At 40.5% G+C, this 72,089-nt stretch overlaps 1 non-coding gene across 1 annotated transcript; it reads right to left on the bottom strand.

Annotated features, from left to right (window-relative positions):
- Positions 1–40,301: 40,301 nt before the first annotated feature.
- On the bottom strand, positions 40,302–40,373 carry trnav-uac. The gene has a single exon. It is a non-coding gene; the product is annotated as a tRNA-Val (tRNA).
- Positions 40,374–72,089: the final 31,716 nt, after the last annotated feature.

Raw genomic sequence — 72,089 nt, 5'->3', positions numbered from 1 at the left:
CAGGGTGAAATGTTGGGCAAGTTTCCTTACTCCACACGCCTGTTTGCTTAGCAGTAAATAGGACCCCAGTTGTTAGTCGATTGGTGGATCGCTTTTCCAGGGTAATAATTCCTTCAAAAAAATTATAAAGTAGTCACTTTAATTCACAACTGTTTTGGGATACCGCTGTGCGCTATTGGCTGCCGTGTTTTGCCCACAAAATATACAGTCAATTCACTTTACAGTATATTCTGTGAAGCGCTTTGAGATGTCTCGAAGATGTGATAAGGCGCTATATCAAATGCAACGATTATTTATTATTAAGTAGAGTTGTGTGTGTGTGTGTGTGTGTGTGTGTATTCATTCAATGGAAAAAGCATCACACTTTGTTGTGAAGGTCCCCACAGTAGACTGCCTGTCTAGCATTTACTTTCCTCTCACCAGTAAACATACCGACCATAGCAGTAAGTGTGTATTATTCTTCACTTGTCAGTAGACATATTGCCCTTGAAGATGAGTGCTTATTATCAGATTTTTGGAAGTGGAATAGGATAAATTCACAAATATATTCACAACTATAATGACCTATATCTCTTTGATTGACTAGAAATTCTATGTTATTTTAAATTAGTATTTTGCTTATTTTAAACTGAAGTGCTGTTATATACCAATAGAGCTGGAGAGGGAGGTAATATCAGAAATGGAGAAGTACTATATTCAGCAATGCTATGACATCCTTAATAATAACCCTTGCATTTGATATAATGCCTTATCACGCCATTGGGACATCTCAAAGCGCTTCACAGGATATACTGTATGGATTAACTGTGTATTTTATGGGCGAACGTGACAGCCAGTTAGCGCACGGCAGTGTCCCACATACAGCCATAGAGTGAGGCATAAGAAATACAAATGCAAAAAGCCCCGCTGATGGCCCAGTGAGTAGTCATATAACCTGGAAGTCACAGGTTCAGGTGCAGTATGTATTCACTTAGCTGATCTCAGCCAAGACAGCAGTTGAAGTGCTACAATTGATCTTGGTACCCTGGGTTGGGAAGTACCCTTGATTTCTATCAAGGGAAAGTGAAGTTGCACAGATGTCAGATGAAGACTGAATTGTGTTCATATGTGATGCCTCCCAAGGTTGAATTGAATGCTGCCTCTCAATGTCAAGGTTCACATATGACTATTAGCCATGGGTGATATACCACTTTCACCCCCACCTTGAACAAACCTTCCCTTGACCCATCACAGCTATCTAGCTGCTGGCCCATCTCAAATCTCCCCTTTCTATCCAAGGTCCTTGAGAGAGCTGTTGCCTCCCAGCTTCGCTCTTTCCTCTCCTCTCACTCCCTCCATGAACCCCTCCAATTGGGTTTCCGTGTTGCCCACAGCACGGAAGCTACTCTGGTCAAGGTCATAAACGACATCCTGACCATGTGTGACCAGGGCTCCCTCTGCCTCCTCGTCCTCCTCGACCTCTCCGCTGCCTTTGATACTGTGGACCACTCAATCCTCCTCCACCGCCTCTTCTCCCACCTCAACTTTCAAGGTTCTGCCCATGACTGGTTGAGGCCCTAACTTTCACACCGCCTCCACTTCGTCTCAGCAAACGGCTTCTCCTTCAGCCCCCGCATTGTCTTGTGCAGTGTTCCTCAGGGCTCTGTCCTCGGTCCCCTCCTCTTCACCCTCTACGTGCTCCCCATTGGTGACATCATCCGCAGACATGGGGTAAATTTCCACATGTATGCGGATGACACGCAACTTTACCTCTCTCCCTCCACCCTCAACTCCAGGACTACTGGCATCCTGACCAACTGCCTGTCTGACATCAAGTCCTGGACGAGGGACAATTTTCTCCAACTCAACGTCAGCAAGACCGCGGCCCTCCTGATTGGCTCGTGCCAGTGCCTCCGCATCTCAGGCGCTGGCAGTATCAACCTCCACGGCTGCACACTCAACCTCACTAAGCCAGTCAGGAACCTGGATATCTTGTTTGACACTGAACTGTCCTTTCTCCCCAACATCCGCGCCATGACGAGCACTGCCTACAACCACTTCCGCAACATTGACAGACTCTGCCACTGCCTCACCTCTCAGGCTGTCAAAACCCTCACCCACACATTCGTCACATTAAGGCTCGATTACGGGAACTCCCTCCTCATCGGCCTTCCCCACTCTTCCCTTCACAAGCTCCAGATCATCCAAAACTCTGCAGCTTGTGTACTCTCACGCACCAGGCTCCATGACCCCATCACTCCCATCCTTGCCCGACTCCACTGGCTCCCCATTCCCCAGAGGATCAAAATCAAGATCCTCATCCTCACCATTAAGGCCATCCATGGCCTTGCCCACTCCTACCTCTCTGACATGCTGACTCCGTACCAATCTGCCCGCTCTCCATTCAGCGGGCTCCGGCCTGCTCCATGTCTCCCGGCCAACCCACCCTACCATCGGTGGCCGGGCTTTCAGCCTCTCTGCCCCCACACTCTGGAACTCCATCCCACGGTCCCTTCGCCTCGCTTCCTCCCTTGCCTCCTTCAAGGCCGGTCTCAAGACTCTTCTCTTTGACTGTGCCTTTGGTCTCCCTCCCACCTCTCTGCCTTCCCTCACCCGTACACCACCCCTCCCGCATGCTCGGGCCTCGACACCTGACTGTTCAGTGCTTTGGGACGTCCTCCCGATGTGAAAGGTGCTCTATAAATGTAATTTTGTTGTTGTTGTACCATGAATTGAGAGAGTATTACTGGATGGAACAAAAAACAACATTATTGCTGTGGAACCTCATTATAATGGTGGATTCAGTTGCAATGCGATTGGGCTTTGGACATCTTTGTACCCAAATCTAAATTTGTTGTCCAAGTTCAAATTTTTGCTTGAAATCCCGTCATCACACTTCAAAATGTGTCAGGGTAACAATGTGCGCCAATAGGAACCCAGGAAAATAGGAACAGGAGGTGGCCGTTCAGCCCTTCAAGCTTGCTCCGCCATTTAATTAGATCATGGCTAATCTGTACCTCAACCAATCCTTTCAATTCCAATTTCCTGCTTTCTCCCCATACCCTGACGTACCAAAAATCTATGAACCTCACTCTTGAAGATGTGGATAAATCCAGCAACCACGGCCTTTTAGGGGAGAGAATTCCAGATTTCTACCACCTTTGAGTGGAAAAATGCTTCATAATTTCACTCTTAAATGGCTTGATTCTAATTTTAAGACTATGCTCCTTGTTTTAGATTTCTCCCACCAGAGGATATAGCTTTTCTGCATCTACCCTATCAAATCCATTTATCATCTTAAACATCTCAATCAAATCACCCCTCAACCTTCTAAACTCAAGGGAATGCAATCCAAGTTTACGCAGCCTTTCCTCGTAACGTAACCCTTTAGGCCTGGTAAGATTCTGTTGAATGTTCTGGTGAATAGAGTTCAGTCGCTTTCTGCAGCCCTGTCTGGTTACCTCACCAGTAATGTGATCATGTGGAGCATTGACCAGAGATTGCATCTTGTTATAAGGTGAGTTGGAACTTTATGAACCACCTAACTACCATCCACCTTATAACACAGCTCTACTGTACTATAACTCATCTTTGACAGACAGTGATGATTATACACCAGTTATTGCCTTACTTTAGTTTGCATAAAAAAGGAGAAAATTGTTAGAGAATAGTTGTCAGAAATAAATGTACCCTCAAAAAACAAAATATAATAATGTCACTTTTGTGGTACTGTATGTCTTGTCTATGCTAATTGGGGAAAAAGAACTGTGCAGCAATTTAACTTTGAATTAGTTATGAATCTTTCAATGTCTTAACAAGCCACTTGCTTTAAATGATACTCAAATGAGAAGTAATCATCTGTATTTGAACGAACATCCCATTGAACACTGATTACACTGGGGGAATATGATGCTATTTGCGCATCAGCGCAATGTGCCTGGTCACTTTGTATCTGAGCACTGATGCAGGCATTCAAGCTCAGCCTTTGCTTTTTTCATGAAGAATGATGCACCGACATCTCCTGCTCTGTTTTTCCCATAATAATCAACTTAGAATAACGTGTTTGAACAATCGAGGCCCCTAGATCACATCCCTTTCAAAATCAGTCATAAACCTGGTATTTATTGTACCCCAGGTAAACATGGAATCCTCACAGTAGTTGCAATTTAGTACTGAAGGCGGCTGGAGCACTGGCAATGTAATCTTTCTATTGTGATATGCAGAACCGCGAACCTGTGAATAAATTGATGCAGACGTGTGACTGGAGCCTCCCTGGCTGCTTTATCTGCGACTCATTAGGGATCCTAAAGCATATTGGGCAAAAATAGAGATAGTTAATTATTCGGCACGCTGATGGAAGAGCTGCGGCCATAGAGGGACCAACAGGTCCACGCCATCATATGATTATCCCAAACCACACCATAAAAATCCATTAGTAGGAGAACACCCATTAATCCTGCCAACGCACAACTCGTTTTTCAACTTTCTCTTATAGCACGTTTGGGGGGTGGGGGTGGGGGAGAAGGGAATGGAATATGGAGCCTTATCTGTCAGAGAGGATCAGCCTCAGAGGAAGGGTTGATTTCCAAGCCTTCCACTCTCAGAGGTTGATCATTTGTTTCCATTTATTGAAACACCGATTTATTACAGCACTTCAATGATCTTAATTGCCCTTCATGTTGAGGCCTTGGGAAATGTGCAGGATTACAGATTGCACCTAGAAACTCCAGTGCGGCAGTCAAAATAAAAAAGTCAGGTGTTCTCATATTGGGCATGTACACACACACATGCACACACACATATATACACCTACGCAAATGCCTGTGTAGATGGTAAGGTATATTAACTTTGCACTACATGTTCATGTGGAGTCCTGTAGCTCAGTGGTTAGAGCACTCGCTTTGCATGTGAGAGACCTGAGTTCAATTCCAGGCAGGGCGAAACCTTGGGCAAGTTTCCTTACTCCACACGCCTAATAATAATCCCTCCAGAAAACAAAAACAATAATAAATTGGTCATTTTCAATCTACGACTGTTTGTGGGACATTGTTGTGCGCAATTGGCTGCCGCGTTCGCCCACAAATATATACAGTCAATTCACTTTACAGTGTGTTCTGTGAAGCGCTTTGGGACGTCCTCCCGACGTGAAAAGCGCTATATCAAATGCAAGGATTATTATTATTATTATTATTATTATTGCTGGAGAGAAGATGCACCATCTCCATTTCATCTCGGAAAATGGTTTCTTCTCCCATCCCCACCCGGTCACCTGTGGGTTACCTCAGGGCTCCATCCTTGGCCCTCTTGTTTTCCTAATCTATATACTCCGTTTTGGTGATGTCATCCACAGACACGGGGTAAACTTCCACATGTATGCGGCCAACACACAAATCTATTTTGCCTCATCCAGCATCGACTCCAGGTTCGCCGATGTTCTATCAGCTTGTCTGGAGGACATCAGGACCTCGATGAGTTCAACCTTCTTGCACCTGAATGTGAACAAGGCGGAAGCCATACTTTTTGGATCCAGTCAACGTTTTCACTCCTGCGGATTTAGACTCCTCAGCCTCTCTGGGCTCTCCCTCAGGCTCACTGAACTAGTGCGCAATCTAGGAATCCGGTCCAATCCCCAGCAGTCTTTCCTCTCCCACATCCAGTCCCTGACCAGGACTGCCTCCCTCCACTTCAGCCACATTGCCCACCACCGACCGTACCTTACACCAAATGCAGCCGAAACCCTCGTGCATGCATTTGTCACCTCCCACCTGGATTATTCAAACGCACTCCTCGCCGGTCTACCCAGCTTCACTATTCAAAAGATCCAGCTCATTCAGAACTCTGCCGCCTGCATATTGACCCGGACCAAACTCCATACCCACATCTCACCAGTTCTGGCCAGGCTCCACTGGCTCCCCATCACCGAACTGATCAACTTTGAGATCCTCATGCTCGTGTTCAAATCGCTTCACTCCCTGGCACCTTCAGATCTCTCCGATTTCCTCACTCCCCAATTCATCACCCAATGCCTCCACTCGAGTGGTACTGGCCTCCTGCTTGTCCCTCGCATCCTCCGCTCCACCATTGGAGATTGGGCTTTCAGCCACTACGCCCCGAAATTTTGCAACACTCTCCCTCAATCCCTCCGCCTCGCCCCCTCTCCCCTTTTTCATGTCCCGCCTTAAAACCTTCCTTTTCGACCGAGCTTATGATTCACCTCCCGGCTCCCCCCCCACCCCCACCCCAGCTTAGAGTCAGTTACCGCCATTGTTGAATGCCCTGAGACACTGCCCTGCATGGAGCATGCTATATAAGTGCAAGTTGTTGTTGTTGCACAATTAATTTGGATGAAAGTTTAATGAACTGCATTTAAACATTGCTCCAATACAGTGTAATAATAAAATATTCAAACTATTTGCTTTGTAACCCCATCGAATACCTGTAGTTTGTTATTAATTGTACACGAGTAATTACTTTTTTCAGCCATTACATTTCAAGACAGTTTTTATAACCCTCAAAGCAACACCAAAGAGTCCCCTGACTTTAAGGTAAATTGCACATTTGAACTAATTTCCAATGTAACATCAATCTAATAAAAGTAACCCAGAGATAAGGGCTAAAATGGCCCAGTTCAGTGACTTATTTAATGTTCTGTTTCAGCCTCAAGCACTTTGCTTATCAGATTACTTTCTAGCTTTACACTTTGCTATGTTACAATGTGAATTCTCTCTTTTGAACTGCATTGTTGAAAGTACTGTGAATTAAAATGTTGGGACTGCTGACTAGTGGATTCCTGCAGTAGCTTCGACAATAATCTGTTTTGGTTTTGGTTTTGAACAATAACATTTACAGAATGTTTTTTGCTGCTAATATCCAATATAACAAATGAGCAATTTATGCCATACATACATTGTGACATACTACAGAGCCGACTCAAATATTCTTCGCTGTACTATGAGGCACTTGATGTTGTGGATTCATTCTGTTTACACTGTAGGACAGGCTGCATGTGTAATACTGACATCAATAATAATAATAATCCATGCATTTAATATAATGCCTAATCGTGACGCCTCAAAGAGCTTCACAGGATATAAGGTAAAATGGAGTGATTGGGTATTTTGTGGACGAACCGAGACAGATCTTTTAAGGCAACAGATGATGTTTCCAAAAACATGAGATGGTCAGTATCTCTCATTCAATTATGAGGGTAAGGTTTACTGTTAAACGAAACCCTTATCCTTGCTTTTGTCACCTCCCACCCTCGATTTCTCCAATGCCCTCCTCAGGTCTCCCCAGCTCCACTATTAACATTGCTAAAATTCAGTTGATTCATAACTTTGCAACCGTATCCGTACCCTAATCACCGCAATCCTTGCCAGGCTCTCTATTTAGAATGGATCGATTTCAAGATTTCACACTCACTTATAAATTACTTCATGCCCTGGTACCTTCCTACCTCTCTGACGTGCTCACATACAACTCCTCTACCTGCCCCCTATGCTCAACTGTCTGGCTTTCTGCACGTCCCTTGTCCCCTCCACTCCACCATTGACGGCCATGCTTTCGGATGCTATGACCCAAAATTCTGCCTCAATCTCTTTGCCTTGCCCCCTGCTTGGCCGCGTTTAAATCTCACTTGAAAACCTCCTCTTCAACCGTGCCTATGGTTACCCACCCCCTCTCTCTGCCTCAGCATCAAGCTTCTCCATTGTAAGTGTTCTGAGACTGTACCCCGAATGAAGGGCTCTGTGTAAATGCAGGTTGATGTTTTTGTGTTAATTCACAAATAATGTGTTATGAAATAAGTCCAACTTTAGCTCATTGTACCAAGAAAATAATAAATAAGAAAACAGAAAATAATAAATAAGAAAACTATGAGAGAAGCACAGCTTCAGCCAAGACCTGTCAGTGCTCAAACAAGTAAAACGTTCAGTGATTATATATTTAGAAACTACATAACCTATAATAGGTATCAGTTTGGCCGAGTTTCACTCTTGCCTCTGGACCAGAAAGCTGTAGGTTCAAAATTCATAACAGGATTTGTGCTTAGTGTCTCAGCTGTCATTTCAGTGAGCTGCTGGTGGTGGTGGTGGTCGGTGGGGGATAGTCTCTACATTGTCAGAGGTGCTGTCTTTCAGATGAGACATTAAACTGATGTTCCAGCTACATGTTCTGGTGGATGTTAAGGAGCCCATATCCCTTTTCGGAAAGAGGAGGGAGTTTCTCCTAGTGTTCAGGACAGCAATGCTCCAAGTAAAATTGCTGGTTCACCTCCTGGCTGTTTGTGAGACATTGTTATGTTCACATAGACTGCCCCGTTTGCTTACGGCAGCAGTATTTATGGGAAAGCATTTTGCGATGTTTCAGCGATATAGGTGCTATATCAATTTCAAGGATTATTTCTGTTACAGAGGGTCATTTTGTATAACCGAGAAAGCATAGAGTAAGAAAAGATAATTGGACTTATCGAGTCAACTGCTTTGAGAGAACATGTAAAACTTGTCTTGTCATAAACTTCACTCCCTTTTGGAGAAGCGGGAATATGCATAATGTGATGTGATAATATTCTTTCCATTTCCCATTTAAATGGAAAAAATATAATTTGAAATGTCTTCTGCTGGCTTATTTACTTACTAAAATAATAAAAAAAGTATCACTTAATCCACGACTGTTTGTGGGACACTGCAGTATGCAATTGACTGACGCGTTTTGCCCTATAATATGCAGTCAATTCACTTTATAATATATTCTATGAAACTCTTTGAGACTTCTCAAAGACATGATAAGGCACTATATCAAATGCAAGGATTATTATTATTATTTGCTAGTTCTTTTACCTGTATGATCCTTCCTTGATCTTCTCTTATAGTTCCAACCTATACTTTGCTAAGCCATGTATCCACTGAACTAGTGATCTGCTCACACTGTACCTGGTTTGAAAGGGTTACACCAAGGTCATTATTACTATGTGATTAAGATGTTCCCAGTCACTTTTGACTCAAATCAAAACTGTCTTAATATTTGAACTGAATGTTTTATTCATATTGATTTTACTTTTCACCAAATGGGTAAGATGTATTAAAAAAGTAATAATTCTTACAACTATTTTAGCGCCTTTCATTTTTAAAGGACCCTTCAATGGACTTCACAGGATATACTGTAAAGTGTAGTGCTTGTATTTTTTGTAAGCAAATGTGGCAGTCAATTTGTGCATCATTTGTCACTTAAACAATCATGAAGTGAATGTCTAATTTTATTTGGGGGATCTGGGGCTAAACACTCGGAGAAACTTTCTTTTCGAGTAGTAACATGGGATTTTTAACAACTAATAACCACCCGAAAAGGCAGACGGGACCTGCATTTAATGTTTCATTTGAAGGATGGCACCTCAAAAAAGGCAGAATATGTCAGCAGTGCAGCGGAATGTTAGTCTAGGTTCAAAGTCCTGATGTGAGCTGACATTGCTCCTATCAGTTCCTATAAGTCACAGGTAGGTGTCTGTAACAATGAGTTGGGCTTCTGTCTGTCATAACAGTCTCATCAACACTGATTGTCCTGATATTAATAATAGTAATCCTTGCATTTGATATAGCGCCTTACCACAGTGTCAAGACATCTCAAAGCATTTCATAGGTTTTTACTGTGAAGCACAGTGACTGTAGGTGAACCTCGCAGCCAATTTGTGCACAGTGATGTTCCAAAGACATCAATGGACTGAGTGACCAGTTCTGTTTGGGCCAATGTTGGTCAGCACACCAGGAGAAACTCCCTTCTCTTTTCGAATAATGCCATGGGATTTTTAACATCCACCTGGACAGGCAATCAGGACCCCAGTTTAACATCTCATTCAAAGGATGGGACCCTCAACATTGCAACACACCCCCAGCACTGCATTAGATTAGACTATGTGATTCTAAGTCCTGATGTGGGGCTTGGACCCACAACCTTCTGACTCAGATGAAAAGAGTGCTATCACTGAGCCAGGGTGAGAGTACCAGAGGATCAAAATGTCTTGTGGTCTTAGTATAAAGTTCAGTGTGCAGAATTTTATTTCAGTTGGTCACACTCTCGCCTCCAATTCAGAAGGCTGTGATTTCACGGCCAGCACCAAGACCTTATGATCATAGGCTGATACACCAATACAATGCTAGGGGAGTGCTGCATTGTCACAGGGGCTTTGGATGAGATGGTAAACTGATGTCACGTCTCCTTGCTCAGGTAGATACTAAAGATCCCAAGGAACTATTTGAAAATAGAAGGGAGTTTCTCCTGATGTCCTGGCCAACAATCCTCCAGATAAAATTGGCCAATCACCTCCTGACTATTGGGGGACAATTTTATGTGCAAATTGCCTTCTGTGTTTGTCTAAAACTAAACAGCTTCTACAATTTACAGAAAGTTTGTGTAGCACTTTGACATTCCAAATGTTTTAGGTGTCATACACAATACAAGTTTTATTTTTATTATGTTATAAAATTCTGAATCCAGTCTTGGTTTGAAAGCCAGTTTTCTACAGTTCCTCGGCTACAACTGTAAGGGATTTCTGGTCTTTGATATCTAAACTATGCAATTGACAAGAGTCATCAATCAATGAATGAATGTGCATGATCACAAGCATGTCTGTGCACTCTTGCACACAATTCAGTTGTGCCAGCTTGTTTTTGCCCCATCTACCGGTGGATTATAATGACGTTTTGGTGCTTAATGCTGAAATAAGTGACCACACACTGATTTAAAGTACTGTGGCCGTGCCTCAGGCTAGTTGTCTGCCCCTATTCCAACAAAAAAAATACAGCAATGTTTGTTATAAGCTGATGTATAGTCGCTTGGGTAAATTCTAAGGTAGTGATTGACACATGGAGCAGTAGAACCAACACTTGAACAATTCAAAATCTAACACAATATATTCAATTGTGGACGTAAGAAAAAAAGAGTGAAAGCAAAAAAGATAACATAACAGATATTTATCTTTGCTCCTCCCAAACCTTGTCTTGAGGACTATATTTAGTGAATGATTTGGGAGGTGTTGTGATGACCTTGAGACAATGAGAGCACTTGGCTCTGATTACAAACTTCTAATTACCTGTTTGTTTACTCTTCCACCATGAAACCCAATGGCTCATTGGCCATTGCTTCTGCTTGGCTTCATTATGTTCCTTGTGCCACAATTGTACTTGAGTACACGGCCTGTTCCAGTTACACTGTGTGCAATGTATGCAAGTAATAACAAGAGACTGCTTTCACTACAGTGGAGGACAGCTAACCTGATAGCTTTTGTCCTTCAATCAGGTGAGTGCAGTAGAGATGGAGTACATTATTACTGTTTGATCACAGTTTCTACTATTGTTTAAATCTGTACCTTTGTGCTTTGCAACTCACTGATGGGTTTCAAGCAGTATCGGAAACATTCTCCATTGCTGATGATTGACTGAACAGATGATCGTTTGACAATCCACTGCATATTAGAGGATTTCAAGGAGACAGCCTCAATATTTGTATACAAATACACAGTCACGGTAAATCATGTGAAGCGCTTTGAGAAGTCCTCCTGACATGAAACATGCTATACCAAATGTGAGGATTATTATTATTTGTTTTTGTTTTGCAAGGGTATGTAACCACCTCATTTTCCCCTTTTCTGTCTCCTTCAGTTCAAGCTTCAGTTATAACCACTGGGGCTGGTGGTTCCTGCAGTTCCTCTTAACTACTTATAGGGATGCACGTGGCCTTCACTTTGATGTCTCCCACAGTGAGACATCAGGCTTCTGGCAACTTGCCGACATGTATCTTCGAAGATGGATCCACCACTCTGCGGTGACATGCAGTGGTGGTCACGTTTGATTTGTACAATTTGTTTGCAAATTCATTTAAGTCTTCGAACTGCAATGGTTGGTTACTGAGCACACTGTGCTATCAAACTGATCATGATCGACAACAATGTTCATTTCTGAGAATATCGCAAAAGTCCTGTTTATGGTTGTACTTGCCAGAGATTTACTCCAATTATCTCTCCGGTGTGGAGATGGACTGCCCCTTTTACACCTCTCAACAGAAGAGCTGTAATAATGAAAGCGCCATCTAGATGGCACATAAATACAGCCAACCCTAGAGCATGCATTTAAATTCAGAGGTTTGCTCGCGCCAAAACGTAAATTAATGGTTTCCGGGCAACAGTATAACTGAAGAGATCATTATTCCAGTGCAACACTGCAAAAGGTTTCAACTGGAATCATTCTTGTATAAGAAACCAAAGAAGTTCTGCTTTGGGTGTATACAATGGAATAAAGTGCTTCACAGAATTTCGGATCTAAAGTCTCCATTGTGAATAGACGCTACAATTTGCATTGTAATGGTGAATTATTCTTGATAAATAACACAACACCATACATTCTTTACATTTTTTAGCAGAAATTTACATTTGAATTTAACAAAACTCTTTTTTGTGTTTTGCTCACAAAATATAGTCAATTCACTTTACTGTATACTCTGTTAAGCGCTTTGAGACACCTAAACAACATGATAAGGTGCTACATCAAATGCAAGTATTATATATTATTATTTTAAACAAATCAATTGCAATTTTTTTAAAATGGGTTCATTTATTTTTTGGCATTAAAGCGGTCTGATCAGTTTCACTGGAGAAAAATGATCAGGTCCAGGCAGCACTGAATCCACTCTCACATGCATAATAATAAGTATGAATCTCAGTGTGAAATATTTATAGTGCAGCCTGTTTGAAAACATTGGACTGGCTGTGGTCACGAATTAGAATTGCGTGAGAATTGCAGATCTAAATTTTTTTTAGAAAAAGACTATTATTCCTTGTCCCTCTTTTGTTCAAGAGGCTTTATTTAAGAGGTTCGGTGGCTTGACCGGCATCCATTCTACTGTGCCCCACGAACCTTTTGTTTAACATTAGCGTGTGGGCAAACAGTGTTCAGAACTCGACACCCTGCGATCAGTCAACCGTGCTTGAGTTCAGAAAAAAAAGTCAGAGCGAGGCAATCCTATGTCTGAGTGTGTTAGCTTCTGTCTTACCATAAAATATTTTCTGGCTTAGCTATGCTGCCTGAAAAATATAATGTACTGCTTTTAGTGATATCACAGCTGCTAAAGCAGCCTCTTGCTGACTGTGGTCCAAAGATAATTATTGTCCTCCGAAGTCATAGACTTAATGGACCTTGTGCAAGGCCTAAAGGCTGTTATTTTATTTTCATAGTATTTCCTTTAATTTCACAGCTGACACATTTCAGCTTTGCTTTTCATTGTGTATGAGAGTTGTGTTGTGCTTTGTTTTAGAAGAAGAGGCGTTATCCTTTGTGATGGTTCTCACCCAGTTAGTGTTTCAGAACCTTACCTGTTCAAAAGATATGAACCAAACTATAAAACATCACTTCCACAACACTGGTCAGCAACTTGGTTTCTTTCCCCCGTGGATGGGAGGAAGGCAGAAACTCACAAAATGTTGTTTTAATAAATGTGACAAAATAACATGTGCCAAATGGATCTCAACCCTTTCACTGAAGCAGGATTATTACCAGCACCATCAATAGTGTTTATTTTAAATAACATGACATTTGTAAGTAGACTATGGTGTATAAAAGGAAATAATCCAGAATTTGTAATTTTCCTTATGCTTTCATTTATACCTCAGTTTGAGGAACTGCCTCTGCAACTTCCCAGAAGTAGTTTTTCTGACACTCTCCATTTTCTAGCTGCTTGCTGACAAAAGACGCACTTTGTATTATTTGTTTAAATCACATTAATCTCACCCCGATGTAAACCTGTTTTGTCTGCATTCAAAAAGAGTGGTATTAATTCAGTTGGAGATGAGCAGTGATTGCTAAAATTGATTTCATCTTAGAATTCAATAAGGATCAACCAGAATTCTTCATTCATTCTTTCCAAAGCCACCCTTTTTTGCCTTTCCTACCTCCCTTGTTTAATGTTTTTATATATATACTATTTCTAAGGCGAAGCTTGGCAACTCTGTTATTTTTTCTATTCCCGAAGCTGGCCATGTGTCCCCTTGCTCCTCGCCTTGACTGCTCCCAGGTTGCCATGGTGAGGATTCCTAATCGTCCCCGCACATGACAGGCTCCTGTTTGTCTGTGCTCCCCTGGGTGTAAATTTCCAGGCTCAAAAATTCATGCGAGCATATCATCCGCCGTGCAGATGTTTCACTGCTTTAGAATATCAGGCAGCTGCTTGTGCCACTGTCGACAGCTAATTGGAGACCGCATCGCAGGAACAGAGGCGTAATTACAGCATAAATACACATCCTCTGGTGCATCATTGTATCTCTATTAACAGAAAATTTTAAACAGTGCTCAGAGTGTAATTAGTGTAGTTGATAAAGTTGTAAAACATGTAAATAAGGGAAGTAGCAGGTACGTGGCCAATTGCTACCCAACACTGGGGGGATGTAGATTATTGCCTATTTAGAAAATAATTAGCAAACCTACATTAGCAAAGCTTGCATCCTACAGAAGCAAGACAAACATTTATTCTGGTAACAGCTCTTTCTGTGCTAGCCATGAAAATCTGCTAATATTTGTAATTTAGCCCTCATTACCAGAGGATAAAGCATGAAAAGAGCTCAGACATGAAAAATGACAAGTAATATTAATTTTTATTCCAGACGAAAGACCACTTTTGCCGGCTGCATGCTGATTTCTCGGCAGGGTCTCTTACACTGCGTGTGGGGAAGAGGTGATGGGAAGCTGGTACTTTGGGATTCAGGAAGTGTAGCTGGCTTCTGAGCTGAAGATGTACCCTGGGGTAACAATGACAATGGCTGATGAACCTTTGCTGCGTATGTGTTCTCACAGCCAAATTTAAAGAGCTCCATAAATACAATAAGTTCAGCTGAAAACCATCCTAGCATTCTGCACCCTTTTGAAAATAATAGAAGGAGTAACAAGCAAGGAATTTATTTTACGATTTAGAGACTATTATTTTAAAGGAATATATTACTCACTTGCACCTCATTTTCATTTAACCCACCAGCCTTCTTAATTTAACTGCCTGTGCTTTTGATGGAAGAATAATGTTGGAAATGTCCATGCGCAGTGAAGTCAAATAAAAAATTGATGCAGAAAGTTGGCGTGGTTTTCCTAAATGCACAAAACTATGATCTAGAACTTTGCTTCCAAAATCACCCAATGCGATATCTCCTTAAAGATAAAATCCAATATGTTTCAAAAATACATATTAAAGCTTACTAATCGTTCTCTCTCTGGAGCTTTGTTACTATGCTCTACTTAGTATTTTAAAGAGAGGGTACACCTCTTGTAAGCTGCAGGATAGATTTAAACACTTGTCAAGAATGACACTCAGTCAGGCTCTTTGTCTTCCTACCTGGTCCTAAAGCCCTATAAACCGCAATAACCTATAATTAATATCATTTTATGAGAGACTTTCGAGCTGTGTCAGCTTCCTTTAATTCATAAATAATAGATTTAATGCCTGCATGTCTTTCGGACTGATTACATTGCATTTGTGTGCCTGCACTGGAAACCTATTCAGATTCTCCCAGTAGCTCATGTGTCATTCTAATATGAGATTGACAGTACCCACGACAAGCTTTGCAGTGTGGCACTCTTTGAACCGACCTTTCTCTGATTTATGTGTCTTCGGTTTATATGGAAACAAACTTGAGTTCTGTGCAACTAACAGTGTGATTTTGTTTGCCAATCTGACTTAAATCTTTCACCATTTGGAAATTATTATCATGGGGTTTTCCCCAAGTTAAAAATAAAAAGTAGACTGTAGTATTATCCGATACATTCCCCCACATCACATCCCTCTTCTTTTGTCATTTTTTCATTCTTTTTTATTCCTCCAATTCTTGCCCCTCTTCTCTCAAAGGGACTGATTGTGTTCTGAGATCCAGTTCAGTGGGTGTTCCTAACCCAAGTAGCAATTTTTCATGTCTGATCCCAGAACAGTGAATGTTGCCAGGTTATTTCACTAGCATGGGGGGTGGAGGGCTGTGGAGATTCATCACAGACAAATCCAATTCTCTCCTTGCTCGACATCTAAAGGCACACACTTTCTAGCACAGGTCTCAGAATTGTGATCAGGATAAGGAAACCCTGGTTGATATTTTTCCTTGTTCTGTATGAATCTGTCTAAACAGGGAAGTGCCTTGATGTGAATGAATAGCATTCATTAATAGCTTTTAATAGCATTTATTTTCATGTTCCCTCACTTGCATGATCTCAAGTGAGAGGGTGAGGGAGGGGGGAGTGGGGGGAACCATAGCAGTTATTTACCAGGGTTGTCCCGTTAGCGGCCACTGGCTTCTTAAGGGATTCTTACACTGATAATCTGTCCAATTCTTCCACTTCCTCATGAGGAAATGCCTGATATCAACTCAGTGCCTCCCTGTGGCAGCAGACAAATCTGGGCAGACACAATGTATGGCATGGCAGACAACCAACTGCTTGGGTCACAGTGCATTGCCACACTGCCCCTGTTAACAGTCTTTCTGAGTAAGTATTTGCTCTCAGCATCCTTTTTCAAAAAGAGGGAAAACTGTAGTGACACCTATTGACCTCGGCTGGATGTTGGGGAATGAACCACAGGAAAGTGTGATTTTATTTGTAAATTGTGTTTGGGTAAAGCTCAGTTGAATACGTGAACGTTTGTATCTTTTTTAAAAACAATAATAATAACCTTGGCATTTGAACAGCACCTGATCACCTCATTGAGATGTTTCAAAAGGTGTCACAGATTTTACTGCAAAGTATACTAACTATGTAGTTGTAGGCGAACACACTTGCCCTCCCTCCCCCACTGTTCCAGATTTGTTCAAGAACTTGGAAATCAAAAGAATGCTTAACTTTCTCGGACTCTTACCGTTACCTGTGTGGAGCAACAGTGCGATCAAAGGCAGAGTGTCACAGATCACAGTAGCTGTTAGTTTCTGAACCATTCTGTGCCACTAACAGCAGACGTTGACACTGCGCCCTGCAGTTCTCCAGGTACTTTCACTTTTAATTAGCACCATGGCAAAGTGGGTCAGGTGCCCAGCTCTGAGTCTCCCTCGACTGCTCACGCGAACCCAACATGAATGGCATTGCACGGCACTGGGAAATGCTACCTTAACCTTGGATTGTTTTTTTCACCTTCCCCTTGTTTCTTCTCTGAGCTGCTGTGTATTCAGTCAATAAGCAATTAGCACCACAGTGACCAGCGTGCCAGACTAGCGCGAGTACTCACAGGGTTAATGAGGACTTTTTATTTCTTCTCCAGTGTGGGTGTTTGTTCCTTTGGCCTCTGTTTACTGCGTTTGTTTACATAAGATTTACTCCTGCCCCCTTAGGGTGTGAATTATCATCGCCTGGCTCGACCTTTGTTGACGAGGTATTTATCATGTCACTGTGTGACTGCAGTACTTCCAGCAAACTGGGCAGCTTTTCCACATAGATTGTCGAAAACCATCAAACATTCCAGCAGAAAAATCACGTCGCAAGAAGGCTCTTAGAAACAGCAAGGCAGCCGTTTAGCAGGTTTTGCTGGGCATTTTTAACTTCCAAGTTAGGCCAATTGAGGACAGCAGGCTTATTTCTATATACATATTTATGTGTGACTCCCACTCTACTTATTGGCCCCTTCCCAAAATATATATTTTAAAGGTTTACCTCCAAGTTCACACCATTTCCCGGCAAATAACTTTATGCAATAATAATAATGCTTGCATTTGATATATTGCTTTGCGGGGATAATAATCCTTCAAAAAAACAATAATTATTTGGTCACTCAATCCACGGCTGTTTGTGGGACACTGCTGTGTGCAATTGGCTGCTGCGTTTCGCCCACACATACACAGTCAATTTACTTTACAGTATATTCTGTGAAGCGTTTGAGACATCGAGAAGACGTGAAAAGCGCTATATCAAATGGAAGGATTATTATTATTAATAATATATAGCACCATTCATGTTGGGAGGGCATCTCAAAGTGCTTCACAGGTTTTATTAGAAAGTGTAATGACTGTGTAATTTCTAGGCAAACCTGGCAGCCAGTTTGCACAAAGCAATGTTCCACAAATATCCCTAAAATGAATGACCCATTTTATTTAGGGGTTGTCAGCCAGGACAACAGGAGAAACTCCCTTCTCTTTACGAAGAGCATTCTCACCTCTGAGTCAGAAGGTTGTGAGTTCAAAATAGCCTTGTGCCTGTATAATCTGATAGTCTAATGATAGTGATTTTTGACAGAATTGCAAATAGTAACTCTGGATGAAAACCCAGGGGGTTGTTGCACCAATTGACCGGAACTTTGCTCCAACTAATCTCTATCTGGTTACCGGTGGATTGGTGTGCTCCATATCCCATAACTATCAGGAGTCACTATTTCAGACTCCTGGTACAAGTTGCTCTGTATTGCATCAGTACCATAAGCACAAGATCACAAGGTTTCAATGAGGAAGACCTATTGGCACATCTGCTCTCAGCCTTCAGGAATACTCACCAATACGCAACCGTCTTTCCATCACAGCATCAAGTTTTTTTACAATATAAACTCAATGTCCTAGCTTCAACCACCTTTGCTAGTAACCTGTTCTAAGTTATTAATTACCCTCTGGTTAAATAGTGCTATAAGTTGCTCCTTGTTGCTAAGAGGACCATGTCACAGGAAGCTATTCACATTTTCTCAGACTGTAAAGTTGGTAACACATCATTTGCTCAGCTAATGATGTGGCGGTAGGTCATTTTCCTGCTGCTGCACTAATGACACAATATGGTATAATCCGCTATTCCCTTTTCCTAAACTAGTGATAATATACAGGCCACCTTTATGCATGAGCTTCACTGTTGCACAAGAGACTCGGGAACCAGGGAAGAGTCAATCATTAAACTTTTAGTATACTATTCCCTTCCCTTTGCCTGGCACCATTTGCATGTCGCGTAGGGTGTAAAACTGCTGTTTTTCCCACTGGCTCAGCGCCTAGCTAAATTAAAATTGAAATAATATTTAAATGAGCCATTTTTTTGGTCTGGGAGCAATGCCAGCAGTGAGTGCTAAAATTGTAACTGCTCAGGCCTCCTGCCTTTGATATTATTTATTTTCTGTTGAGAAGAATTTTGAAAAAATCTTGCTGGGTGCCTTTCTCCACAAAGGGTGGTGTTTGCTTCCACTGAATATTTTATTTTAATTTTTTTTCAAAATAGTTTATACGGAGATGTTACTCATATTTTATTATTATGATTATTCCAATTGTTCTCTTCTTTCGGTCAGCCATTTGGCTGGCTGTCACATGTGCAAATCCATCACTGTACTTTAGCAACTCACTTAAACTGAGAGTTTCATATATGTATGCCACCCAATGTGTTGGAATTTCCCTGTGTCTGGAATCCCTAGAGAGATGCACCCTGCATACCTAATTCCGGAGTATTAGGCACAGGTTGTCAAGAGCCAAGGCTTGAGGACCCCACAGAGTGTGCTGGCGTTTAACCAGATAAAACTGCAGAGATTGCCATTGAAAACACTGCTTGTTTGTCCAGCTAGGATCACCCCACACATCAGGGATTTGGTTTGCTTAACCCTCTCAACAAACTAACAACTCCTCTTCTCCCTTCCGCCTCTAAATTCTTAGAGTTGGTGTAGACTGAGGTGATGAAAGTACCTGGCCATTTCCACATGTGGCTGTGGGAATGATTGCCAATGTCGAGAGGAGATTTATAAAATAATAATCCTTGCATTTGTTGCAGTGCCTTTCATATTGGGAGGGTGTCTCAAAGCTGCTATATACATGATATAATGTAAAGTCTGGATACTAGCTTTAGAAAAAAAATTGTGGAATTAAAACTTGTAAACAATGCCTTGCTTCCTTTAATAAATGTTCCCAGAAAATTATACCAGAAAGACAATCTATTTTTTTTCTTCTCTCTTCCACACACTCCCAAATGGCTCTATTTACTGTCCAGAGCTGTGGCTTGCAAGATGCAAACACGTGAAAACAATCAATGCTTTAATATTAGAGCGTCACCAAATTCTATCCATGTCAGCAAGATATTATTGTTGTTATCAGTCTCAGTTACACATAAACACACACATTCACACACAACATTGCAGTTATGAGTCCTTTAAAACTTCACTAAAATCAAACCAAGACAGAACAAATATGGAAAGGAAAAATTGTGAACACAAGAAATGTTCGTGTCATATGTCACGTTGCAAAATAATTAGATATAATATGTTGTTACTGTCACCCATGTCCTATAAATTATCATATTATATGCATCCCACTTAATTACAAAGCACATTGCTGGTACACATAGTGTATTTTCCCTACTCTGCATTTTTATGTTTATCCCTATGTCAGTCTCTGGGAATGGCCCAATAAAATGTTTGCAGTGTGTCCATCCTGTGGGCAGAGTCATTAGTTATGATTTTATTTGTTTTTTTTGCTTTCTTGTTAACTTTATTAGTGTTATTCATTGTGTGATCTTATTGAAGCTTCATTGCAGATGCAGATTAGTACACAAAGAAAATATTTTTTCCACTGTGGAATGTACTATGGTATTGCCCCAAAAAGAACAAGAACAAAACTCACCAGCCCTGGCCCTACGGTGAGGACTGCTCTTGTGCCAAAGTTGCAGTCTCCGAAGGCGAGAGATAGGTAGGGCATTAGAAATAAAGTCTGTGCCTCATAGACAGTTTTATGTGAGTGCAGACTCCACAGGAAAGAAAACCTCATTCAGTCAAGACACGCCAAACATGCAATTTATGATATCGCTGAGCTGAAGGTTCAGTACATGCACCCCTGTTGACTATAATTTTGTGTTACAAATGAGGCAAGCAATTAATAGAGGGGCACAGCACTAAATCTCCACGTACGATCTGTCAACATGTCATTCGATGCGACAGAGCCTTTAAAAAGTACAAACGGAAAGGGATTTGTTGAAAAGATGCATGCAAAATAAACAGAAACAACATGACCTTTTGATTTGCATTGGGGGGAAATGTTTTAAACAACATTTCCGAATATATCAGTGTGAAGAATGCAAACAAAAGCAAACACTACATGATGGGTTTTCTTAGGAAAGTACTCAGTAAGTACACTGAAAAAGTGACCTTGTCATTTTTAATTTAAAAATGCTTCTCTGAGCTTCTGGTAGTTATTTATTACCCTACAGAACCAAAGGCCTTCATCCAGCTCTTTTTTTTAAAAAACGTCAGGGCAAAATGTACAATGGTTAAATTGTTGCCCATTTCATTTGTCTTAAAAGACCTCTTAGGTTGACAAATATCCTGGAGAAATGGCGGCTGATGTTTGATAGGATAATGTGCAGCCCCTCAGGACAGAGACGAAGGCAGCAAACTTATCATCCTTTACTAATGCTTAACATGGGTCAGTAACAGTGCTGGAGGTGACAGGCAATGTTAACGTGTGGGAAACAGAGAGAAGGGAGGCGGGGAGGCTTTCTTTCACTGTGCGCCCATTCTGAGGCAATAGAAACAGCTGCAGCACCAATGGTCAGTTATCAGCTCTGGTTCAGCGCACATCATTAATTGTCACTGTGAAACAGACTCTTATGAGCATTCTGCACTTGTGCACTTGCCAGAGTGAGACATTTAGCTCCATTTATTATACCCACACCAGGCTTTAAAAGGGCACGGTCCCCACAACAGTTTCTAGAATTTTTAAAACTTGCCCATTCCTTGACCTGTCTGCTATTTGCTCTTGACCAGCATAGTACTGTACAATGCCTTGGGGCAGTTATGGAAATAGCATATATATTTACCCCTTCAACTTATTTAAACAAATAAATAGTTGTAGGGAGGATGGGATAAAAATTTCTATCCAAAAGCTTAATAATAATAATAATCCTTGAAAAAGCGCCTTATCAGGTCTTCAAGACGTCTCAAAGCGCTTCACAGAATACACTGTAAAGTGAATGGACTGTATATTTTGTAGGCGAAACGCGGTAGCCAATTGTGCACAGCAGTGTCCCACAAACAATTGTGGATTGAGTGACCACATTTTTTTGTTTGTTTAATTTTATTGTTTTGAATGATAAACATGATAAAAGATTAACATGATAAAAATGCAGTGTTTGAGGTACTGGGTACCATAGCATGAAATGGGGCTCCAGAAGGACTTTTACCCCTCCCATCTGCTCTCTAGGGATGTTTTGTTTTATCTTCCCTCTGCTGTTGGGGTGCAGTTGCACGGGTACTGGTCACTCTCTGGTACCTCGCCAGCTGGCCATTATTCATGTGTGAGCATAGTGAGTGCTGGCAGGCTGTTCGATCCTGGGGGGAGTGGGGGGGTTGGGGGAGGGGAGTAGTGAAGGAGCAAGCAACACAGCTGAGCCCAATCTATCCTCACCTAACATCCATGTGTACAGCAGCAGGAGGTCTCTGGATAGCAAACAGGAGTGGGATCCCTGACTGATTTTGCTTTTCCTAGCCCAGGAATGCTGAAGCTAATTATAATCTCCCAACTGCTGCCCTAGCACAAATAACTAACTCAATACCAGCCAGCATTCGAACCCAGGACTTTCTGGTTTGTTTAACCAAAACCTGCAACAACAACAATAACAACTTGCATTTCTGTAGTGCCTTTCACGTGGGGTAGAGTCTCACACCACTGATAACAGCATCACAGCTATTCAGAGTTGTTTTAGTTCATCTCATGCAATGTTCCTATATAGAAGTGAATCTGTATCACACCGTAAAACTCTAAGATCAGGAATCAAGTACTCAACTGGACGAAATATATTGTGTAACAATTTAACCTAGCAGCAGTTTCTTGAAACTGGACTTATCTACTTGGATAATTTTATGTTCACATCTCCAATAATATTAGTAGAATCGAAAGTCTTGTTGTTCACTTGGAGATTTTGAACCTCAACAAGACATATTCTGCTGCCAGGTTAAGTCACAACAGTGCAGAGATGTGAGAAACAGCGTGCAACGATTGTGGAGTACATTGATGATTTGGCTTTCAGGGCAGTCCTCTCTGGTCTGGTGCTGAGTCCTGGCAGTCGGAAGCAATCCAACCTGCTGGCCACACACAAAATAATTGTCATCAATTCTCAGCTAACCATTGGTGACGTCTCCCCATCTGTGGAGAAAATCTAACAGAAATCTGACACCTTCCTCTGTTCTCTCCCCCCAGCTCTATTTGTTTGGAGGTTATGTGCCGTCTAGTGCTCAGACAATAAAACAACACCCCAGCTGCAGCACCTTTTCAACTCCACTGTCTGAATTATGGCTGAATAAGTCAGTAATGGGTAACAGACACAAGGATTAAATGGTGCATTCTGCTCTGTAAATAAGGTTGCCGAAGAAGCCAGTTACATTTGCACTTCACATACGTATATAAACCTTTTGCTGGATTTGTGAATAATAATTGTATTGAATTTTACATGCAGCATACATTAGTATTGATTTATGAATCATAGCCAGTGAGGTATGTCAGGCAAACACAATGGAAAACATTTTCACAACAATTCAATTAATCTTAGAACAAAATTTGTACATAGTGAGTACAAGCGTGGGGAAAGGAAATCTGCTCCTGAGGACAGGTTTAACCATCTTAGGGTCTTGTTTGCATGCTGCTGCACCATGAATATGCAGGACGGAAAATTCAATCTTAATATTGTCGAGTAAGGTATAATATGCCCGATAGGCAGAACATTGGGGGCAAATGCAGCTGTGCCAGGCCCACGAAGAGCCGGTCACCTCCTTCTTCTCCCAGGCTCGGTGTCAAACTCCACCACTGTTTTCAAGATATTACCCTGCACGAAGGGCACCGTATAAATGTAATTTATTTTTGTTGTGGTTATTACATCTGTGTTTGTTCTGTTGGGGAAAGCCAATACCATTGTACTGTTGTGGCAAAGTTTAAATGGGGGGTGGGAAAGGGTTGTACACAAACTGATATTGAATGGATCTCCACTTTGTGTCATACAAAGATAAGCTGGGTCAAACAGTTACTCTGTGATGGATTATTGTTTCCCATTCCATTGGTATTTATTGATTCAGATTTAATTTTGAAGGTTGCGGGTTCAAGCGCCACGTCAGGACTTTGAGCTCACAATCTAGGCTGACACCCCAATACAGTGTGTGTGTGTGTGTGGTGGGGAGGGGAGGTGCTTCCTTCAGATGAGGTGCTAAACCAAAGTCCTTTCCGCCTATTTGTCGGACATTACTGTGCACAAATTGACTGCAAGTACTCATTCATTACATACTTCACAGCAAAATCCTCTGAAGCTCTTTGAGATGTTTCAACAGTGTGATGTCGATCACAACAACAACAAGATTCCATTTATAAAGCGCCTTTCACGTCAGGAGGACGTCCCAAGGCGCTGCACAGTTGGGTCATGACCCGAGCAGGGGGGAAATGGTCAGGGTGAGGGGAGGGAAGGGAGGGAGCGAGGAGGGGGAAGAGAGTCGAGAGGGGAGCTGAAGGCTCGGTCAAAGAGAAAATGTACAACAAATGTAAAGAAATTATTTCAAATACAAGGATTCTTAGATATGAAGTAATAGTGAAGAGAAATATACTTTTGTTTCATCTTCTAATAATGCTAATAATAAGCCTTAAATTTGGTATATTGATCAAGAGGATGACTCAAAGAGCTTAACAGGATTTACTGTAAATTTAGTGACCGTATATTTTGTAGGTAACTGGGCAGCCAATTTACGCACAGCAATGTCCCTAAAACAATCACGTAGAGAAAGTATGAAGCTGAAATAAACAAAACAAATGGAATGGGGCCTACATTGGTAAACGTGTTGTTGTGTTTAGATCCCACAAGTTATATTTGAGGAATACATTGCTCTGTTCAGACCACACTTGGAATACCGTGTACTGTTCTGGTCACTGTGACAGGAGGAAGCAAACCATTAAGGCCATAGAGGCATTGTAGAGAAACATAAATTACTGTTCCCCAACGTTAGAAGGATGAACTATGAGGAATGATCAGATAAGCATTGAAAGATAACATCTCAGGGAAGATTTTACAGAAGTACGTAAGATGCTAACTAAGATGAAGTAGACCAGAGTACCTGGCAAGGACTTCTTTATGGTCTGTTTCCATGCTGTACCTGCTTTGCTGTACATTCGATGTGGACTAATGCTTTAAGATACGCCAAAGCAGTAAGATAAAAGGGCACAGGTTCATAGTGATGAAGTACATAGTTGGGACAGACACCAAGAGGTATTGGTTTGCACTGCGACGGCTGGAAGTGGCTACCAGGAAGGCTGATTGAAAGCATTCACACCTTGAATACAACTCTAGAAGCCAGTTCCCACAAATATATCAGCAACATTTGCTACATAGACAAGTAACAAATTAAAACAATGGGCGGAAAAACGACAAACAGAAGATGAAGCTAGATAGACACTTTCAGCTTTGTTTTCAGGATAAGCACTGTCGGAAGGTAAGTTGTTGATCTTTTCCTTGATTCAGAAGAGAGGGTTCTGCCAGCAACACTTGCTTTCAGGAGTTAAACCATAGAACATTCTGTCCGAGTGGTGAGCAGCACGACACTCTCAAGCTGTTGAATATCAAACATTTCTGCCTGAAACAGCGATTCTTTTTCTACACATACATTTGCAACTGATTACAGGCGAGTCATGAGGAAGTGCAGCCACAGCTCATTTCCTTCCAAGGAGCGTGCCTCAGTGCCGTGTACAGTTCTTATTTCCATACACGCAGCAACTTCGAACCATTGTGATCACCATTAATATAAAACCATTGACCTCTGCTCCTGCTGCTGTGGATAAATTACATTGTGGCGCTCGGCACCAGCCGCAACCCAGGCTAGCTCTTGCAGCAACAGCTTGATCCCTTGATGTGAGCACTGCCTCTTTGATGCACAAGCTCTCTTTTAATGAGGATTAGGCACTGTCGAAGATCTGTATGGATCCATGCCCAAGAGGTGCGACCTCATATTTTAATGTGGTCTTGTCTGTGATGGGATTTTACTTTTTATACTGTTAAACCGAGCACAAAAGGTGTATGAAGCTGACAAAGCCTGTGCACCCTTGCAAACTACCACTGAGGACCTCCAACACCTCGTTGTTCCTTATATTCCTTTTTGTCACAGGAATAATAATAATACTCGCATTTGATATAGCGCCTTATCACGTCTTCGAGACGTCTCAAAGCGCTTCACAGGATATACTGTAAAGTGAATTGCCTTATATTTTGTGGGCGAAATGCCCCCAAAAAAGTAACAAGGTTACTTAGAACAAAAAGCTGACTCCAGTGCGCCTTTGGTTTGCCAGGGGAACACCACTCAGAAATTGACGCGCCTCCTCTTGCCATCGGTTGGAACAAATGGGATACCAGCGCTAGCGTGGATGTTTGCGGCCTTGTCTTTACATACAATTGCCAACCAATTGCGAAGTGGAAAAGTTCCTCACTGGCATGTAGCCTATGTTAAGATGATAGCGCTGTTCCTTACCATAATAAACGGAAAGCAAGGCTACTACTCTCAGTGTGAAGGCAACTCGTTGATGTGGCCGATTCTGAACATTGCATCTTCAGTGAAAGCAATACAATTTAAATTTAAATTTATGTGAAAAAAACTACTAAAATTACACACATACATGAATCCATAAAATTAATCAGATCCATACCACACTATTCTCTGAGACTTAGAATTGGCTACTATTACCTTTTAAGCTGCATGGAGCTTATCTGTGCAGATTGTGTACATACTCTCTGCATGGGTAGGTTCGATGTGCAGGTTCTGGCCACAGACCAACAGTAAACACATTTCAATGGCAACTGTGCTAAGTGAGGCCTGAAAGAGCTCCCTGCTGAACACTGCCCCTTTCCATCATTCTCTGTATCACTGTCTGTGAGAGTTTAAATACCTTGCACATCAACTAAAGGGCTTGCTTAAAAACTGATCGCAGAGTAGATAATGTCAAATAAGTTTACTGCTGCAGTTTCTCGATCATTTCAAAACCTGTTTGAGCAAAATATAAGCATTGTGTTAAATAGACCTAAGGAGCGATGAGAGCAGCACATGCTGATTTGAGACGATGGTAACAGCAGTGACAGCGTTAACACACAGTCCTTGTTGGTGATGTGAGAGTGAGATGAACAGTTTATTTAATGGTGCTTAACATTGCTAGGTGGACACGTGCTGGGGGTACAAGGGGAAAGATGACTTGGCATGGTCAAGTAGGTATATTTCAAGACATTATCCAACGTGAAAGGAACTGTATATATGCAAGTTATTGTTATTGCTGATAAGGTTACACTTACTCCACATGCTCACTCCTTCGCTCATGTTGTAAACATAATGCTTGAGGTAAAAGTAAATGGGAGGTTATCTGATAACAATAATCCTTACATTTGATATAACGCATCTTCACATGATATCACATCTTCAACATGTCTCAAATAGCTTCACAGAATATACTGGAAAGTGAATTGACTGTATATTTTGTGGGAGATGTTGGTCCCTAGAGCACAACACGTGAACCTAGGATGGGAAACAAGAGCTATCTCAAAACATACAAGTAACAGGAGCTACAGGCTTCTGAAGGAAACACTGGATTGACCAGTGTCACAAGGTCAGTGAAAAAGCAGCAACATCCAGCCCCTGGTCCTGCTGAAGGGAAAATACCAAAATCATATTGTACTAACCTTATGAATAGAACACAGGCACTCCACAAATTGGTCAGTTTGTTGTTCTCGGCATTACAAATGACAAAACTGTGCATAATTTTGCTGTGATCTTAGAGAATCGCAGGTTCTTTAATTAAACATGATCTTGATCTTTCATTTAATCACTAATTTATTCTACTTTATCTTTGACTTACTACAGATAAATTAATAATCAGCCCTTAATAATTCTGTTCTATTTAAAACATACAAACTGGATGTTGAGTAGCTGCCCTTGAGTCTCACCACCAGTTTCATTTTTTATGCAAATATGAAAATATAATTAATATAAATGAGTCAGTAGATCTGTAAATGTTGTTTAACTTTTCTTTTCAATACCAAAATAATGCTAAGAAAAATATTGTGGCCACATCATATTTAATGTACTGTACTATGTATCTGGGTCAGGTTTTACTGCCTCCAGTGTGACACAAAGCTGTACATAGGGAATAGCAGAGATAAGGTGTACCATTTTTCATAATCAACAACCCAACCGAATAACACACAAGTGCTGAATGTGAGCACATGCCACATGTATCATGTAAGCATCTCTGTCTGTCTGAAGGAGGGTATCCACAGAGTGAATTCAATAGGATAGTTATTTTCTATCTACCTATCAGCTATGTTGCTCATACAGTGAAATATCTGTGCGTTCATTACGTAAAAAAGCTTTTATTTTGTTCAGTTTGATTTTGTTCATAAAAAAGTGAAACTGATATGTTGATACTCACTTCCAATAACCAACAGGTAATTGTGTTTGGTTGAGACCTGTGTTGTAGATGAGTTACAAAGAGCTACATAGAGTAATACTATAATAATAATAATAATAATCCTTTCATTTGATATAGTGCCTTATCACTATATAGAAACAGGCCAATCTGCCTAACTAGGCTTATACAAGTGTTTATATTCCACGTGAGCCCCAACCCCACTTGTTCCCCTCTCTATACTTTCTGTTCCCTTCTCCCTCATATAATAAATTTAATGAGTCACTAAGGTTGTTGTCAGCCCATTGTTCATTACAGTGCATTCCTCAGCAAGTTCAGTCTTTTAATTTTGCAATTACATATTTTATCAAAACATTTATTAACAAATTTGTTAAGAAATACCATAATATCAGTGTTTTTGATATGTTATGCTGTGTTTGGGAAATGAAAAGCAAAAAACCAAATCTTCACAAATTAGATCTAATTGTTTGCATACAGGGAAGCCTTGGCATTGTCAGTTAGGTCCCATATCTCAGTAGTAATCTTATAAAGGAGTCGTGGAAAAGTGTTTGATCTCCAGGTCATCAGGTTGCCACTGATGTCACTTCCTGCACTTTGCACACTATGTGCAGGAGAAACTGCTGACATAATTTCCTTCTGTGCATTCACATGTATGCATCATGTAGAAAAACATTTTAATAGTGACCTGTCAACCCAGAGGTTGACCTTTTTGTAGTGCAGGAATCCAGCTAGTCAGGAATCCTGGTTCACCGTACTTCTGGTGAATGTGGCCTAGAGTAGACCTGGGCTATAATAAAGGCAAGTTATAATGACCTTTATTGAAGGGTTCAATAATTATGATTCCCCGTATAATGAGGGAGAAAATTAAACTTTTTTTTTAAAATAAATGTATCACGTTGGCCATATCGCTTATGTCATTTTATTATAAACCATTAATTTTAAATTAAGGGCTTGCTGGTTTTCTTAATTTGTGGAAAAAATACCCTTGAAATAAACTGAAAAAGCATACTGCGCTTTTCATTTGTGTCAGATTTCATGTGGCAATGTTATCACTGCGACCTTGGCAGATTAATATCTCAAGTGGCAGCCTGGTGCCGAAAACGGTGCCTTATAATACATGAAGAGAGATCTCCCTATATTTCTGAGCCTTAACCCAAGTCACACGTCTGCTAATTTGGCTTTCCTTTGAATCTCCCCGGAACTTGCATAGCAGAAGGGAAGCTCTGAATACTAATACCTCTGTTTCTCCCAAGTTTTGCCTTTTCCCTCAGTGCCAGGCAAATGCAACTGGGTTAGAACAAAGATACACTAATTATTCTCCATTTATTTGCCTGCTTGAGTGGTCTTAAATACCAGAGTGATTAATTAGCAGGAGTCAGATAGGGCAGGATGTCACACCCTCTTCTACAGTTAAGTGTCAGCAAGGTTGTGCTCAAGTGTTGGAAAAAGACGATCTTTCATTTTCTCTGTGAAGAAAAGTTAAGTCTGTTCAATTAATTCTCATTGTGCCCACACTAGCTGGAAAGCTCAGTCTTTTTTTCTCCGAAGGGGAGCTGAAAAATTCTGTATCTTGGCTATAAAAAGGCATCGCTAGTTCTCTCTTTCAAATTAAATAAATCATTTGAATTTCCTGTATTTATGGTTTGAATAGAAATTCACTATGAGAACATGGATTCTTCCCTCTCAGCTCCTGTTAACCCTGCAAGACAAAGCTCTAATAGGTATGGTGGTCCTAGCTGGACAAGCAGCGGGAAAGCTCGACAGACAGTGCTTTCAATGGCAAGTTATGTGATTTTAACTAGTTAAACTCCAGCAGTAATACAATGCACACTGGATTCCCCAAGCCTTGGCTCTTGCCAAACTGCACCTAATACTCTCTCAAATTAGATAATCAGGGTGCGTCCTTTCAGGGTATGCATTCAATTCCAAACCCAGGGAAATCTCCATGTGTAGGTGGCAAACATAGGTGGAATTCTCAGTTTGGTCTGGAAACTTTCAAGCAGGGTGATTGGTTTCCACATGTTTCCTAAATTCACTGTGTTGTTTGTTGAGTTTATACATAGTACTGTAATGCGGGTATCCTTTGTAACCTTTATCTTTTAAAGGAGTAGTGCAAAGAGCTCAAAAATGGACATTGGTTGAGGAAATTACCTCAATGGTATCATATCTGTAGCAATAAACATGTTGTTAATTGTCATTGTGGTTCAATTGCCAGTTGTTGAATGTACTGGTAAAGTTTGTGCTGATTTAAGCATCTTGAGACATTGTCCCAACGTGAAAGATGCAATATAAAAGATGAAAGAGCTCCCCTCTCGACTCTCTTCCCCCTCCTCGCTCCCTCCCTTCCCTCCCCTCACCCTGACCATTTTCCCGCTCCTCGCTCCCTCCCTTCCCTCACCCTGACCATTTCCCCCCTCCTCGCTCCCTCCCTTCCCTCCCCTCACCCTGACCATTTCCCCCCTGCTCGGGTCATGACCCAACTGTGCAGCGCCTTGGGACGTCCTCCTGACGTGAAAGACGCTTTATAAATGGAATCTTGTTGTTGTTGTATAAATGTAGATTTGTTTTGTATTGTATTATTGAGGTAATGTGATTTAGGATCTCACATTTATAAAATACCTTTAATTGCATGATAATTATAATAAATAATCCTTGCATTTGATATCGTGCCTTATCACATCTTCAAGATATCTCAAAGTGCTTCATCGAATAAACTTTAAAGTGAATTCAATGTATATTCTGTGGGCAAAACATGTGGAATGGTTGTTATTGACAGCATCTCTTGAGCTAACCTGGCATAACCAAGCAAAACCCTCCATTAGTCAATATTGTGATTTCAAATATTAAAGAAGGTGGAGGAAGATCTCTTTGTGCTGTGAGCCCCGAAAGAAAATGTTTCATATAAAGCATTTCTGACTGGACTTTATATTGTTCATAACATAATGATTGTTGTTGGATTTACTTGTGTAGCATTTTGAGATTTCCTCCTGACATGAAAGGTGCTCTAAATGTATGTAAATTGTATTGTATTATATCTACAATGGAAGGTACTGTCTTCTTCTGCCCTTGAATGATTTTTTGCATGGTCTAAGAGCTGTAAGGTTATTCTAAAACTATCCCTAGAACAGTTCTTGCTGCTGTTAAATATGAAATTTTACGTGAACAGTTTTGCTTTTCTTGAAATATTTAAAATGTTTTTTTTTCTCTGGCTGTTCCCAAGAAACGGAGAACATAATACTCCAGCCTACATCACAAATCTGACGTTACTTCAGGATTTAAGTCACAAATGTCCTTAGTCAACATGCCTCCAGATTTTGCAGCAGCTACAAACAACAATGAGAAAGGCAGCACTGGGGAGTGAGGAAACACATTATAAAGAAAATTCCTTGCTGTATATAGTGGAGTAACAGCCAGCACTCAGTGAATATAAAACACTAATCTAATCTTGGGGTTCAAATGTTGAACAGAAACAGCTCGACCTTCACTTTTGTGGTTTACGACATTATCTGAAGCTCTGGATTGGATTATTGTCCTGTAATTCACTGAGCGGTGCCCATTACATACACAAATGTACTCTGAATTGTGAGTTTCTATTGTGAGTTTCCAAATGCTCTGCTGACAATTATTACACTCCAGGTTGAATAGAGTGTTTACATTTTTTCTCTAACTAGGGAACAAAACGTATTAAATTGCTACCCAGTTTTATTCCAAAATGTAGTCCAGTAATAAAAATATCTGTTATCATACACATGCTAAAAAAAAACTTAGTGATTGAAAGTCTGATGAAAACTTGGAACCACTGAGCGATTCTCTTGTCACAAACAATAAGAAAAAACGAGAATTTTGTAGGATCTCATGCCTCAAGGTCTATTACAGCCTTGAGCATATTCCCAATCAGCCAAACCACCCACCCACCCAACCATTGTTGCTAATAGAATGATATTTCAAGTAATGTGGTGTAAGTTAGGATGTATGTTCTTAATATAATCTCAATCATACACAGCTAGTAACTTGTATACACATCTCAACCTTACACTGTTAATAATGTGTACTCACATTCCAATCTTACACTGCCAATACCATATGCACACATCCCAACCTCACACCACCAGTAACATGTAACCACATTTGAACTTCACACTGCCTGTACCATGTGCATACTTACTGGCAGGAAGATGTGTACACATTCCCACCTCATATCACCAATAACATGTACGTACATCCCAGCCTCACACTGCCAATAATCTGCACACACCCAACACAAACACCGTAATCTCATGCTGACTTAACATGCATACATATACTTCAAATTCACACTGCCATTAATGTGTGCACACACACTACCAATAAAGCACACACACACAACCGAACACTAACATATACACACCTCAATCTTACTCTGCAATTAGGCACACAAAGCTCAGCTGTCATTAACTCATAGACACGTGTCAATCTCAAAACAGCATATTACCTTAACAAACAAAGACCCCTGTCTCACCATTAACATGCACTTTGACCTCACACTACCATTAATGGACACACATTCCAACCTCAGGCTGCTCTTTATGCATACACTCCAATGTCATCCTGCCATTAAAACGCACACACTGTTTCATGCTGCTATTTAATGCAGAAACTACATCCTCGCCTTGCTCGTAACCCACGGAGCACTGTGAACAACTTTAATCATCTGTTTTTTTTACTCGGACTGTAGGTCTCAGAGGCTCCAATACTCTGCACCAAAATCATTTTACTACTCTTTCACGCACATATTAACATCTCACTACTGTTACACACACATACTATCATCTCACTGCTGTTACATGCACATAGTTTACATGCCGATATAAGTGTAAGACTTGATGTTTATTTAGCTTTACTCCTCCGTCAAAATTAATATTTTTCCGGGCTTTCCTCATGCTCTTCCTAAGCTTCAGACAAGGCAACCCACATGCTTTTCCTCCTCCCTGCATTCACTCTATGTTGAAATCAAACCTCATCTCCTATTCTGACTCATTCTATCCCAGGCCCTTAAGACTGTAGATCTTTTTATCTACCTCAGTGATTCCGCCCTCCTACAACTGACAGGTTTTTAAAACCCACGCTTGGCATCACCTAACAACTTCTTATTGACTTACCAAGTCTCTTTCTTAGTGTCAACTTTGGTGCACTGATTGCCTTGGCATTGCCCTTGGGTTCTGAATTTTAACATATGCTATATTACAGTATGGAATGATTAATTCAAAACCATGATTTTTACAATTTTTCAAATAATTTTACTAATTTTATCTTATAGATGCCTCTGTGATTTATTGTGTAATATATATATTTGTATTCAAAACTAAACAGGTTTTAAAAAGCAAAGTATGTTTTAAGAATATTTGTGCTACTTAATTCTCTCAAATTGATTCAGACATATCAAGAGCTTAGTTAACAGATTTTCAGCGTTAGTGCATTTTATGCCATTGGAATTTCCTTTACAAAACACGTTTACTATGTAAGTGATTACATTAGATTCTTTCATTCAGTTTCAATAATAACACTGATTTGTGTTAATACTGTATGTTAACTGTATTTTAGTTTGGGCCATATTATGTGTTGCTTTGTCAAAGACCATGCCATAGATTAGTAGGGAATGGGTCATACTCACAATTCCCCATATGACAAGTTGCTAATATAATGTATGTCATAATAATAATAAATAATCCAGCAAGCTAAATGTGCATGGCAATATCCCACAAATAATCATGAAGTGACTAACCAATTTTGTTTGGGGGATTGTTGGCCAGAACTCTGGGAGAAACTCCCTTCTCTTTTTGAATGCTGTCATGGGATCTTTAACATTCACTTGAAACTGGCAGTCAGGATCTTGGTTTAATGTCTCATCTGAAGGAAGGTACCTTCGACAATGCAACATTTTGCAAGCAAAGCCCTGCAGTGTCAGTATAGACTGTGAGTTTAAAGTACCATTGTGGGGCTGGAATCCACAACTTCTGCTCAGAGGCGAGAGTGTTGCCAACCGAGACACAGGGGAATCAGCGAATGAGTTGCCAAGTGTCATCCTTACCCTTTTCTGACTAGTGACTGGTGGACGTTTGGAAACAGGTCACATTCCCAACCTCTCATCCTGAAAATCAGAAAAAAATTCTTCACAAAATGGTTATGAGTATGTGGAATGTGCAGCTTCAGAAAGCTATAAAATTCACATAAATTGGGGTAGTTTAAAGGGAGGTGAATATGTGGTAAGTAAGGGCATCATTAGGCTTGGGGAAAGGTAGGGGAATGGAATTATTATAAGATCAGCTTTGATGTAATAAAATAATGAAACAGGGTTGATGGACCAAGTGGCCTATTCCTGCTCCTCTGTTCCTATACAGAGAAGACTGTGAAAATGAGAAGGGAAATTCCTTCAAATAAAAAAAGCTTACCCCACCCCCATTTTAACATTTTATTTACAAAAGTACATTAAAAATTAGTTAAGAAATATGACTTTCCGCTGAATCTCTGTGTAGGCAGGATAATGAGCAATTTTTTTTGATACGAAACATATAAACAGACATGTAAAATACAAATTTTAAATGTACATGTAATTTACTCGTGAAGCAAGGAGTCTATGCATGACTGTAACTGAATGCATCAAGCTGCATTTATATTAAAACACACAAACCACCAAAATGAATGATTTCAGTTTAATGACTTGAAGTTATACATATTCCAAAATGTAGCATCTCTCTCTGGCTAGTCTTGCTGGGCAAAATGCCAGAAGGACTTTATTCTGTTTTTCCATGGGTCTTGCATACTAATTGAATATGGCAGTCACTACCTTTTTGTGTGGTATTACTAGAAATGAGTTACATCTCAGAAATTGCAGAGGTGTTTTATTAACATTGTCAACATCATTGCTGTGATATTTGTTGGTGGCAAAAAGGGAGGGGTGAGAAAGACTGTAAATTGTATTTGTTTTATCTAAATGGCATTTGTTTCCCCCTGAACATGTTGTTAATTTGATCATTGTCATCTGGTTCACAGATTTATACAAGATCATTTTGATACGACAGAAGGTTAAATAAAGGTAAATTCAGAATGCCACTTTCATGGTTGCTTTCAGTCAGTAAAAATCAGTTGTGCTAACTGTATGGGTGTATCGGTGATACAGCATCAAAATTGATTCACAAAATTGAATTAATTTAGGGACTATTTTATAATCCTCTTTTGGTTTTATTTCAAGAATAATCATCAGATAGTGTTCTCTTGCTTGTTTAGATTGGACGTATTACATGCCCTGTGTGTTGAACACCCAGTCACCCAAAAAGAAGTGAGTTGGTCAGTTATGTAGCCCACAGCTGGGTGGATAGATGGGCAAATGAGATACATGATACTCAGTGAATTCAGACGTGTGTGATTGTGAAGCACATCCCGTCTTGTATGACTTTGTCTCCAGGGTCTGTTTCCTTCCCCCCTTTGCCCCATTCTGTTTCCTTCAAATACCCTTTTGCCTTCACATATTCTACTCCAACTAAGAGGCCGGTTACCCTTAGGTATTCGCTGCTGATGTTAGTCCTGGACCAGCATCAGCTATTAGGAATTGTGACTGAAACAGAGTGACATTTGGCTTGTTCCAAGAAACGAGCATACTGCAATGTAGGTTTTACTTCCCGTTTCCAGAACTGAACAGCAACAAATTGCATTTATATAGTGCCCTTCAGAGAATGATTGTCTCGGAGTGCTGGAGCCAAGTTTGTGTCGGGAGTAGTGAAAGTATCTTGCATTGAGTTGGTACAAGTCTAATCTGCTGACTGAAATAGCCACATGTTTTGCAAGGAAATAGTTGAGAGCAAATGTCAGACTCAAGGTCCCACAAGCAGTCAGTGAAATACAGTTTAATGGTCTGGTTTTACTGATTTGTGGAAAAGAATGGATGAGGATTCACTAAATTGTATGAAACAGTAAAAGAACAAAAACCCCTGAAAAATTCCCAAATACTTCCCAGTGTCATTCAGTTAATTCTTTCCTCACCCATTCTTGTCATTGCTTTCATTTATTCTCTCCAGGTCTTCCTGGTGTACCCAATCCAGACTCTGTGTAAGCAGCTTGTCTGCAGATCTCAGTATGTTCTTGAGCAAGCTCTCAGGAAGTATGAGAGAGGACTAGAATATTTTTAGTAAGGTTTTAAAACAAAGGCTTGAAGGAGTATGGGGATATGGCTGAGCAGTGGGATTAAATGGAGAGCTTCTTCTGAAAGCATAAAAATGTATAGCGCAGAAGAAAATCGTACGGCCCATCGAGCCTACAGATTTGATGAGCCAACTATGCTGTACATTTCTGTGATTTTATGATTTACTCAGGGTATATCTAGTCTACCCTGGAGTCCTGTAGCTCTGTGGATAGAGCACTTGCCTCGCAAGCGAGAGACCTGGGTTCAATTCCCAGCAGGGCAAAACCTTGGGCAAGTTTCCTTACTCCACATGCCTGATAATAATCCTTCAAGAAAAAAAATAACAAAATTGGTCACTTCAATTCACGACTGTTTGTGAGACACTGTTGTGCACAATTTGGCTGCTGTGTTTCACCCACAAATATACAACTAAAACAATAACAAAATTACATTTATAGAGTGCCTTGCATGTCGGGAGTATGTCCCAAAGCGCTGAACAGTCAGTTGTCTGAGCCCGAGCATGGGGGAGGGGTGGTGTAGGGGTTAGGGAAGGCAGAGAGGTGGGAGGGAGACCAATGGCATGGTCGAAGAGAAGGGTCTTGAGACCGGCCTTGAAGGAGGCAAGGGAGGAAGCGAGGTGAAGGGACCGTGGGATGGAGTTCCAGAGTGTGGGGGCAGAGAGGCTGAAAGCTCAGCCACCGATAGTAGGTTGGGTTGGGTGGGAGACATGAAGCAGGCCGGAGCCCGCTGAACGGAGGGAATGGGCAGGTTGGCAGGGAGTCAGCAGGTCAGAGAGGTAGGAGGGGGCAAGGCCATGGATGGTCTTGAAAGTGAGGACGAGTATCTTGAACTCGATCCTCTGGATGATGAGGAGCCAGTGGAGTCAGGTAAGGGTGGGAGTGATCGGGTCACGGAGCCTGGTGCGTGAGAGTACACAAGCTGCAGAGTTTTGGATGCCAACAACCCCACAGATGATAAAAATATAGTCAAATTCACTTTACAGTATATTCTGTGAAGTGCTGTGAGACGTCCAGAAGATGTGAAAAGTGCTATATCAAATGCAAGGACTATTATTATTATGATTATTACCCAGTCTTCCACATCCTTGTCAGCAGTATTTATCCTAAACAGGAACAGAAACCAATAGGGCAGGATATTTATAGTCAGATGGTTTCCCTTTATGTTTTGAGAGCTTTCGCCTCTAAGTCCTCCCGACGTGAAAAGCGCTATATCAAATGCAAGGATTATTATAATTATTATTATTATTATTAAGTCACGGGTGGCCACTTTATGAACCTTGGGGCTCTGCTGTGCTGCTTCACTGTGCTATTTGTTGGTAAAAATATTAATATGGTGTCAGGTTGGCTCAGCTGGTAGCACTCCCACATCTTAGTCAGAAGATTCTGGGTTCAAGTCTCACGTGGCAATTTTGAATTCACAGTCAATGCAGTGTAGTAATGCTGGGGTATGATCCATTATTGGAGATGCTGTCATTCAGAAGATATGCTAAACTCAGGCCCCATCTGCCTGTTTGGGTGGGTGTTAAAGATTTGAGTTTCTCCCAGTGTGCTGGCCAACAACCCCACAGATGATAAAATTGGTCATTAGTTTAATGGCTGTTTGCAGGACGTTGCTTTGGACCAAATTGGCTGCTGCCTACAAAGTATGCAGTCATTACAGTTCACAACATGACTCACTTCAAGATCTCCACCGACATAAAAGATGTGATACCAAATGCATACCAAAGGATTATTATTATTTATTTAGGCAGGAGTTGTACATTTCTTCCACTGATTCTTGAAGAAACAATATTGCTCAAGAATTAAATAAACAAAACAGCTCTTTTTTAACTGTTGTCCAATCAAGGGTAAGGCTCACATTTTGCCATGTTCTTTTCTGCCTTCCCAGAGTTGACACTATTTGAGTCAAGGTTGTTTGTGCTGCATGTTTCACATGGAAGTTGAGACAACAAAGTTCTGCATGAATTTGCATAGCTATCAATGAATATAATCATTCTTGTAGTTTTTCTTGCCTATAATCTATGCCCAGATCTGTAAACTTGAAGAGCATTGACCACAAACCTTGCCAATTTCTATAATGAAAAAAAGCTCTCCTCTTTGAAAGCTTCCCATTGAATAGCTGTGCATGTTCTCCCTGAAGAAGGGTAGCACACCACACTTTAAAGTTTAGTTTTATTTTATGTCCATTTGCTGCAGTATTTTTTTAATCTTAGTGGAAAGCCCAGCCAGTCGTTTGAGAATTACAGCGAGGACAGAACAAACGAACAGGATTACATTCACAATGCAGAGGGTTTCTTTTTTCAAATTGCTTCAATCAATTTACAGTAAATCCTGTAAGGCTCTTTGAGACATCTCAACAACGTTATATTAAATGCAAGGGTTTCACAACATAAACGAAAGTTAAGGGAAAAAATTGGTTTAGTCAATCTCTCAATGTTTGAAGCATCAAGTTGTGTCATATGACAAAACAGACAAATATTAAGGTTTGCACTCTTTATTTTGAACTCAGGTGATAAAATGTATTAAAAGCGATAAATTTTATAACGCAACATCACGTCATGAGGAACTGTGTGTCTAAAACTGACTTTGAGTATCAGTTCTGATTGAATAACTGCTCCTACTCTTTCCCACAGTCTTTCAGCTATGGGATCTGGGTTTGAATTCAAGCCAAGCAAATGTGTGTTGAAAGCCTTTTCCTTGCAATGGCTGGTAATTTTCTCAAGTGGTCTGAGTTCAGGAAGTTTAAATCCAATTCTCAGAGAGAAATAAATGGAATTGTTACTCTGGTGCTAGACAATTTTTTTTAGTTTCACACTGAATATGCTATCAGGGCAATTTGGGCAAAATTCTCCTATCAGATTTGATCCCTGAATACAGGGCAACTCTGTTATAACATGGAATAACATGACGCACAGGAGTAATATCAGCAACATTTCCTGCACATGGAAGCAATGCACAGGAAGTAACATCAGCAACATCCTGATGACTCAGAAATCGGCCATTTTGTAGCACAGTTATCAGTGCTGCAAGATCGGTTTGTGATTAGTGCCAATCTACAATTAGCTCATGCTCTAAGTGACCCTATGTTCAACCGGGGACATTTTTACGAAGTGCAACATTTTGCATTTCACAGGACTTGAACAACTCACACTTAGGTAGCATATTTCACATAGAAAAATATCTCAAACTGTATCACAGAAATATAATGGAACCTAGGGTAGGAAGTTTTGAGAGGGAGGTGGGTGGACGTGCAGACAAGAGAGAACATTTTCAGATGGGTTTTGAAAACAGAGAAAGGGAGGCTGTAAGGCAGAAGAATTTAGGGAGAGAGTTCTAGAGTGTGGAAAGTATATACACATATATATATACACACAGCAGGAAAAAGATTCTATTCTTCTTTGGAGTTGATTCAGTTCCTTTCCAAATATTCCAATTGAATTGCTACTTACAGCACTAAATAAAAATGTGTTCCTCAACAACTCTGAAGTTGCATGAATTAAGCATGCAAAAAAAGATAGCATTTTAATAATAATAATAATAATAATCCTTGCATTTGATATAGCGCTTTTCACGTCGGGAGGACGTCCCAAAGCGCTTCACAGAACACACTGTAAAGTGAATTGACTGTATATTTGTGGGCGAACGCGGCAGCCAATTGCACACAGCAATGACCCACAAACAGTCGTAGATTGAAAATGACCAATTTATTATTGTTTTTTGTTTTGGAGGGATTATTATTAGGCGTGTGGAGTAAGGAAACTTGCCCAAGGTTTCGCCCTGCCTGGAATTGAACTCAGGTCTCTCGCTTGTAAAGCGAGTGCTCTAACCACTGAGCTACAGGACTCCAACATTTTAACATACATGGACAATGGAAAAATGCTGCTGTTTCCACTGTTTTAAACAAATTGTGAATAAGTCATCAATGTGAAGCACAGGACACTCCTGAGAAATGTGCATCTGATTTTCCTAGATAATATGAATGCTACATGAGAAGATAGCATTGGAAATCAGCGAGGTGTACTGCAAACCCACACTTGGCTAAGGTATGCATTTATCCAGTCTGTGCTGTGCGAGAGCTTGGTGGTGAAGTAAAGGAAGTAATCCTGTTATGCATGCTTTAAACTGGAAAATCCTCTGAAAACAGAAGCTTTGCTTATAATAATAATAATCCTTGCATTTGATATAGCGCTTTTTCACTTCTTCTCGAGGTCTCAAATCGCTTCACAGAATATGCTGTAAAGTGAATTGACCGTATATTTGTGGGCGAAACGCGGCAGCCAATTGCGCACAGCAGTGTCCAACAAACAGTCGTGGATTGAAAATGACCAATTTATTATTGTTTTTTTTTGGAGGGATTATTATTAGGTGTGTGGAGTAAGGAAACTTGCCCAAGGTTTCGCCCTGCCTGGAATTGAACCCAGGTGTCTCGCTTGCAAGGCGAGTGCTCTAACCACTGAGCTACAGGACTCTTATGCAGGTACTTGGAGCTGATTCTCCCCAGGACATGATGAAACCTTGCACACCATCTGCGATTGTTTTCTCTCACTATTTTAGTTCCATGTATAGTGGTACATTGAATAGTTCCAGTATAATTTGCTACAGGTACCAGGCAGATTAACTTTCAACTGTCCCATTTATACTTAGCACTATGCAGGCAGGCATGTTGTTATTTATCATGTAGGTGAAGGGTCGAGACCCAGAGTGCAGTATATCAACAAGGTTTAAAAGAATAGCAGACATGTCAGCAAAGTCACACCAAGATTGAGCATTCTATGCCTATAAATTGTATTAGGGAAGAAAGATTGAGAAAGATCAAATATTATACAGTGTTAAGACCCTGGGAAAGAATGAGTTTGAGTCAGAGATAGTTCAGTGAGTTTTAATTTCAACACACAGAGGAGGAACAGACAGAAGAGCAAGGGGTTGACAAATTTGAAGCTTGAGAGTAACAAGAGAGGAACGTTTAGCAAAACAGTTACTACACCATAGTATTCATGTATTGATCAATTAGAAGATAAGAAAGAGTCCAATAGAACCAAAGATGAAGAAGGATCATGTACAAATGATCGTGTAAAAAAAATGTGATCACTCAATCCACGACCTTTTGTGGGACACGGCTGTGTGCAATTTGCTGCTGCATTTCGCCCACAAAATATTCAATCAATTCACTTCACAATATATTCTGTGAAGTGCTTTGAGACATTTTGAAGACATGATAAGGTACTATATCAAATGCAAGGATTATTATTATTATATAGCATATGACATGCCTTTCCCTGTATCCAGCAATCCAACAGAGGTGTGAATAGAGTGTATGTTAATGTTATAGCAGTCCTCAAGCCTTGGACTGACTTGGGCCAACTGCCAAGAGGCAATCTGTTTTAGGCAACACAATCTATCTATGTTCAAGAGGTGACAGAGGCACTGTTCTACAAGGTTTACAGGTTCATGGCTTTCCCAAAAAGAGTGTGGAGAAGCAATTAGAGAGCGCTAACCATGTTTTGTCCTTGTTGGGTTCTCTGGAGTGTAAGGTTTAGTTGACTGATTAAGTGGTGATACAGTTGCTGGCAATCAACTACAAGGAATACATTAAAGTGGTATGAGGAAACAGAACTGAAAGGATTGCTGTTTAAAAGAGCCAGCACAGACATAATGGGCCAAAGGCTTTCTTCTGTGCTGCAAATTTCTATGGTTCTATGGTGCAATCTAATGGTAGACATCAGTTACGTGAGCCTATGTTCCCTCAGTTTGTAGGCTGTTTGTGATGTTCAGATAATGATCCTAATCAAGAATACAGTCTCCATGGATTGACTTTTGATTCCTTCATCCATTGCCAGTTGGTGTCAGGTGGATTGTTTAAGTGGGATATGTCACTGCAATTCTGACTTGTCAGGATCATTGTTACAATTTGAAACACTGGCTGATAACTTCTTTTTTTTAACCCACAACTATGGCCAGAACACAGGACTCGGCAGAGCATGGGTTATAACATTGGCAGATTGACTTTCAGCCATTCTACACTTGTTCTCCCAGAGACCTTCCAACTCAACCCCAGCCATCTTAAGACCTACCTTCCGTGCTTCCAGTCATCTCTCCCCTTCCCACCTCCTTTGGCTCCCACCCTCAACTTGGGTGCCCGGCTACATGTTACACCCACTTCAAACCTGTTGGATCACATAGCATTACCCCTGTGAGAGATAAATATAAACCCTATCTCTGCCCACCTGAAAAAGTCACTTGTTTGTTGTTTGTTTGAATCTCACAAACAAACATCTTTTTTATAATACTGCTGCTCCCTTCGCTCAGCAAATACTGGCCTGCTTCTTGTTCCCTCACCCAATTGGCCCCACCATCGGCAGACAAGCCATTAACCATTATACACTTGCTCTCTCGGACTCCATTCCTGGAGTCCCTCCAACTAGCTCCCTTCCTCTCGTCAAGCCCTGTCTCAAGACGTACTTCTTTGATCATGCTTTCAGTCATCTTTCCCCTCCCCACACCCTGGGGCTTCAACCCCCAGCTTGGGTGCCCAGCTAGCAGTGTCAGCATTTTGAGACATCCTCCCAACACGAAAAGTGCTACAAAAATGTAACTTTATTGTATTGCATTATGTCAATCCCCTTTTAGAAATAAATACATTTGCGATAGAACAAACAGACTCGGCACAAAGGTCGAATACAAGGGAATCCCATTGTTAAAGTCCTTTTTTGGAACTAAAAATACTGTGTTTCGACAGTCTACATCAGGAAACCAAAGAAATCAATTGACTGTTCTTTTTAATGGATTTCAGTAGATTATTGGAAGGCGAGATTGACAACAACATTCATTTTACAACCGGGAGCAATGCCCTAATGTACAGAGGCTGAGCATAAACACCAGGGTAAGGAATACATTTCCAGTATTCCTTAATGTGCATATGTTGTGTTATTTAACACAAGGAAAACATTAAATTACAATTTTTGCCCCATATGAATATGTAGGACCATTGAGGTCCTTCTGGCAGGTCTCAAAATAAAAACAATAAATAAAAATAATATTGAAAAGTAAATAACCTTACATGACTCTCAGATCTCTCAGATGCAGAACTTTGTTGAAAAGGACTGAAGCCTTTCTGTGATGTATCTATGTAACTTATATTATCAAAGTGATTGGGTTTGAGTGGAGACCTAAAATGATGGGTCTTCATAGCAGCAAAAATGACTCACTAAATCAAAGCTTCTTTTTTTTTGAATAATACATGTGTGGGAGTACTTTGTACTGAATGTACTCCCCTAGGCTTTTGTTCTTTAAAGAGTGTCACCATCAGTAACCCATTTTTAAAATTTAAAATAGTTAGGGAAAAAATTAAACTTTTTTTTATTCTGTTTCAATAGGGGTGACATCACTATAGGGGAAACTGGGTTGGATGAGTTATTGAGCCCAACAGTGCGAGTGAGTTGAATTAATACCAGAAGTGATGCAGTCAGAAACCCCAGGGAGTTTCAGCCATTGTGCCATTTAACAGTGCATGTTAATAAGTTCCTTTGCACAGTCACACTCAATAACTCCTCCAAGTCAATTCCCTTGATTACGTCACCAACACTCAGTGGTTTAAAAATACTTCAACCAAAAGGACTAAATAGATAAAAAGACGTCAAAATAATTGTTTCCAACTAAAAGTGTCAGTTGTGATGATCACTCATGGAAGGACTCTAGTCACCTGGTGGTCAATTATCTTACAATGAAGTCAAGCATTGGAGAGTATTGAAAAACAAGAGCTGTATTATAAAAGTTTGGATATAAAACATCAGAAAGAATAGAACAGGAGAATGGTATCGGGTATAGCAACCTACTCTTTCCATAAAACACTCAAAACCTATTTTATTCTAGACTTCATCCACTCATCCAATCTCCTGGAACAATATTCTGTACAGATGTCCCCTGTTTTTTCCAGAAGCAATCAAATCACTTGAGGTGTTAGCTATCCATGGTAACTAACATTAAGAATTATAGAGGCATGTTCAAAGTAAACTTTGTGTTTCCTGAGCTCCCAGTCCAGACTGATAGTTCAATGCAGTACTTGGAGGAGCACTGCAGGTGCTGGTGCAGGACAGGTGCTGTCCTTCAGATGAGATATTAAACCAAGGTCCTTTTCCAACTGTTCAGGTGTACGTTACAAATTATATTGACACCATTTAAAGAGAAAAGGGAGTTTCCCCAGTCCTGGCCAAAAAATCCCATGTTAGAAATTGGTCATTCACTTTATGTTTCTGGGACCTTTCTTCAAATTGACTGAATACAAAAAAATCAATACATTACTGCAATTTCCTGTGAAGTGCTTTGAGACATTTGGGAATTACAGTTCCAGATCAAATGCATAATTATTGTTCGTCATAGACACCAATCATATACACTGTCAATCTTTGATCACTCCTCTGTCTGTCTCAGTCAATTGTTTATGACATACTATCTTTAAAAGTTTCCCAGAACCAGCCCTGAAATGCCTCGATCCAATGGCAATCATTGTCACAGTCAGTAAGTCTGCGGGAGAAAAGGGGGGTTCACCAAATAATGACTGGTGAGACATTGTAATGGGTGGAATTTTCAGTGATGTTATATTATCACAAGTGATAATTATATTAAAAGAATCCTTGCATTTGATATTTCATATTGATTTTGATATTTCATATTGGAAGGACATCTGAAAGCTCTTCGGAAGATTTAATGTGAAATGTAGTGACTGGGTGATTTTGTCAGCAAATAAGGAAGCCAATTTGTGATTAGGAATGTTCCTCAAAAAGCCATGAAGTGAGTGACTAATTATCACGTGACACATCGCATTTTCTCCCCCTTGTGACAATCTCCCATGGAATTAGATAAATATTGAAACTTTTGGATTATAACTTGCTTACTGAATCACCTGTTTTAAAAACGTTTTGCATGTTTTGATGAAAACGTAGTTCTCTTTTCTCTTTTCATCCTATTTTGTAACTTCACCATGTACCACTCCATAAAACAATGCAGACGGATCAGATTTCCCTCCTCTGTGCAGCTGAAACATAAGCAATCTACCTGCAGTATAATGTTATGTGTTACTATAGCGACTTTATGATCCATTTGTTCATTACAAAGGGATTCATTTTGTCCATTTTGTGCTCTTGTGTCAGCGTGCTCCCTCCTGGTGTTTCATTCTATCTGCCTACAGGAGCCTCACAGTCGCTGAAGCCAAGCTGAACCTGCGTGAGTGCGAGTGCATGACTGTGGGAAAATCACATATTCACTGTGTGCTAACTTTAAAAAGCCTCACTAGCATTCAAACAATTCTATAAAACCCTTTCAGCATTGCAGGGTACATGAATGGAAATCATCCAGCTCCCGCACTAAGCTCCTCGGGAATGATGTGTCCCTCCTCCCATCTTTGCAAACAGAAAGCACCACCCCTCCCCTCCCTGTCAGAAGGTCACTTCAAGACTCCCTCCCCCATTAGTCTCATGGTTTTGTGGTCTTAGCCTTGACATTTCTGGTGCATTCTGATGCAGAGCAGAAAGAATAATGGGGGTCAATTCTTGGGATTATATGCTGGTATTTTACAAGATTAAATTGCTACCCAAGCAGTTAGTTCAAAGCCTCAGCCGCGAAGAATTTAAATCACTAACAGTGTTAACAGTAGAAAGATTTGTGAGGAACTAAGAGGTTACAAACCACTAGCTGGTAAGTCAGCTATTAAAGGAAGCATGAAGGATGAGTGAAGTTCGGACAGTATTAAAAAGTGTTTTTACATGGAATGACTTCCCGGAGGTCTGTTTAATTTAATTGGAAATCATTCATGCTCAGGATAGATGATCTTTTTCTCTTTTGTTTCCTATATATTTCTAACCAAATTTGCAGAATTTTTATTTTGCAGAAAACTTGGTATCTGTTGTCTGAAGCCATTTCTAATTTGCTATTTGCTCATTCTACTTAGGTGCGGACCACACTAACCCTGACCTGAAGAAAATCAATGTATGTATTTTGTTAACCAAAAAATGATCTTCTCGTTTCTTCAACAACAAAATTACATTTGTATAGCACTGGGAGGACATCCCATGGACCTGGACAATCATTGTTTCAGACCCAAGCTGAGAGTCGGGTTTGGAGAGAGTGGAGGGCAGGGGGGAAGGAGGGTGGACAAAGGCACGATCGAAGAGGAAGTTCTTGAGACAGGTCTTAAAGGAGGCAAGGGAGGGGGTGAGGTGGAGGGATTCCAGGATGAAGTTTCAGAGGGTGGGGGCAGAGTGGCAGAAGGCCCACCTGCCAATGGTGGGGTGGGCGAGGCGGGGATCGTGAAGCAGGCCGGAGTCCACTGAGTGGAGGGAGTAGGCAGATTGGTAGGGGTTTAGGAGGATGCAGAGTTAGGGGGGAGTGAGGCCATGGAGGACTTTGAAGGTGAGGACAGGATCTTGAACTGTATCCTCTGTGTGATAAAAACCAGTGGAGTCAGAGCGGATGGGGGTGATAGGGTTGCTGAGCCTGGTATGGGAGAAGACATGGGCTGCATGAACCATGTTCTGGATCATCTGCAGCCTATGGAGGGAAGAGTTGGGGAGGCCGACATGCAGGGAGTTTGCACAGTAATTTATCACAGTTAAACTGTCTGCCATATAAAATGACTCATACAGTATATAAGACACTTATGTTAAATAGCTTCCTTTATTGATATCTGCATTGACATCTGCATAAGCGCTTTCAGATGCCATCATGTGTGAAGGGCGCTTTACAAATGCAAGTTGTTGCGGTTTATTAATATCTGAATGCAAAAATCTATGCCAGTTAATTTGTCAAAAGTACAAAGGACAGTTCCAACCAAGGATCATTATCCAATAGGGTGGGACAAGACAGCAGGCTTCTTGGAAGAATTTAAGTCCTCTAAGTGCTCTGAGATGCTGACCATATGAAGGGTGCTGTATAAATGTAAGCTGTTGTGGTGCAGACTCCAACAGAATTGTACCTACAAATTTCACCCAGTTCCATTACAACAACTACTTGCATATATTTAGTGCTTTCCATGTCAGTTAACATCACATAGTGCTTTAAGAGACAAGTGGAAGGCGGGGGGCATAGGTGTGAATTGACCAAAGGTGTGGTTGAAGAGGTAGATTTTTGGAAGATTTTTGTTGCAGAGAGAAAAGGTGTATAGTGCAGGGATTTCCAAAGGGCATCCATTTAAGAGGATCCACTGTATGTTTGCCTGCCTCAATTGGTAGCACTTTCACGTCTGAGTCAGAACATTGTGGGTTCAAGCCCCATGTCAGGACTTGGAACTTTCTCTCTCTATGTATATAGTCTAAGTTGACAATGCAATGCAGGAAGTGCTGTCTTTCGGATTAGACATTAAACTGAGGCCCCCGTCTGCCTGTTCAGGTAGACATTAATGATCCTTGGCACTATTCGAAAAGACAAAGGAGTTTTTCCAGTGTCCTGGCCAACCAACCCTCAAGTAAACTTGGTCCTTAATGGCTGTTTATGGGACATCGACCCAAATTAGGTGCCACATTTACCCACAAAACCCACAGTCACTGCACTTTTCAGTATATCCTCCAAAGTATTTGGGAGATCCTCCTGACATGAAAGGTGCTATACCAAATGTAAGCATTATTATTTGCATTGTAAAATACTAAAACTTATGTCTTGATAGTCTAGTTGCTGAACCAGGTGGCAAGGCACTACTGATGATGAATGCAATTTAATTCTCATATTATTGATTGATGCAATCAATTTCTTTGGGTGGTCAGCCGAGTGACATATGCAGAAACCTATCACAATACTTAAAGAGTATCCAAACCAGATTAATGGTTCTACATATGTGCATTGTGTACACATGGAAATTTCTTTGTGTCTGATGTGGAATGTGCACTCCTTAGAGGGACAAATACTGCTTACCTAATTCTAGAGAGTATTAGGTGCAGTTTGGCAAGATCCAAGACTTGGGGATCTCAGAGATTGTATTAGGGTACTGTTGGAGTTTAACCAGCTAAAAAGCTTGCCATTGAGAGCATGCTCTACCCATTAAGGCTTTGGCATGCAGGATTAATGGGAGCCGTATGGGAAAAATCCCTGCTTGTTCTTCCAAGTCCTGCTGATGTACAGTTTGGCTGGTCTGTCATCAGCAGTGCCTTAAAGTAATCCGAACCTGCCTGGCTCAGGAATCGGACTACTGAGAACGCAGATTTAATTCTGACATTCTGCTTCACCACAAAGCCAGCTCAGCCAAGAAGACCCTGTTTACTCCCCCCAACCCCACCCCCCAAGCAAGATAGTCACTAATTAGTCATTTGACATCTGACAAGTGCAGGTTTAAGCCCTCACGAGCTAGATGGTAGGTACCAGGAACTCCCTGTGAGTTTTCTGGTGAGCAACACAGCTCAGCATGAAATGCGTGAGAGCATTGCCACTGTATTCTTGACCATGGGTCATACACACATTCCTTCCCATTGAATAATGGTTCCACTGGTTGGAGGTGCAGAGTTTGAGCAGCAGCTGCTTACCTCCCTGCAAACCAATCAAGGTGGATTCCAAGCCCTGGGTGTAAGAATGGGTATTCATGAACCCGAACTCCAGCTAATGTCTTCTAGCAGCTATTGCTGTAAGTCTCAGAGTTTTCTCAACAGCTATCTAGCAGCCATTTGCTTTTAGTGTGGTGCGAGAACCTTTACAGGACAGATTGTGACATGCCAAGCATCTTGATGCTCTTGAGGTCCAATTTCAATTCTGTCTACCAGGCTTACTCAGCACCAGCTGCTTTCATGTGAGGGGCTTTGGCAAATAGAAGTGCCTGCTATGAAACCGCCTCTGCCTCCAGGATGCTTAGCAACAGGTCAGTGTAAGCCGAAGCCCTCCCTCCCTGCAACCACTTCCCATGTTCCCCACAAATCCACCTCACTGCTTGATCCTGAGCTTCACAAATAGGCTGAATGAAATCTCTCTGCTACAGTCTCAGGGGTTCGGAATCATGAAGGAGAACTGTTTGGCCACAGGTCTTATACACCACAGATGTTCCTGTATTGGGATCTTATTGTGCTTGAAGTGCGGTGAGAACAACCAGAATGCCCTTTGTCCCTTCTTGGCGCCGTCCCTCTGAACAGTATCTAAGCAAATGATAGAGTCCACAACAACCTCCAGGTATCAATAATAATCAGCAATTGGGACTGATAATAATAATAATCCTTGCATTTGATATAGCGCTTTTCATGTCGGGAGGACGTCCCAAGCGCTTCACAGGATATACTGTAAAGTGAATTGACTGTATATTTGTGGGCGAACGCGGCAGCCAATTGCGCACAGCAATGTCCCACAAACAGTCGTAGATTGAAAATGACCAATTTAGTTTTGTTTTGGAGGGATTATTATTTGGCGTGTGAAGTAAGGAAACTTGCCCAAGGTTTTGCCCTGCCTGGAATTGAACTCAGGTCTCTCGCTTGCAAAGCGAGTGCTCTAACCACTGAGCTACAGGACTCCACTAATGCCCTTTGTATCAATATCTTCAGTGTTACCTCTCAAATTGTGCAGAGGCATAATACCACAGTTGGAGGTGCCCACCATCATGTTGCACTAAGTGGCCCATTGTTCAAGATGATGTCTGCAGCACACAAGATCCCCAGCCAAGTACACCAGCAGCACGATATCATCTACAACAGAAGTGTCACAATTTTGTCAGAAATGCTTGGAGCAGAGAAACCAAATCCATTCCTCTTGATACATCACTGATCAATAAATGAAGTCAATGCTAATAATAATAATCCTTGCGTATGATCTAGCGCCTTATCACATCTTCGAGACATCTCAAAGCGCTTTAACAGAATATGTTGCAAAATAAATTGATTGTATATTTTGTGTGCGAAAGCTAGTTGATATTTATCTCTGATATACGGCAAGCAACTCCAGGGATAGTCAGCGGCCAGCTTCAGGCCCAAGCATTGGTGTGGGGAGGGTGGCAGGAGGGGGCATGGCTACACTTTGTGCTGAACTTAACACTAAATTCACATGTTTACAATTGATTTACACAACTTGCATAATGGATCCCACTGTAAGCCTTAAACAGCTTCCTTGTTGTTTGCAGAAAAAAGAAGTAAACATTAAAAATCAACACATCTGACAGGCAGAGTACAATAAATGTTTGGACCTCCTTAACAAATGCTACAATGCTCATAATCCATTGTGAAAAATCTACTCCCCCCCCCACCCCACCTTTTCCAGAAACTCTAATCTTCAGCGCTTGCACATGTGCCAGATGGTAGGGCAGCACATGTCGGAAGATAATGATGATGAAAAGAGGTATCAATAGACCAGACTAAATCAAAGCCAGAAACACAAACGTTCAATGATATAGCTGTCAATGGGCGAGGGAGAGGGGGTGGGGGGCAAGGAATTACAGTGTTTGTAAAGAAAATATTTTGAAGAATTCAATTGCTTTGATTAACTCACAAAATTGGTGCAGTATCTCAACTCCTCTCCCTTTGAACAGTAAAATATTCACTGCGTCATTGGACAACAGATCACATCAAAAGTAAAACTCAGAAAATAATAATTATAATATGCAAAATCAATCAGAAGTTAAATTCTGAATGAAAATAAGAGCAGATATATATTTTAAAAAACACTAGACACATCATTGGTAAAAGACAGAGAGATTGATGAGGTTTCTTCCACTGTGATCAATTAGTTAAATTTTTCCAGTTGAGGCACAGTGGAAGATAGCTTGTTAACTTGCAAATCAGCTGGTCACCAGGGTAGTGTGATTTCAACAAGCCACTCAACACCTCATTCAAGGTTTATTGATACCAGGCAGCTGTAACAGATTGTTGTGGCTGTGCCTCATCTCTCCAGCGCAGCCCTTGGTAAAACCCTTGATTGGCAGGTCTCTCTGCTCCTAGAAACAACATCTGCTATGCCCTGTGGAGTGGGTAAGATAATATTTTCCCATGCACCGATGCGCGTTTTCATTATTGATAGCTTATTTATTTTTCATGCCTGATCCTTTGCACCATTTTTCATAGTTGTCTTTAAAGTTACATTATACACATTCATGTGGTTTCTTTGCTTTTTATTAAAATATCTATATATGCAGGAATGGTGCAAGGGTGTGGATAAGGGATTGGGTACAAGGGTTCAATTGGGTGGAATTAAGGGAGGAATTTGATGAGTATGAGGACAATTTCACGACACAATACTTGTTCAGCTACCCGTTCTTCTAGGGACATTCTACCCCTTGGCTGTACTTCAGAGCTTGCCTACATAGCATCAGTGAAATTACAACGAGGAGGATGCCATTTGACTCATTGAATCTCAGTTGATGTAATTCATCCACTGAAGCTAACTCTTTCCCTTTTATATTTTTCCTTTTCATACATGATTCCAATTACCTTTTCATTTTATGATGGTCTCAGCCTCAATAGATACTTGTGACAAAGCATTCAATGTTCTAATAAGCCTCTGCATGCTGGTCATACAAGCCTAATTTTTCAGGACCTATCTCACAATTATTGCTCCTCAACCCTGACAAATGTATCCTGCTCTGATGTCCTTTCTGGAAGTGCGTGCAGCACCCAATGTGTGACCTAACCAATGTCTGGTATAATATAATAATCCTTCCATTTAATATAGCACCTTTCATGTCAGAAGGAAACATCTTAAAACGCTTAACAGGATATATTATAAAGTGGAGTGACTGTATGTATTCTTTTTGTGGGCAGATGTGGTAGCCAAGTTGCACACAGCAATGTTCCACAATGACCATGAAGTGAATATTCAATTATATCTGCGATTGTTGACCAGAACAAATTTACCATTGCTTCCTTGCTTTTGTATTCAATACTCCTGTAAATGAAATATAGAATGCCATTCTCCATCTGCATCCTCAGGTCCATAAAAATATACTCCTAGATTTTTCAGTTCCTTAGCATCATTAAGATCTATGGGATAAAAGATGTGGTATGTGATTTATCACATCTTTGGGTAGTTTGCTCCTGCGATGTCCCAATCAATGACTGAAATGTCTGTAAATTCAAAGCACTCCAGGATGAGTGAAGGGCGCTATATAAATGCAAGTTGTTGTTGTTGAAAACTTTCTGCTTTCATTCAAGCTGTTGTACCCAAATCTGCTTGCTGGAACCAATGACTGTGGCAGCACCTTTGAAACTGCTGCCATTCAGATCCTAGCATTTAATTGACGATTCATGGAATAGCAGTTTTATTCAACCTTCAAAATTCAGAACCTGCATTAACACTGTAACACTGAGATCTGTGTAATGGGAAATTCCATGATACTTCCAGCCGCTCAATAGCTGAAAAGAAAACATTTGAACAAAGTTCATGGCATTTATTGTCTGGGACATCTCACAGCGAGCAATGCTCGACAAGGTGATGATTATCACAAATTCAATTATTACATCATTTTTCACATTTTCATCACTACTATTTGTTATATTTCCTTTCTTTGCTCTTTTTATGTATTCTTTATTTCTCTGGACTAAACTGCATTGAACACTTATGTGCTCAGTCACTTACCTGGAAGACTCCACTTTCATTTGCTCTTTCTGCGGATTGTATCTTTTGTACATGGCATTCATTTTAGCAACCTCAAAAAAGGATGAAGGGTTATTTAAACACAGCAGGATTCAAACCCAGAACCTTCTTGTCCTAAGTCCAGTGCTCAGTCAACTGAGCCACCATGATTCGGTGGAATCTAACTCCAATAAGCATTTTATTATGTGCCTTTAGAATAGGGTTTCCTATTACATGTGTGGAACAAAGATTAACTAGTGATGACAAACGATGCATGTGAGAGTGGAGTATCTGGCAATTGTGCAAGGGGAGGAATGATCCCCATCTCTCCAGTAACATTTCTGTAATTAGGGGCATTATCTTGCAGTTCGTGAAAATCAGAATCAACTCTGTCATGCTCTTGCCTCAGAAAAAATGTAGAGAGGTCCCTCTCTGTTTGATTCTCATTTTATAAACCAAACACAGAACTGACAAGTCATTCTGTTGCTGGAGGTTGTATACTGAACATTCAACAAACACCAGCCTTCCCAATGTAACATGGTACCAAAGGTTTTTTTTTGTTTAAGCTAATTGAGTTGTTAAAATAAATCAGCATTTTCAAACAATCAACTGCTTGGCACAATAGTCCTAAAGGGGTCTTTTTATTTGGTCTGTGTTAACATATTTTTATATCTAATATTTTTACAAGTGAAGAGTTTGTTACAGTACACGTTACAATAGCAGGTTTACTTCCTATGGCAACTCTTGCTGATTTTCTCTTAGCCCAAGGGCACTGAGACCAATTATAGTATCTCTTCTGCCACCATAGTTCAGATCAGCCAACACAGCACAGGCCGGGGGTCGAACCAGGAACCTTCTGGATCTGTGTGGCTCAGCTTCATTCAAAGAGAAAGACGTTCCTCTCTGACTGTGCCTTCAGCCATCTTTGCCCTCCCAATCCCCCTCGGCTCCCACCCCCAGCTCGGGTGCCAAGCCACAGTTTGAAACTTGACAACACAAGACACTATCAAGTGTGTTAGGATTTCCTCCCGACATGAAACATACTATATAAGTGCAAATTTGTATTGTATTGAAGAAGAAGTCTGTATATTCCTTAAAGGCTGAAAGATACCCACTTCTGAGTATAGGTCACATAGCTACATTGAATCATTCAAAGGATAGATTATATATTGGAAGATGGCTATAAGTCTAATGAGCAGCTTTAGGTGATATAAAAAATCACAAGAATAAACTTGCATAGATCACCGGTAAGGCCATAATTGGGATAATAGGTGCAGTTTTGGAACACCCTACCATTAAAAGGAATTGTGAGATGCTTTAGAGAAGAGGAACATGGTTGATTCTGAGATGCAGTGTTACCAAGGAGAGGCTTGCAGAACTGAACCAGTTCTCATTGGAAAAAGGAAGATTAAGGGGATTTAATAATAATATTCCTTATATTTGAAACAGTACCTTTCACATCAGGAGGATGTCTCAAAGGGCTTCATAGGATTTTCTGTAAAGTGTAGTGACTGTACATTTTTGTAGGCAAACATAGAAGCCAATTTCCCACAAACAGCCACAAGAATCAACAAATTACAAAGTGAATGACTACTTTTATCTGGGGAGTTGTTGGTCAGGGAGGGTGTGTGGACAATAAAATATTGTGTTTGGAGAAAAGGAAGCCAGAATCGTAAAATGGAGATTTGGAGAGAGGGAATATTCTGGAGTTTGTGCTTCATTACTTGAATAGTTCAGTAAACATCTATCCAATATGTTTCCTCAATGATGTAAAAAGTGAGGTCAAGTCATTGATATTGTAGATTTTGTGTGATTAGGTGAAGAGTAAACTTTTTGGGCTGAATGGCCTCTTCTTAGTCAATTCATGCTCTTGTTCTTATGAGACGGAATGATTTAAGTGAGGCGGATGGTCCTATCAACAATGATGTTCTACGATCAGGGATAAGCAGCTATTGGTACTTTGAATGTTTACAATAAATGGTCGATTACATTTGAGAGAAAACACTCTTTCTAATAGGAAGTCTGTAAAAACTCCATGAGGTTGCTTTTATCTGAAAAGCTGCCCCATTGTACAATGAAAATATGAATTCATTTAAAATGTAGTAGTAAAGTGATTTCAAGGGCAGCTGAATGTAATACAAGTGTATTCAAAGCAGATGACCTCAACCAATATAGAGCAAAAATAATTTGAATAAGTTATGATGTCTGTGGGAAATTATGAATTAAAAATTGGTATTAATTAGAAGGGAGGGTTGAGGGATCAGCTGATGTTGCAGTTGCAGAGCCTATCCCCTGCAAGAACAAATTTGACAGGTATCAGACAATCATGGGGAAAACATTGAAATGGGATAATGGAGCACCAAAAGAAAATACTGTATCATCCTGGCTCAGTTGGAAGCATTTTGGACTCTAAGTGAGAAGATTGTAGATTGAAACCCTATATTAGGTCCTGTTGTCACTGACCCTCCAATGCAGTACTGGGGGGATCACTGTATTGTTGGAGTTGCCGTCTGCAGATCAGAAGTTAAACTGTGGTCTCAACTGCCTGTTCAGCTCGATGTCAAAGATCTACTTGAGAAGAGAGTTGCTCTCACTGTCCTGGTCAACAATCCCTAAAATAAAATTGGTCATTTACTCGATAGGTGTTTATTGAACATTGCAGTGTGCAAGTTGATCATGCAAATTGGTTGCTGAATTCATCTACAAGTTACATATCAGTATACATTATAATAAATCCTGTGAAGTGCTTTGAGACATACTCTTAATGTGAAAGGCACTATATCAAATGAAAGGATTATTATTTATCCTTAAAAGAAGCTGGATTCAGTCATAAAATCACAGAATGTGTATAACAAAGAAGATAATAATAATAATCTTATATTTGGTAATGAGCCTTATCATTATTATTATTATTATTATCATGTCATTGAAACATCCCAAAGCATTACACAGGATTTACTGTAAGGTGTTGTGACGTGTGTTTGTAGGCGAAAACATCAGCCAATTTTGCATACGAATATCCCACAAACAACCATGAAGTGAATAACCAATTTTAGTTGGAGGATTATTGAACAGGACATTGGGAGAAATGGGATCCTTAATGTCCACCTGAACAATAAGATGACACTGCGGTTTAACATTTCATCCAAAGGATGCACCTCTGACAATGCAGCACTCCCCAATGTCAGCTTAATCTATGAGTTTAGAATCCTGACATGGGGCTTCAACACAAAACTTTCTGACTCGGAGGTGAGAGTGCTCCAAACTGATCCAGGCTGACAGATTTACATTTTTGACCTTTCATCAAAAAAAATCAAACACCCAATTTTGGCATAGAACACAGAATTTTGGTATTTACCTTTAAATGTTATTCAAGAGCTGCCCGTGTGATTGGATTTTTAATAACATTTTTAAAAGAGTTTTGAAAGCCCTTGGGTGTTTCATTGAATGCCTTGGGAGCTGTCAATAGACGACAGGGAAGCGAGCACAGGATGATTCACACCCTGGGCCATTATACCGCATCTCACACCCCCTGAAACCACCCACTTCAGGTGGTGTCAGGAGCAGGGGTTTTGTATTATTCCTATTAATTCAGCTCTTTATACTGTAAATTTGTCTGTAAATTGCTGCCAAAACTGTGTCAGTTTGCAGCCAAACACGGACTGTAAAAGCATTTTGTGAACCAGATGCTTTTCCATGGGGCTGAGTGGTCAGTTTTCCAATGTCCCTGCCCTTCAGCTTAACGCTTTTTCTTTTTCTTTTTATGTTCCGTTTACAATCAAGATGTGGAAAGGCTCATTTTGTCCTGGCAAAGAGAAATAGAGACTGGCAAATATTTTGTTTATTTTGGAATTTAGTCAATTATTTATCAAATATTTAATACACTCCATGGGGTTTGTTGTCATTGTTTTGTTTGCTACACAAATTGCCTGGGGCTCTTATATAGCAGTATGTGAGGTTCATTTTGATCCTTTTTTGCCCATTTTGACAGAATGACAGCTTGACACTACCCTAAATCTACCCCCAACCACACCACCACTTCCTCCAACCCACCAGTAAAGTGCAACCTTCCTAAAAATTGAGAGGGGGGCTCCATGCAGGCACACCTCCTGGGCTCTCCAGTTAGTTGCTTTTAAAGTCATTGATTTTGTCTGACGCAGAAGGTGCTGAGTCACTGCCTTTAACTTGCAGAAGCCTGAGGTCAACTGTGCAGCATCCCAAGAGGAGCAGAAGCAGGTGAACTCAATAGTAAAGGCAATTAATGATTACAAGTGAAATATGCTGTCCTCAGTTTCAGTCTAATCCCTGTGTACATGGACCGCAACAGTAAACTCAAAAGAGCTGTTTGACATGCAGTCAAACATTACATTACTTGAATTGAGGCTACATTACTTGAATTTGTCTAAGGTGGAAAGTACTCATATCATTGTTTTTTTCTAGAATTTACTGAAGGAATGAGGGAGTTTTCCTGTAGCTTCACTGTGCCTCACCAAGATGAGTTCAGCACTCTGCTCCCAAATTCCCCCAAATCCTTCTTTTCCACCGTGCCTGTGGTCAATATCTTCAAATCTCTTATTTTCCTTCTCTTATTGTTCACCACTACATTTGTTAAGAGCCTTTGAAAAGCCATTTTACATGGAAGAGAATTTTGATGCAAGTTGGCAGTTGCACATCAATGCAGAGCACCACAAAGAAACCTAGCAAAGCACTAAAGAAACGACACATGTTAAGGAATATGTTATCAATGAGAGCAGATTTCTTTTTTTTATTTCTGGTGTTAACTAAAATTTGAACACAGCATATAATGTACTCAATAAAATATCCTCTGCCTTAGCATAATATACAGATCTTGCAGATCATATCAGTACAACACGTAAGTGACATTGACAGCAATCTGATGACCCAGAAGTGAGCCAATTTGCAGCGTGGGAAGTGACAACACTGGTCATATGATCAATGATGTCAAGAGGTGATAGTGCTCTGTTAGAAGACTGGTTGAGATTTTATAAATTACTACATTTTAATAGGGCACTACTTATATCAGTGGAAGGAAGCAAGATTAACAGACCATTTCAAAGCAATAGTATCAGTATCAATAGTATCAGTAAAATTAAACATTGATTGAAATGAAAGAAGCATAAAGGGCCCTTATACATGAAAGAGCATTCTCGGGGCTAAAAGGGTTAACGTTACAATAATGAAGTTATTGTTAATAAAATTATAGCTGCAAATTTACAGAACTGCTTGGGTCAGGGAGACAGGAAATTGTATGGTAATTTAACAGTTAAACTTTATAATATATGGAAATAAACTACTTCTTATCATCTCTGTTGTTTGCTTTACCCTTTTTAATATTTTTTCATTTGCAAGTGAGGTTACTAAGGCAGGCAGCGATGAACTTCAACCTTTCAATTCTGTATGACATGATTAGGTTGTAAATGAAATCAGCATTTATTTTACTGATGGACTGTGATCATAGCCATGTACTAACATCATCAAACGTTAAGCAAAACTGCTGTAATGGGCTTATCCTGCTCACAGTGCACCAGCAAAATATTGATGTTTTTAACCCTTAAAATAAGGACAACAGCCACAGACTAACACATTCCTCCAGGAGGCATGCTCAACTAGTGATCTGATTTGGTCACACCTGAAGTGCTATATTACAGTTCTATTCATTGCAACATATGAAGACTGTCCAGGCTCCCAAGTCAGTATCGAAACAATCAAAAATGCTAATCGCCAGTGTTAGATGGATGAAGAATGACTAGATAATCTAAAATTTGAAGTGTGGCATCTCTGGGGACATCTTATAGATATATTTTTTCTTTACACAAAGTAATAATAATAATCCTTACATTTGATATAGCGCTTTTCACGTCTTCTAGACGTCTCAAAGCGCTTCACAGAATATACTGTAAAATGAATTGACCGTATATTTGTGGGCAAAATGCGGCAGCCAATTGCGCACAGCAGTGTCCCACAAACAGTTATGGATTGAAAATGACAAATTTATTGTTTTGTTTTTTTGGAGGGATTATTATTAGGCGTGTGGAGTAAGGAAACTTGCCCAAGATTTCGCCCTGCCTGGAATTGAACCCAGGTGTCTCACTTGCAAGGCGAGTGCTCTGACCACTGAGCTACAGGACTCAAATTACAGTAATTAGCAACTGGAACAGATTATCAGGAAGGGTAGTTGAAGTTAGGACTGGACTCTTTTAAGAATCATCTTGATGCTGTGATGGGAGGATGGGAGGGTGCATATTCTGGAGGGGTGAGAACAGATGGGCTGAAGGACCTTCTTCATCTGAACCAATCTTGTATAATATAAGATGCTTAACCAAATGAAGAAAGTGCACCTAGAGCAATATATTCAGGTAAACAAAGAAGGCAGGACAAAAGAGGTTAGGTTCAGAGATGTGAAGGACAACTATAGTACAGCCATCAATTTTTCTTATATACAGAGAGTAAATAACAGCTCAAACAGGTTCCTAGGAAGAGGCCAGAATACTGGAAATGGCTAGATACTGTAATAGAAATAAGGTTATATGGGTATTCTGGAAAATTTAGATTAAATGGACCTTCTTTATCCATTGCTCTTGTGATCATAGAATCATTATAACACAGGAAGTTATTTGGTCCGTTAATCCTTGAGTGATGCTGGTTCATCCATTGGAGCCAAATATTCTAATCACAATTCCCTACATTTTTCCTGGCTTTTTATAATCTTCTGATTCAAGGATCTTGTGAGGATATATTTGCCAGTTTCAGGCTCCATTTCACATACAGAATTTCCCAACACACTGAGACCTTCAGAAAACCTTTGTATTGTGGGTGCATTCCCATGTATGGTTGTCCCATATTGCTGATCAAATGTTACTTGAATAGGAAGAGCTGAAGGGGAATATTGCTTTGACTTGTATGGTGTGGCATTGAATTATAGCCATTACAATGAAGCCATTGCAAATGACAAAGCTTTTCACAGTTTTTATCCAGTAATGTCTATAAAATAACAGATATCTGAGAGTGAGTTACAAACCTGTAACCTAGTCTTGTGGTTCAAATGATATTACAAACTGTGAGCAAAGACTGAATGGTTCATAAATGTCATTGAATCCCTGAGATTAGTTTGTAGCAATTAGTTCCCTGCCTTGTATCTGCTAGTTTATTCAATTAATATTGTGCATCATGTTTTGGCATTATATTTGAAGTTCCAATGTCTTTACTATTTGAGGGAGCATTCCAGAAGTTCAGGGTAATACAATAATACAACTTACACTTACATCAGAAGATGCATTTACATCCAGGATACATACAGATCAGGAAGGTTTCAGCTTTGACCTCCAGTCTGTGCTGAGTTAAATGGTCTCGACTGTGGCAGACACTGAGGATGCAAGTATTAGTGTTAACATTGGGCTAGCAAGTAATCAGCCAGCATCCCTGCTCCTGGTCAATGTGTGGATGTGGCTTGATGTGGATCAGGCTAGCTTGAAGAGCGTGTTAGCAAATTTTACCTGCAAGCTCAATACAATTTACAATCTGTCCCTGTGCATTTATAAATAAAGTTATTGTAATTTAAATGATAACTAACATTACATTGAGCATATAATATTAAATATTATTTTTTAAATTGAATTAAATAAGAGCACAGGAATACATTTGTTCAGCAACCAAATGGAATAAAAGAGCATTTAAAACAAAATGCTTAGTCTTAGACAAAAGTCTTCGACAAAATTAATACATTTACAGCACAAGAATGTCTGGAGAATAACCCTCCAGAGTGGGAGAGAAACAGGAGTAAATATGTGAGCATTTCATATCAGATTCAACCCCATCACATCTGTATCAAAATAACCAGAACTTTGACTGGTTTCAGGTCTAAACATCACCACAGGTTTGGCACAATGGATTGTTGTGCGGAAACTTTTTGTGCTTCCTTTTTTGGGCAAGGTTAAGAGTAAACATTTTTAACCAGCTCAGATGCAGGAAATAAATGCACTTTATGCAATAAGTCAGTATTCTATCTTTATGTGATCATATCTACCATCCCTAGGTTTAGGTGCAGAGAGGTCTTTGCTTTCCTGGGATTGCACTAAACGTTGAGCTCATGTGCTGACATGAGGCTTGAATGCACAACATCATAAATCAGAGTACTCCTTGCTGCTTTGCACTTATTCAGAGCTGAACAAATGTGAATTAAAAAGGGCAACTTTTATATGTATAATATATATACACATACAGTATATATAAACCTTGCATTTAATATGGCATCTTATTAGATAGAGATATTTCAAAGGGTTTCCCAGGATATACTGTAATGTGCTGTGACTCTGTATTTTGTGGACAAATATGGCAGCCAGTTTGCATAGGAACAGATAGCCGTGCAGTGAAAGAATAATTTTAAAACAAACATTGAATAAAACAGATTCTGATGGTCAGTGTCCCATCGCTCACAATTCAATGTTTGAACAAAATTGCCCACCTTACTAACTGTGTTCATCCATTACACTTCAAACTGGGCTTATAAGGCCATGTAGGAGTGATCTGTGCAATGGCATGAGAACTAAGCATTGAGGTAAACCTTACCAGCTTCACAACTGTGTGGGATGGCAGTGAAAATGGGCCACCCACTTGCATCAGTGTAAAAGCAAAACCTATAGCACATTTGGATACAGAAACAGTCATGTTTTATATTTTCTTCCTTTCTTGGTCAAGAGAAAGCAAGCGCAAACACTATGAAAGTGAGGCTGCTCCAGCACTCGGAGAATGAGTGAAAGTATGGATAGGCTGTAGGGAACAGCACAGATGATCCCTTATCCTTCTGGATATAAAATTACTACTCAACTTCTAGGATTGTTCCAGACAATCCCCACTCATAGCTCTTTTCAGTTAATTACCTTCTGCTGCTTCTACCAACCCAGGCTTCAGACAACAACAACAACTTGCATTTATATAGTGCCCTTAAAGTGGGGTAGTTTTCCAGAGACAATGAAAGTGCCCTTTAGAAACCTGTCATTAATATTAAATCTATTTTCACAATGAAATAAACTATTCAAATTTAATTTTATTGATGATTTTTAAAACAATAATTCAAAATGAAATCACACTAAATGGGTCTGTTTACTGCATCTTTATTTAATTCTCTGGATATTGCTGCAATAAATAGTTGTATTTGATACAGCGATTAATTGCATTAAAATGTCTCAAAGTGCTTCAGACAATAATTAGTTGCTTTGAAGCATAGTGACTGTAAAGAATTTTCAATAATCTTTAGGAACTCGAAGTGAAATAATGAATAGTAAGAAATTCCAGCTATTTAATTGTGTGTGGGTGTGTCTTAAATTGTAATACACAGATCTACAGTTGAACGTCAGCAAAACTGAGGCCCTTCTGATTGGCTCGCGCCAGCACCTCCGCACCTCAGGCACTGGCAGCATCAGCATCCACGGATGCACACTCCACCTCACCAAGCCAGTCAAGAACCTAGGTGTCTTGTTCAACACTCAACTGTCCTTGCTCCCCTTCTCATACATGCCTTCATTACATCCAGGCTCAACTATGCCAATGGCCTGCTCGTCAGCCTCCCCAACTCTTCCCTCTCCTGCACCAGGCTACGTGACCCCATCACACCCTCGCCAGGCTCCACTGGCTCCCATCCCTCACAGGATTGAGTTCAAAATTCTTGTCCTCGCCTTCAAGGCCCTCCGTGGCCTTGCCCCCTCCTACCTCTCTGACCTGCTAGCCCCTTATCAACGTGTTCACTCTCTCCACTCTGCAGGCTCCAGCCTGCTCCATGTCCCCCTCCCGCCCACCCCCACCATAGCAGTCGGGCCTCTCTGATTTCACTTTCTGGAACTCCAACCCACATTCTTTTCGCCTCACTCCCTCCCTTGCCTCCTTCCTAATCCCTGATTTTCAGCACCTTGGGACATCCTCCCCACCTCAAAGGCACTTTACAAATATAATTTTGCATTGTATTGTACCGCAACAAATATCGCCTTAATATGGAGCACCCCTTCCACTAAACAGGACTGATCAATGTGGACTGAAACAGGGAGATTTTGGGATCTTAAGAGATACTTATTACTTCTTATTACTGTTAGAAAGTCCTAACTAGTCATTAACTGCAATTGAAATTGACTGCAAGAGAAATGTTATGCAACAGGGAATGAAAAAATTAAAGCAAATTCAAGATTGAGATCAGCTTGCACATTGATAATGATTAGGAAATTAATCAATGGAATGATGAATCAATAGAGATCCATCACCAAACTGAAGCAACAGGTTAGGATGTTCTATTGAAATCTGGACCTGTGTGCCATGTAAATACGGTTTAATGCGAGTCATTAGCAGTAAATATGGTCAGGATCACAGGGGAAATATTAGTACAGATGTGAAAGAAGAATGTACTTGTCTCAGAGATTTGCTAGCCTGGATTCACCACAAACAACATGTTTGGAATTTTGCAACAAAAAGTTGACTATTGTTTTGCCTCCAACCAATTGTGCGGGCTATAAAGTCACAGCGAGCACAAATATGTGATTAGCAAGGCAGGGAAATCTTGATTTTAAAGAATAATATCTTTAAAACGTGAAATTGAGAAAAGGCGAATGGGACATTTAAAAGAGAATTGACAAACCATGCAGAGGAAGGGTTTTATGGGGTACGGGAAAGCGATTGAAATTGGGATTAAAATGGATAATTTCTTGGAGAAGCCAACATCGAAGCAAAACTTGCAGAATGACCTCCTACTGTGCTGTAGTTCTATTAAATGTGGAATTCTCACCCAGAAACCATAATCAAAGTGGGATCCATAAATTATTTTAAAAGAGAATTACATAGAAGTTTGAAGTGGAATATTAAAGCGTATGGGAATGAGCAGGAGGACGGGATTAGATTAGACAATTTGTGGTGAAAAAGACCATCAATAAAATGAAATAATAATTTGGTCACTCAATCCACAACTGTTTGTGGGACACTGTTGTGTGCAATTGGCTGCCGCATTTCGCTCACAAATATATAGTCAATTCACTTTACAGTATATTCTGTGAAGCGTTTTGAGATGTTTAGAAGTCGTGAAAAGCGCTATATCAAATGCAAGTATTATTATTCTAATCATAGATTTGATGGGCCAAATTGTCAGTTTCATTCTATTATTCTATGACGATAATAATAATAATCCTTGCATTTGATTTAGCACTTTTCGTGTCTTCTAGACGTCTCAACGCGCTTCACAGAATTCACTATAAAGTGAATTGACTGTATATTTATGGGCGAAATGCGGCGGCCAATTGCGCACAGCAGTGTCCCACAAACAGTCGTGGATTTAAGTGACCAATTTATTATTGGGGGTTTTGTCTTGAGGGATTATTATCAGGCGTGTGGAGTAAGGAAACTTGCCCAATGTTTCACCCTGCCGGGAATCAAACCCAAGTCTCTCACTTGCAAAGCGAGTACTCTAACCACTGAACTGTAGGATTCCACTGCAGGATGATTATAGAATCATAAAAATGTAAAACACAGCAGGAGGCATTTTGGACCATTTTTCTGCATTGGTGTTTGCACTTCTAAGAAAAGCCATTCCTCAGCACCCCTATTCCCTGCTCCATCCTTGTAACCTCTAATAGCCACCCTGGGCAAATCATTCCACATCCTAACAAATCTTTGGGAGAAAATGTTCTTTCAAACTCCCCCAGTCACAATTATAATATAGTTCAATCTCAAACACTTACTGATCAAATTGTTATACACCTCTACGAGGTCCTCTCTGAGTCATATTTTCAAAGCAAAGTTGTTAGATAGAGATATTTTATACTCCTACAACAGTTAACAAGAGATGCCTTTTCAGGTAACTTAATGTTCTGTCTTATAGGCATGGTTCCCAGTGGACACTGAAGTGACAATGGAGATTAACGATTCTGTGATTTGCATGTTGTTTTCCACTAACAGGTTGGAGGTGAGAATGTATGTTATCTCAGTGTGAAAATTATTTTCAATCTTAAAAATAACGCCGTAGAGTATATACAGTTCACTGGCAATAAATTACACAATTATGTCAGAAGGTTGTGGGATCAAGTCCCAAGTCAGGCACTTTATGTTTATAGTTTAATAAATTGGTAATTTTCAATCTACGACTGTTTGTGGGACATTGCTGTGCGCAATTGGCTGCCGCGTTCGCCCACAAATATACAGTCAATTCACTTTACAGTGTGTTCTGTGAAGCGCTTTGGGACGTCCTCCTGACGTGAAAAGCGCTATATCAAATGCAAGGATTATTATTATTATTGCTGTGCGCAATTGGCTGCCGCGTTCGCCCACAAATATACAGTCAATTCACTTTACAGTGTGTTCTGTGAAGCGCTTTGGGACGTCCTCCCGACGTGAAAAGCGCTATATCAAATGCAAGGATTATTATTATAGTCCAGGCTGACATCCAATGCAGTTCTGGGGGATCATTGCATTAATGGAGATGACTGCCTTCAGCTGAGACTTTAAACTGAAATCCTGTCTGCCTGTTTTGGTGGATATTAAATATCTTGTGGCACTATTCAAAAAGATGTATTTCTCCATTTACATGGAACTATGAATTGAGAATGATGTACACTGGCTGGTGCCTCACAATGCAAGCTATGGACGGTGACAATAGTTGCTCCATTGTGGTTGATTTATAAAGGCTCAGGAGCAAAGAGTCAATAATAATAAGTCAGATGGATATGGATAATTTCCCAATAATTCCAATTAATTGACTTATTTTCCTTTCATGTGACATATATATCAGCTAAATATTAGCATACAAAATATGCATTCATTATCATATAAATGATGAGTTTGTCCGCATGGACCAATTTCTGCGTTAATTGAATGGTCACTATGTAAATTGTCAAGCAATATTGGCATAAACAAATTGAGTATGCCAGAAAAAAAATCCATGTTTAACTTGTTCTTTAGCAAGTGCCATGAAATTCTTACACATTCCCTCAATACTAACCAACTTGATCTTCTTTCTTTAGTGATCTTCTTTCTTTTTTATACAAATAAAACGACCATGTCTGTCCGTGAATCAACAAGGATCTCAATAACCGATTGACATAGAGACATGATTCATACCACATCTGAAGGTCTTGCTATTGGGAGGGACATGGGCATATTTGTTTTCAGGTATCTCCTATCGTTCATGAGTTATTTTCAGTTTTGCATTTTTTGCTGCAGTCACACCTGGTGGCTGCCGAGTCAAAGTGGCATTGTGTGTCACAGAGCACATACGTATGTACACACACACTATAGTTACAATTGGTGGCCATGTTGGCTGACCATGTCACAGAGCCAAGCGGCAGAAACAAAATAAAGAGTACAAACGAAACTAAGCCATGGCAACAACAATAAAATTCCATTTTTAAGGCGCCGAGTCCTCCCACTGAGTCCTCCCAAAAGTAGTCCTCTCACAGGAGTCTTCCCAGATGAGTATAGATAAAGATTAAATGTTTGTCTCTATGTTGTCTGTGTGTCAATCAACCTTCCATATTGGATACTTTGGTTGCAAGCGTAGCTGCAACATGCACAGCTAATTATTCTATAATATTCTTGGCTCCTGACACTATGGAATCATCTAGGTTTTTGTTTCAAGGCAAACTCCTCAGTACTGCAGCAGCAGACAGGGAACTGCACCATTACACATACACAGTTTGTGCATTTTATTTCTGCACAAATGGAAAATAAATGTTTTTCACCACGCTGGCCATTATGGATAGATGGAGTTCGTAGTTCGCCAGCAGCCAATATAGCTCCTGACCTATCCCTTTGGATACAGACAGCATTTCTAATACTATTAATAATAATCCTTACATTTGATATAGTCCCTTTCATGTCAGGAGGATGTCTCAAAGCTCTTCACAGGATATACTGCAATGTGGATTGACTGTATTTGTGGGTGAAATGTGGCAGCCAGTTGCACACAGCAATGTCCCTCAAACCTGACAAGATCAGATGGTTTTCAGAAGGTTTAGTTGTGGATGGTCAGGAGGAGGCTCATGTGGAGCATAAACACCAGCATAGACCAGTTGGGCCGAATGGCCTGTTTTTGTGCTGTATATTCCAATGTATTCTAATGTAGATCACGGGAGGTTCAGATGAAGAAGGCCTTTCAGCCTTTTCAATCCATTCTTTCAAAATATCCAGTTTACCATCCTATCGTCTTTAAGTACTCCAAGACGCTATCTGAGTGAAGGGCATGATATAAATGCAAGTTGGTGTTGTTGCTATTGTTCCCATCACTATTTTATTGAATGAATCCTGCATTCTGGCTTCATCTACCTTTCCTGGTAAGGTAACGGGTTCCAGTTATTAATAACCCTCCAGGTAAAGACATTGCTGTGCGCAATTGGCTGCTGCATTCGTCCACAAATATACAGCCAATTCACTTTACAGTGTGTTCTGTGAAGCGCTTTGGGACGTCCTCCCGACATGAAAAGCGCTGTATCAAATGCAAGGATTATTATTATTATACTGAACTTACTGTCCTGAAATTACCTTTGCAACTCTAAACTTGTATCCACTTGTTCTGCTGTCTCAATGCACCTGAAACATTTATTTTGATGAATCTCATCTCAGTCAGTGTCTCCAGAGAAAACTCTAGTATCTTAAAAAGGTTCAGTGCTTTATGACTACTGGACAACAACAACAAGATTCCACTTATAAAGGACAAAGTGTCCTTGACGTAAATAGAATTTTCACTAGGAAATCCCCTGTATGTCAAGCATAGTTGTGAGACTTGCACAGGGATTTATAGGATCTCAAATTTTATACATCTGTGTATATAAAATGTAGTTTCGTTGCACCTCCTTCATAAAACTGCTGCTGAAGTCATTGGTGGCATAAACATCAGTGTTGAAAAGCAGAAACGGCATGAGCTCACTCACAATAACCTTGGGTAAAACATAGATCTTACTGTATAGACAACAGCCATTATTAGTTTGACCACCATAATGGAAAGGCTAAGAATACATACTATTATTTCTTTCACCCACAAAATATGCAGTCAATTCACTTTACAGTATATTCTGTGAAGTGCTTTGAAACATCTCGAAGACGTGATAAGGTGCTATATCAAATGCAAGGATTATTATTATTTACTTTGTTTACTGCTTGTCAGTAAATTTACCTGCTGTGACAATGGCACAATCCCATTGTAAGTAATGCTATCAAGTTCCAAAAATGCCCCCCAACCAAGTGTTTTGGGTGGTCCTGAAAGTTGCCTTAAAGTCACCATGTAGTCTGAGATATTTTGCATGTTAACTAAAATTTGGCCAGAAGAAAGTAATAACATTACATCACTGTACATACATCATGTAGATGTTAGTTTTTGTTTTTTGATCTAATAATCCTTGCATTTGTTATAGCGCTTTTCACATCGGGAGGACGTCCCAAAGCGCTTCACAGAACACACTGTAAAGTGAATTGAGTGCATATTTGTGGGCGAACGCGGCAGCCAATTGCGCACAGCAATGTCCCACAAACAGTTGTAGATTGAAAATGACCAATTTTATTATTGGTTTTGGTTTTTGGAGGGATTATTATTAGTTGTGTGGAGTAAGGAAACTTGCCCAAGGTTTTGCCCTGCCTGGAATTGAACTCAGGTCTCTCACTTGTAAAGCGAGTGCTCTAACCACTGAGCTACAGGACTTCACATGCACTAGGACAATGGTAAAAGAAGCTACATTCAGGTCATATGTACTTTCAGATCATAGAATCACAGAATGTATGCAACGCAGTGGATAAAAATACTAATCTTGCATTTGATATGGCATCTTTAACATCTCAAAGTGTTTCACAAGATTTACTGCAAAATATAATGACTGTATATTCTGCAGGCAAACGTGATGGCCAATTTGCCCACAGCAATTTCCTACAAAGAGCCGTGAAGTAAATTATTAGTTTTACGTGGGTGATTGTTGAGCGGACACTGTGAGAAGCTCCCAGTTCAAATAATTCAAAGTGCCATGGGATCTTTAATATCCACTTGAACAATGAGACCCTCAGTTTTAACGTCTCATCCGAAGGACTGCATCTCTGACAGTGGAGAGTTGCCCCTGCACTGCATTCCCCCAGTCTAAACTATGTGAGGTTTACTAAGGAAACATGATAAGGATGTATGACTTCGTTTTGATGGTCAAGTTTAGAATTTGGCACCAGGAACGATTTTCACAATGGATAATAATGAGATGAAACAGCTTACATGTAGGTAGAGTGGTTGAGGCCAAGGCGCTGGGCTTATTGAACAAATAGGTTGATATAGTAATGGGATTCTACTAGAGGTGGTCTGAATCTTAAATAGGCTGAAGGGCTTTCTTCATCTGAACTTCTCTTTGGATTTTGTGGCTATGTAGTCATTTGGGTAAAATTTCACCTTGTTCATTTCGCAGCTTTCATCTTCAAGTCAATGTTTTAAGAATGTAAAGAGCCTCTTACTATTTTCTTTTAGGTGTACATTATAAATATAATGAGCTCCAAATCTACCTTATTTAACGTTCAGCTGTGGGAACTCTGTTCTGGGAGTAGATTGTGTCAATGTAGAGTTCCTACAGGCCCAGAGCAGGAAAGAGACCTATTTGTATTTAGATTTCCTATTGAAAAATTCCATTGGCAAACACCACAAATTAGACCCCAATATGTTTACAAAATATGAAATATAAATTTGTACAGTTAATATGCAATAAAATAGCACCATTTTATTTTTATCAGTTCAATCAATGATGTGGTTATTATCAAACAAGAACAAAAAGAGCTGGGAAAGCTCAGCAGGTCAGGCAGCATCTATGGAGAAAGGAAAGTGAATCAATGTTTCGGGTCCACGACCCTTCATCAGAACTGGGGCATGTTGGGAGGGAAAGGTTTTTAAGGACAAGTTGAGAGGCGGAAGCAGGACACGGAAGACAAAAAAGACGACAATGGAGAGAATGTATTAGTTGATGGGTTAAAGAGGTGATAGTGGCGTAAAACAAAAGGGGGGGTGGGTTGAAACAAAACTGGGGAGATAGTGCAGTCAGGCAACACACCAGAGAGAAGCAAAGAGTGTCTGGGGTGATGATTGTAATGATAACAGTAGATAACTCTTCTGGTACTAGAAAAAGGGGGAGGGGGGAAGGTGAGCTGTTTATGGTCTGAAGTGGCTGAAATCGATATTGAGGCCAGAGGGCTGTAGGGTCCCTAGCAGATAAACAAGATGCTGTTCCTCAAGCTTTCGCTGTGGATCATTGAAATAGCATAGGAGACCATGGATGGAGAGGTCAGACTGTGAATGGGAGTGTGAGTTAAAATGGCAGTAGGTGTTCTGCAAATCGGTACAGAACGGAGGTGTTCTGCAATTCGGTTACCCAATCTGTGCTTAGTCTCCCCAATGTAGAGGAGACCACACCGTGAGCAGTTGATACAGTAGACTACATTGGTGGTAGTTCACATAAACTGCTGTCTTACATGGAAGCTGTGTTTGGGGCCTTGGATAGTGGTCTGGGAGGAGGTGAAAGGGCAGGTATTACATCTTCTGCACTGGCATGGAAATGTGCCAGGAGAAGGAGAGCAGCTGGTAGTGCTGACGGTGGAATGAACTAAGGAATCCCAGAGGAAACGATCGCTTCGGAATGCAGAGAAGGGAGGGCAGGGGAGGGAAATATAGGTTTGGTGGATGAGTCACACTTGAGGTGCTGGAAATGTCGGAGAATATTGTGCTGAATATTGAGGCTGGTGGGTTGGTAGATAAGGACTAAGGGCACCCTATCAAAGTTCCGGGATGGGGGCGAAAGGGTGAGGGCAGAGGTCCAGGAAATAGGGCGGACACGGTCAAGGGCCTTGGCTATTACTATCGATCGGAATCCTCGGTCGAGGAAAAATGAGGACACCTTAGTTGCTCTGGCGTGGAAGGTTGCATTGTCAGAGCAGATGCGGTGGAGGTGGAGGAACTGGGAAAATAGAATGGCATCCTTGCAGGAGGCTGGGTAGGATGAGGTGTAATCAAGGGAGCTGTGGGAGTTGGAGGGCTTGTAGAAAATGTCTGTGGATTGTCTGTTACCTGACGTGGAGATAGTGAAGTCGAGGAAGGGAAGGGAAGAGTCAGAGATGGTCCATGTGAATTTTGTGGTGGGGTGGAAGGTGGAAGCAAAATTTATAAATGCTTCTAACTCACTGCGAGAGCAGGAAGCGGTCCCGACACAGTCATCGATGTACCTGAGGAACAAGTCAGGGAGTGGACCTGAGTAGGACCGGAATAAGGAGTGTTCCAGGTCACCAACAAACAGGCAGGCGTAGCTGGGATCCATGCGGGTTCCCATTGATGTCAAGGTGCGCTTATCATTATTTTTATTTAATTGATTTACGTGCTCTAAAATTTAAATTTTCTTAATATTCACATTCAAATGTTCACCTCCTACTCTAGGATTTTCCACATTTGAATGCAATTGCTACTTTGAGCCTTATAAGTTAAACACAGTCTACAACCTGCAGATAAGCAGAGCAGTGTGCTGATGGAAGGTTTCCTTGTACCTATCCAGTAGATGGCTTTAATCGCTGTACTTTCAGGAGCCACTGAGGCAAGAATGAGGCACATCAAGGAGACACACATTCACTCGCGCAGAAACTTAACAGCCATAGGCACCTGCAGTGGTAGCTCGATCACCTCTAATGGTAAGACCTTTACAAAAGCAATGCTTTCAGTTGTCTCCAGATGAGCAACTCCTTTTGAAGGAATTTGTTCTTTTCATGATTTGTGAAGTACTGGACTGCCTACTTGATGGAGTGTATGTATCAACTGCCGGTGTTGTCATTCACCCCGGCATTTCTCTGCTACTCATCATGCTATCCTCGCTCCATCTCAGTCCAAAGTTAAAAGCAGCATTTGGACCTCCACAGATGCTTACAGACAGCCTTGCATCCAGAAATATCTTCAGTCAGGTTATTTCAGTGACTGTTGTGCGTGGAGCTATTCAATGGATGAAAACAAGCAACATTGTAGACACTTTTCCGTCTGGTTCAGTTGGAATATCAGTGTATTGTG

Source organism: Callorhinchus milii, unplaced genomic scaffold (assembly GCF_018977255.1).
Source record: "Callorhinchus milii isolate IMCB2004 unplaced genomic scaffold, IMCB_Cmil_1.0 Scaffold3, whole genome shotgun sequence".
Lineage (NCBI taxonomy): Eukaryota > Metazoa > Chordata > Chondrichthyes > Chimaeriformes > Callorhinchidae > Callorhinchus > Callorhinchus milii.
Note: the sequence above shows the minus strand (reverse complement) of the source record. Positions and strands in the feature narration are given on the sequence as shown.